Source organism: Mytilus trossulus, chromosome 10 (assembly GCF_036588685.1).
Source record: "Mytilus trossulus isolate FHL-02 chromosome 10, PNRI_Mtr1.1.1.hap1, whole genome shotgun sequence".
NCBI classification, from domain to species: domain Eukaryota; kingdom Metazoa; phylum Mollusca; class Bivalvia; order Mytilida; family Mytilidae; genus Mytilus; species Mytilus trossulus.
In genome coordinates, this window is record NC_086382.1 from 25,113,009 (window position 1) to 25,177,886 (window position 64,878).

General features: G+C 33.1%; 2 protein-coding genes across 2 annotated transcripts; both read right to left on the reverse strand.

Moving 5' to 3' along the window:
* Window positions 1-21,830: 21,830 nt before the first annotated feature.
* On the reverse strand, window positions 21,831-23,291 carry LOC134687783 (uncharacterized). Its single transcript, XM_063548239.1, has one exon. The coding sequence runs from the start codon at window positions 23,289-23,291 to the stop codon at window positions 21,831-21,833; it is 1,461 nt and encodes a 486-aa protein (XP_063404309.1).
* Window positions 23,292-29,343: 6,052 nt separating this feature from the next.
* On the reverse strand, window positions 29,344-49,377 carry LOC134687784 (charged multivesicular body protein 2a-like). Its single transcript, XM_063548241.1, has 4 exons — window positions 49,317-49,377; window positions 48,650-48,829; window positions 33,972-34,084; window positions 29,344-29,449 (listed from the first exon to the last, which is right to left on the reverse strand). The coding sequence occupies exons 1-4, from the start codon at window positions 49,317-49,319 to the stop codon at window positions 29,344-29,346; spliced, it is 402 nt and encodes a 133-aa protein (XP_063404311.1). The 5' UTR covers window positions 49,320-49,377.
* Window positions 49,378-64,878: the final 15,501 nt, after the last annotated feature.

The window sequence follows — 64,878 nt, forward strand, 5'->3', positions numbered from 1 at the left end:
CGCTGCGGCCGTAAACATGATTGGCAAATGACGTTGCATAATCAAATTCTATTGATGTTTCATTGTCACTACACGTTGATCTGGTCATTAATTCCCAGCAACAATCTTGTCTTCTTGTATCGTTGTCGGAAGGACAGTAGAACGAGTTTCTGAAGTCATACGGTATGGTTGCAGCACATTTATGTTTTCATGTTTGCAGTATTCCTAAGGGCTAATTCAGTTCTTTGGGGTTTTTTTTTATTTCTCAGACCTGACAAATGGAGATGCAAAATTTAAAAAAAAAATCGTAAGGGTTCCACGGAACCCAGTGTCTCGCCTACTCTTGCTGTAACTCCCAGGCTCAACAAAAATGAGGAAAACAATCAATAAAAATATTCCTCTTGATACTATCTTTTGATTGTAAAAAGCTTCTGTCCAAGTTTGGTAAAAATTTCAGGATAGTTTATGAATCGATAAATGTTTTAAAAATTTTAACTGCAGACTGTATGTAATGTTAACTGGAAGAAAAAGTAAGTCCATTTTTAAGTAAAATACAGATACACAGGTACCAAATATTAACAAAATTTCCTTTCTAGATAGCTTTTGATCATAAACAAGCTTCTGTCCAAGTTTGGTACAAATATAAAATAGTATAAGAAAGTTATTAAATTCAAAAATAATTTAACGACAGACTGAATGTGTTGTTTCCTGGCAGAAAACCTAAGTCCATTTAAAAGTATAATACGGAAAAATGGATTTATTTTTTTACAAAATTTAATTCTGGATACTATCTTATGATCATAAACAAGCTTCTGTCCAAGTTTGGTACAAACCCAGGATAGTTAAAGAAAGTTATTAAAATCTTAAAAACTTTAACCACAGAGTGAATGTAATGTTTTCCCGCAGAAAAAACGAAGTCCATTTATAAGTAAAAAAACGGAAAAAATGGAATTTTATTTTTGCAAACTTTACTTCTGGATACTATCTTATGATCATAAACAAGCGTCTGTCCAAGTTTGGTGGAAATCCAGTAACGTTTAAGAAAGATATTCAAATTTTAAAAAACTTTACCACAGAGTGAATTTAATGTTTCCCTTCAGAAAAACGAAGTCCATTTATAAATAAAATACAGAAAAAATGGAAATTCATTTTTACAAAATTTACTTCTGGATACTATTTTATGATCATAAACAAGCTTCTGTCCAAGTTTGGTAGAAATCCAGTATAGTTTAAGAAAGTTATTAAATTTTCAAAACCTTTTACCACAGAGTGAATATTTGTGGACGCCGCCGCCGACGACGACGGAATGAAGGATCGCTTAGTCTCGCTTTTTCGACTAAAGTCGAAGGCTCGACAAAAAGTAAGTAATGCAAAGAACTGTTTCACAAAGCAAAAAAACTGAAACAATCTTTCATGGGACCAAAATATCGCTTTAAGAAATTCGTGCGACTTCAAAAATTCGGTATGTTCAAAAACCACAGGTAAGTCAGATTTAGATTTTTTGTAAGGAGAAAGAAGCATGATAAGCATGAAAAGTAGTTGTAAGAGAATCAAAAAAAGATTTGGTAAAAAAATTCAACAAAATGAGTGTTGCGTTTCTAAAGTCGTTCAGTATATAATAAATAAGTGGTCATGGTGTCATAAAACTGTTTTGAAAATAAATGATTGCACTGATGGTTTATCTTGTCAAAGATATTGGTGATGTAAAACTATGTAATTATTTTGAACAAATCTGGCCAGGAATAGTAGAGTACATCCAGTTAGTCTAAAAGTTATGTTTTCCGAAGTTCCCTTACTTTCTCATCCCATTATTCTGATAGCCCATTATTTCGACATCCCATTATTCCGACAATGCATCTGACAGAAGTTTATGGGTAAATTTTCTCCTAAACGACCCAACTTCTCTCATGCGGGATATGTGTCTCAGTGCCTTGGAGTTAAACAAATGTTTATTATAACTGCACGGTCCTCATCTATACATGTCATACATTAACAGTTATGTATATCCATTGATGTAACTCTTTAAATACATAGACGATCTCTAACAATCAGAATTGAATTATTTAACCCTATACACAAATTGTACTTACGTATGCTAGTAAACAGATTTCGAATAAAGTATATAAAAAAGTATCTGAACTACATATATCTAATATGTACGGAATTATTTCTGTACATATGATATATAGCATATAGTTTAACATATGGAAGTTTTTAGCGACTTTGACTGGCATTACAGCCCCTGCACGTTCGGTAAAACATATAGTTACAAAACAGACAATTCATTATATATTATATTGATACTGCGCAATAATTTTTTCAAAGTGTCGGACTAATTGTCTGGGTTAATGGGTTATCGGGATAATGGGTTTTCTGACCAATATGTGTCGTCGGACTAATGATCTGTCAGACTAATGGTTTGTCAGACTAATGGTTTGTCATAGTAATGGTTTGTCAGACTAATGGTTTGTCAGACTAATGGTTTGTCAGACTAATGATCTGTCAGACTAATGGTTTGTCATAGTAATGGCGTTTAACCGAAATGAACTTGAGAGAGCACTAAAATCAAATCGATCAAATACATTAATAAAAAAAAATTAAACAGTTCAACGTGTTCAAACATATCTTATGAAGAAATGAAACGAACGTTATTCAAAATAAAATGCAAAAAATACACAATGCTAACTACATTTTAAGTTCAAATGTGTGCGTGTGTGTTTGTGTGGATTTCTGTGTAAATCGTAATTGTAATATGCACCGAAATAATGAAACAAATTAAATACCTTGATAAGACTTATAAATAGAAAAGTTCTGTTGATAAGGAAGGTAAATGGTCACGTGATGTAATATTTGTAACTCAGGTGAGATGATTCTATAAATAAACTTTGTAAGCCAGGGTAGACATTTAAAAAAAATAAACCAAATAAGGATAATATGTACACATGTGTGTAGATACTAGTGCACAACAAACTATTACAACTCATTGAGCCAGTTTCGTTTAATATTCGTATCATGATTTTATATAGCTGTATTACTCGAGGTATTTCTCACTAACAATGCTTAAGTAGGTGATATATATTTTCAATAATTAAGTGCATAAATATTTTATATATAAACGATGGTCTGAATATGTAGATGTCTGCCATTTCTATATTCTTTAGTTTTTATGACATTTCTCCTTTTACTTTATATTTTAGCACATTATTTCTTGTTCTTTATATTTTAGCCCATTATTACTTATTCTCTAAATTTTAGCCCATTATTTATTATTCTCTATATCTAAACCAATTATTTTCTTTTCTTTTTATTTCAGTCCATTGTTTCATATTATTTTTACTTTTGCAGACATTTTTCATATTATGCTATTCAATATTTAAGATTTAATTTTCTTCCAATTCTTCCTTTGTTTCGAATAGGTTATACTATTTATCGGATTTGTTATCACATAAGCAACACGACGGGTGCCACATGTGGAGCAGGATCTCCTTATCCTTTCAGAGCACCTGAGATCCCTATTTTTTGGTGGGGTTCGTGTTGTTTATTCTTGAGTTTTCTATGTTGTTCTATTGTTTGTCTGTTTGTCTTTTACATTTTTAGCCATGGCGTTGTCAGTTTGTTTTAGATTTATGAGTTTGACTGTCCGTTTGGTATCTTTCGTCCCTCTTTTATCTTTTCTTTCTGTGATATGATTTTATATGAATTTTTTTTTATCAGACGGTTTTATACAAAGTTAGCCCATATTTAGTAAACAGATAATGATCTACATAGTGGTCCTTCATTTCTTTACAGTATAATCTCGTTTTTATTTTAAAGACATTTTCTCTATTTGGTTAGCACCCTAATTAATACGAGCATCTAGATGTTTACTTTTATTACTTTTTTTAGGGGGAGGTGGTTGTGATCATTTCTGTAATCTGTATTTGGTATAACATTTTTCTTTATTAAGTTATATTCTGCAAAGTTTATGTGTTCGGGTCCTTACTATACAATTTTCTTGTCATATTATAATTTTTGCATTTGCTAATGTAAACTCCGCGTGATGTGCCTTAAACTGAACTGACCTTCAACTTGATAACACACTAAAGATATCTCAAAAGGGAACATGTTATTCCTGAAAACATTCAAGATACTGGTTAGCGAAGCGAAGCGATCTTTTGTAGGAGAAATTTTAACTAAAATGACTATTTCCAATGAAAGGGGGAGACAAACGCTTATGATATGCATGGTTTTTAGGTTTTTTTTGTTTTTTTTTATATATATAGATTAGACCGTTGGTTTTCCCGTTTGGATGGTACACTAGTAATTTTGGGGCCCTTTATAGCTTGTTGTTCGGTGTGAGCCAAGGCTCCGTGTTGAAGGCCGTACATTGACCTATAATGGTTTACTTTTTTTAAATTTGTTATTTGGATGGAGAGTTGTCTCATTGGCACTCACACCACATCTTCATATATCTATGCTACTCTCTTTCCCGTTAATTCGTCAATACACTACATAGAGGACACCATCTGCTAATTTGGATTAATATTTGATGGAAAATTGAAACTAAATACAGCCAAAATACTATACCGATTTCCTTTTAATGATTCGAAAATAAACAAAAAGCACCACGTTTTACTACTAGAGACTGAAAGTCCAACAGTCCCATGCTGTTAGAAATGTGTGAAATTTCACAACGATATGACCTGTTGAATCTGATTTGTTTGTCCAAAGTCAGGATTCTTTAACTCGATTGTCGTTTGTAACTGTAAAACATATTAGTATTTCGTTAAAATAGGCCGTTACTTTTTTTCTTTTTAATTGTTTTGCATGCTGCTGATGATTTTTTTTACGACCATGATTGGCTCTACAGCTCTGGCACGGCCATAATGCTTTTTACATATGAAGACAATATTACTGGAGGCTCTATCTGCTGGAACAACGACATATTCATCATGCAAAGAGGATAAACCATCCACAACATCAGGATTTTCGAAATGATTAGTAACGCTTGTACTCATATTGCATCGTAGTTTTTGAATGCGTCTCTGAATGCATGATCGAATAGCTTTGATTCATTCAGACAAAGTGTCCAGTTCTGGTTCATACAAAATATTAAATAAAGAAGTCGAAATTCGGGAATAGTCAACCTTGTTTTCAAATCTTACAAAAACGCTTCACCAAAAACACTTGCAACTAACAATTTATTGTTAGACGTATCATAATGCACCGCGCTTGGACTCATTAGTCCATCTTCACTAAATGCGAGTTGTCCGTAGCATTTTCCATTAGTAGAGAAAACGACCATATTGTGAGTGTCATGCCCTGCTACATACACGTTACCATCATTGTATACAGAGATACCTAATGGATTCCAAAGAAAACTACCCTCACAAAACTCCCACAGTATGTTACTATGATAATCACAACAGGTTACACTGTGATTTTAAAATTTTGTGTAGATCAGTGTAGATTTCCGAATGTTGTAACGTACGCCAAATCTGTAAGTATTGTACTGCCTATATTGGTAATAGTTTCGTTATTCAAATTGATCATATTTTTTCCTTATAATAAAGTAAACGGGACGTCACAATAAATCAAATGTCCGTCTTTGTATACTACATGTACTCCAGCATAGAAGCCGTTTACGTTTATCGATTTATTTCAGTTTTTGCCTCTTTAAGTCGATTATATTAGGTAGCAATACACAGTTAGGAAAAAAACTTATAATTGACACTCATAATTTTTAAACACCCTCTTTCCCCTCCTGTCTAACAAAGAAGGCTTTATATGTGTGTTATGCATGTATATACTTATAGAAAGAGAATCTTCCATAGATTTGATTTCTAATGGTCATAAGGGTGAAATATAATCCCTTTTGGGTGTAACCATGGCAACAATCTGCATTTCTTAGATACAAAATATAGCAAAAAAGGGGGGTGAACATCTCACAAAAGTCTGCAAAATTTGGTCTAAAGGAAAATTTCAATGAATTACAGTGAAACCTTTCCTTAATCCATAGGTTTATATCTATCAAGTGGTAAACAAAAATCATATGCATTTTTGCTCGGTTTTTCCATAAACGGAATTGAAAAGATCGATCGCAAAATCTTTGTTCATAAACACTACAATAATTTATGGACCTATGAACGGTACGGATAGGGAAATACGGACTATCAATCATATAAATGGCCTATAAAACATGTTAAAATCAATCTAAATGTTCATATAAACCCACTAAGAAGGCTATATTATTCTTCAATTATCTAAAAATCAATTTTGTTGTACAGAAACTTTCATATCTAAAAAATTCACAGGGGCCATAACGCGAAACTAAACTTTTAACTGTGTATTAATACCTTAATCTCATGGTGAGGTAAATAGCTCCATCCAATGAATACCTCATTCAACAACGGAACTTCGTTCTTTTTTTTGCGAAATTTTTCAATCCGTTAGACTTGAGTACTCTTATTTTATTTTGCTTATTACAAGAGAAAACCATCCGATCACCAGGGAGCAGTGAACAACCATAAACTCTAGTCAACTTTGTACTGATACGTTTCTGGAACGTTAGAGTCATGTTGTTCATATTTTTGTTTGGAAGAGCTACAATAATCTGGGCTTGTCTGTCCTTCCGTTTCTGAATGGCAAAATCATATTGATCCGAACTGACAATAACTTTTCCAAACTTCTGTACGCTTGCATATATTTTCTGTAAAGACTTGGAAATCTGGAATGATATTTTGACATGATTTGTAGATCCACCTTTGGAAATCGATATTATATTTTTTTCTTCGACTGCAAAATCCTTTTCGATATCTTTCATGGTTAAAAGTATTTAAAGTTTAAACACATGCTGTTTAATACATGCAAAGTTATATAGTACGTTATTGATCTCTGATTCCTTCTATCTTAGAGTAGTTAATAATTTTTCTATTATGCTGCTTTCATTTTCTAGAACTGTCTTTAATTCTGTAATCAAATCATTCTGAAGTTTATTAAGATGCTGATTTATATCAGTCCTCGCATGTTTTATTTCTGCCTTTGTTTCTCTTTTCTTGTAGTCTAGAGATTTTATAGTTTCTTTCCGATGATTGCTAAGTCGTTTAATATTCTCGACGCCAGTAGGGTTTGCCCAATTTCATAAAAAGCGTTTGACATTTTAACGTTTCAATGATTTCATTAATGTCGGTTAAACCTTTACAATCTTTGTGAGATTCCAAACATTTCCTACAGCAAGGACAATCGTGTTTTGTCAAAACATCTCGTATTTCTTATTATGAAGATTGCAGTTCTAAACGATTTGCAGGACTACGATAGGTATCGTTTTGTATTCGACGACAGACACAGTTTTGTGTTTTTTTATGCCTTGTAAACAGCGTGATAATTCTTACACACTTCACATAGTCCTTTGTCACATTCGAAACACCATACAACTGAATCTTTGGTATTTGAAGACTATCACACACCTCACAGATACTCTAATTTACGGCCATCCATAATTCTACAATATATTGCATGTACTTCAATGAATACTTAATTATTTCAAAATCGTCATCTGAAAATAATCACTATACCAAGAGATTATCGTGTAATTGAGAGTTTGTCATATGACTACTTCCCATCAAATTAAAAACATATGTAACTCTTGAGTGGTCAGGACAAGCACAAATTAATCATACAGGAAAAAAAGTAAGTTCGGTAATAAAGATGGATAAGAATTATCAGCCAATAATTGATTTTATATCTAAAACAGCATACAAATTTAGCCTTGCAGCAGGTCAACTTTATGGCACCTTATAATTGGTGCTATAATCCTTTAAACTGTCGTGGACGTGAAATGATCATCTCGTCTTATTGTTTGTAGGGGGAAGTGCAGGTGTTAATATTACTATACAAAACATTTGGTTTATACGTAAAACACTATATATAAATTTTGAAGTAAGCATCATAAGTCACCGAGAGTCATTGTGGCTGGTAGGAAACATCGGGTACGTACAATCAAGCATGTCCATTTGGATTTACCACTACTGTATTAAAATTAAAATGTTATCTTTTATAACACACTGAAATGTCTTACACACTTTATTGATAATGATTGAATTTATATTGATGGTCTTTTATATTAACGCTTAGTAAAAGTATCATTCGATTTTTTTCCGCAATACGAAGCCATTCAAAATCTTGAATAAATTAAAGTTTATGTTAACGAATTGATGTTAACCTCCAGAGGCAATTACTACACGCTTCCTGTCATATATAAGACCGACATTCTGGTGAGATTGTTGACGGGCTATAGTTCAAAACTTGAAAGACCTAATGTACGACGTGTTGCAATGCTCTGACGACACGCCATCTTGGCTCCGAGTCAATACCTAATATCGAATAAGCATCAAATACCAGTTTATTTAAGTCTATGGTTTCGTGATTAGAGTAAAGCACGACGTCTACAATCATATTTTTTTATCACTTGACAATTGTCGTATTTTGTAAGTATGTATGTATTAAAAGATAAGAAACAGATATTTCTAGTCTTATATTTCAAAAATAAAATCAAACGTCGCACGCTACTGGTGTTACTTTGGTGAAATCACAGACAAGACACATTCATCTTGTTAATTTTTAAACATAAACAATGATATTATAAAGTGTTGTATATCATGTTAAAGCTTTTAAACTCTTCTTTCAGATTATTGCAATTTTGTATATGTATCAGACCATTTTCATTAATTAAAACTCAATATAACCTTTATTTTGCAATATGATTTCCTTGTCCCGCGTTACAATTTTAGTTTTGTGAAATTCTGAATACCGTAAAAACATTTTAACTTTTTTTACCAAACGATATAAAATTTTGTCAAGAACAAACAATTTATAAGTGGGCGATGACGGAATGTCGATTTTTCTCTCTTGAAAAGACGGAAATATAAGAAAAAGGGATCAAGATGGTACAAATTAAGTGTCCCATGCACGAAAGGTTGCCATAATTTTTTTTAAATTGTCCCATAAAGGTAATTCCAGAGCAATCCCCATGTCGAAAGTAAATAATTTTTATACTAATATTTTGAACAAAGATCACACTTTTACCTCATGCAATAATCAGGAAATTTTAAAACAAATTATTTTTATTCGAGTTGATTAGCAATGTCCGACACTTTGTCCCCTTCAAACCAAATTAAACGTAGGGTTACGTTTTCTGTGTTTTGATGATGTTTATTTAATACAGTGCCATTCGCTACATAAAAAAAAATTATAATGACTAAAAGTACAAAAATTTATCTCTATTTTGATATTAAATTCCCATAAATTAAATCTGATATATAAGATAACAGATAAAACTAAAATGTCCGATACAATGTCCCCACATACGATTTTGACGTTATTTAATAAAATATGCTTCTAACGTTCCGTTGAATTGTCATGATTGCGGTTTTCTCAGACGATTTGCAATACGGCTATTTTATTGTGTTGCTAAATAAGAAAACTTCAAAATTAATGTTTTATTTTGAAGCTCCAACGATTCACAAAGAAGGGGTGGGGAGAGAGATTTCCTCGCGGAACTGAAGTGTTTTTCGGACTATAATAGTCGGATCCGCTATAATACAAATTAGTAGATAAAAAAAAACCTAGATCAACTAATTGTTCCCGATAATTTTCTTGCATATATTTGTGCAGAACTGCCATACTAGATATGCCGTAGACCTTTTGCCTTGACATTTTTAAGTGCAAAAATGAATGCATTTGCAGTGCATAGTTTATCCATAAAAAACAGAAATCGATTACCCTTATAATTAAAATGTATATAATTAAATGGTTTCAATTCAAGTTACTTTTCTATTTTTAATTGGTTAATAAAACTAAAGATTAACATCTTTTATCTAAGAAAAAAATCCTTTAAAACTTATTGTTAAACGCCATCTGAACAACATGCATTCCAACGTTTTTATGTTGTCTTACGTCTTTGAGTGTGTAACGTTAGGTGACACCAGTATCGTGCGACGTGTCAATATATTTTTAGTACAAAAAAGAAAAGAATAAATACAGTTTCGGAACTAAAACAAATAATCAAATTCTACCTGACAAAATTGGATAGTAAAATTATTTTTTTCAACTTTTGAAGTTTTTCATCTATAGTTTTTTGTAATTAAAACAAATGTTGCTAAACTTTTTTTACTTGGTATACGTGGTAGGTACAAACAACGATTCATTTTCCATGTGCTCCTTTAATGACTTACAAATACCATAACTAAACAAACAAAGTAAAGATAAAACCCAATACAAAATCAAAGGGGGGCCTACAAAAAGTTGAAATAAACAAGATTGGTTGAGAAAGTAACACATGCATCGTACGCGTGTTCAAACATTTCTATAAACTACTGAAACAAAAGTTGATCAAAATAAAACATAAAAGGTAAGCACATTCTACATCATTTATTTAAATTGTATTAGTGTTTGTGTTTGTGCAGATGTCTGCATAAAATATGACTGATATATACATAGAATCAATGATAGAAATAACATACTTAAACATGTTAAATACATTTTTTAGATAGAACATTTTTTGTAATAAGAATGTAAGTGTCACATGATTTAATGTTTATAAACCAGGGTGTTCAATAAGTGCGAAGACATGTTGACAATAACAAGTTATATTTATCAACCTTCCATACAGGAGAGAATCATAATATATAACAATAAAGTCCGGATCGTATCCCGTTAAGATATGTCAATATTGCGGTATGTGACATCCCCCTTTTTATAAAAGATGAAATGAAATGATTTAATGAATACATGTAGTTGAGTATTACCCAATACAGTAACTTCTGGCGAGATTCTGACTTGTGATTGGCATAAAACAACTACTGATGATATCCCGGTCTTGGACTCCTATCGATATTCCGGACAAAAGACCGGAATATGGTATATTAACAAGGTTTCGGCATTGGTATCGGCATATATCAACTACTGACTATATTCCTGACTTAAGTCCGGCGTACGGCAACCATGGACACAGTGTTTGACTTGGTACCGGTATACCGCAACTACTGGCGAGATTCTTGACTTGGGGAACGGCGTACGGCAACAGCTGGCTAGATTCCTGGCTTGGTATCGGCATGCTTCAACTACTGATTACGTTTCTGATTTTGAACCGGCATACAACAACTACTGACGATATTCCACACATTGGACCGAATACGAATACTACTGACAAGGTTTCAGACTTAAGACTAGCATATGGCGACTAATGACTGACTATATTCCTGGCGCAAGAACTGAATTCGACAACTATTGACACAGTGTCTGACTTTGTACCGGCATACAGCAGTTCCTTTTTATATATTTTGTCTTGGGACCAGCATATCGCAACTACTTACGGTATTCCTAAATTGGAACCGGAATACGGCAACTTCTTTCGATATTCCTGAAATGGGACTGGAATACGGCAAAGACTGAGAGTGCTATTGACTTTGTATCGGCATACGGCAACTACAAACGGTATTTTACACTTTTGGCCGATAACGGCATTTACTGACGATATTCCTGATTTGAGGAACGTCCACTAATCAGTAAAAACTTAATACCAAAAAGGTAGTATCAACATGATTATAAAAAGTCACCATCAAATATTTAAACAGACAAAAAGGATAAAAACACTAGAGAAAGGACAAAACCTTTGATGCAACTAAATATATTATGACTGATGACGGACATTGTCATTTACATGCTTTATGACAGATTTCCACTTGATTTACGAATTTATCCATTCTTTGTAAATTTAATTATGAAATGTTTGAAATGATTGAATTCAAATGACTAGTCGACTCCTGTGCTGGCTCGACAAGTCAGCTTATACTTATCAGAGTGCATGGGATACTTAAGACATAAAAAAAAACTGGTGCTGACTTGTATTCTTGTAATCAAACATTGGTAAATATCTTAAAATGCAAAAAAAATCTATAATTTTAACAATTTGTTAAAAAATCACTCAATTTAATAAATCATCTGTCATGGAGCAACAGTGTAGTCCAAAATATAGCAATAACATATTCCAAATATAGAAAAAATAGTGAATTCTTATTTACTATCACTTTAGAATTTCATAGAAAAAATCATAATTAGTTCAACGGTGAACTTGATACAACACATTTCTTCTTCTCCGTCAGAATATGGATGTCTTTGGCAAGATCGATGTTATCGGTTGAAATTTTTCGATGTTGTTGTTGTTATTTTGACATAGGAGAGTTTAACAGAATGTGTTTTATATGACATCCAGATAGGATAGTTCTTTTTCAAGAGATCTTAAGTCAGATTCGACGATATGGCCTCCTACCTGGAGTAATTCTTGCTTGTCATAAGGCGGATTGAGATTAGCCATCGAGTGATTATTTACTTTTGGATGTAACGCGTTTTCTGATTGGCTGAGGTTATTTTGTTATCAGTCCATATACACAATTTAGTCAAATGACCGTGACGTCATCAAAGTGTTTTCATGGTTTTCTACGATTTAAAATGGAATTTAGAATTAAATTATAAGAAATGACTATACTACTGTTTCTGTCTATTCGAAATAACATAAAAAAATATTACAGTCATTCCTTAATTGTTTTTGAAAGGTTTTTCTTTTGCAAATGCAATATATTTTTTCTCCGATAACTTCAGGTCGTAATGGTTCTAGAAGGAAATTTGTGTCATCTGAAAAGATCTCCATAGAAATCAATGAATTGGTCTTTCACGATACAAGTGCTGTTCATTTAAAGAAATACTTCTGCCGATTCCGTTACATTCAGATAGTTGTGTAGCATGCGTGTTTTTCATCTTGACAGGTGAATTTCATTTTCGATCATTATCTAAACAAAAATGTTTATTTTGATCCTAGTAGGTCCTTTTTGGTCTACAACAAATGTATAAACAAGAATGTATTGGGGTTTGCTGACTAAGTGTTTATTTCTTTAGGAATTTTGTGTTTATTAATATGGGTCTCTTAAATTATGAACCAGCGAAGTTTCAACTTTTATGCAAGTTGAGTTCGGAGTGGTCCTAGACGTTTTTATAGGACGTGCTGTGCCCCAATAAATTTTCTTTCAGTTACGAGTAGAATTTTGCACTGTTCATCAAACGGTGGAATGCTTTGAATTTCGATGAGTTCTTTCAAGTGCGGATAATGCAACGTGTCTTCAGTTGTAAGAATATCGGTCCAATTATTTGGAATATGATCACATTCAATTAATTTATACAGATCTCGAATTGTACGTCACTATTTACGGATTCCGTGACAGAATATTCCGCTCAACTGGAAGTAACTATTATGCAGGAGCATGTTGATAGAATGTAGTTTTCTGGGTTTTTTTTTCCATTCGTCAAACATACTTAAGATTTCTGACAAGACCTGGGGTCATTTTGTCTGGGCATCAGTTATAGTGTACATTATGTTAGCTTTGTTCCGAGTATCTATGTGATACGCATTCACATGTATTAAGTTCTCACAAGATCTCGCTCTCTAGGGATGTTTTTGAATATCTCTGCAAAAGTCACATTACGCCTGCTCCCCGTTGTAGAATATTCAAGGAACTAGATTCCGAATTTATGTCAGTTTGCATCATTCTAATGAGTAGTGCAGTGGTATGTTATTTACTACCGCACTTGTAGATACAGATGCACACATTGTAATCCTGACATGTGTGTGTTGTTGTGTCGCTGCACTTGTAGCATACAGGTTTTTTTTTCTTACATTTCTTTTCGTTCCTCAATTGATATGACATTTTGTCAATGGATGATTTGTCTTGTGTGGGATACAATGACTGTTGTTGACTACATAATATCTCTAAATTGCTGGTAAACAGTCGTCTTATTGATGTTGATTTAGAGTACTGCGGAAGTGTGAACCTAGGTACAACACCTGTTGTAATAAACGATTCGAAAGTTTAGTAGATTTGAAAAGCAACTTCGTCTATGGACGTGTGTCTGGAAGCCCTTGTTATTCATTTTTCTTGAAATCAATAAGGAATTTTCCTTAAGGTTTATGACCCTTTCTGTGGCCTTTGAATTATGATTTTTTTCAAACTGCAATAGTATCAAAACAGCAAAGATAATGAATAATAGAGATGAGCCATTTGGTACATACACAAAGGGGAAACTTCTGGCAAAGCATATTTATTGATAGTTTTATTGCGTTTAATAAAAAAAAAAAGGGAATTTGATGAAAATAAAATCAAGATTTTTTTGTTGAAAATCCACAGACTGTAATACAGAGATTTTTGTTATAAAACTTGAAACTTACATTACTCACTTGTTTTTCTATGATCAACTAACGTTTATTGTTTACAAAAAGTCCTAAACAACCTTTAAATTCCAAAACACCTCATGCTGAGTTACTAAAGTCGAGCGCACCCTAGAAGGTGTACTTGAATTTGTCTATATTTATATTTATTTTAACCGATATCTAAATTTACAAACGTGTCTCAAGGAAATCATTGCTTGCACTGCATGCAATAATCCTCTATATATCAAGAAACGAATTGTCAAATATGAGAGTACATGGGGAGCGGCTGTGGATTTTCTATAAAATTTCCATACGTTTAACATTGAAGCAACACAAGAGTACATAATCTTTAATTATTTTTATTTCGAACAAATTAAAGGACAAAATACGCAATCCAACATCCCATCATAAGATTTTTTTTCCTGGTAAGAATATCTGACAATTCATTAAGAAGTAAATTGTCCTTTTATTCAGTTTCATAAATTAAAAGATGTTTTCCAGTATTTCTGAAGTACCGTGAAGTATCTTTGAATGCCTCTCTTGTTGCCTTGTTTGGCGTTCGATGTCCATGTAATTATTCAATTTTGGCATATACATTTACCTGACATTGGATTTTTCCCTATTGAACTGTATTTTGAATACTTTTATTTGTTGTCTCATTGACGTATACTTTACATCTCCGTTTATTCATAGGACTAACACAGATTAGATAATTTTATTTTTTTTTAAAACAAGGAATACTTTATACGAGTTATAAATGAATGGGAGGTTGCTTTCTTTTATCTTAAAAAGATCAAAACGTATTTCCTTCCTTCTTTCTTCCAATTTTTGACACCTAGTTCTCTTATAGCCAACAGATGCAACTTCCCTTTGTATGCCATCTACTAATGCATCTAAAAATAAAAGTAAGATAATTATCGTACATGTTCTGTAGAGATTTTATCTCTTTACTGAAAATATTGGTGTTTCTTTGCTTAGAAGAATAAATTGTTTAATTATCAGATGCTTTAGATGATATATGTAGACGATTTTTTTTATCTCTTTTTACCTTCATTCTACTTTATATATACTATTAAACGAAAAGACCTCATTTTGTATGTCGCTTCTCCTCTTTCTACAATAAATTGATCATCATGCCTCTGTGTCCTATAGGTACCATGAATAGTCGCAGTTGCCATTTATTCTTATGACTATTCAGCTGGGTTATTTTAGGATTAAAAACGAAAGAAAAGGCATCCGGATATTGTTCCCGTCATCAGACAACTTATAAGTCAAACAAGACTTCCGGTTTTAAACTTGCACATAATTTTCAATCAATAGAAACACGAAACATTGATACAATATAACCTGCTTTTAAACAAATACAGCAGAAGAAAAGGAGCTGACAAGGGAAATATGTATTTTGACTGGGTTTTTTTAATAAACAAAATATTTTTCATGTGTGTATCAACTGTCGGTGATGTTTTATAAATAAAACAGATTTTTTTTTCTCAGAACGACTTTTTTTCACTTACAATTATTAATCATATAACAATTTTAATGGTCAGTAGATACTTTGTCCACTTCCTTGTGATAGCCAATTCGACGAAAGAGTTCTGACTTCGTTTGGGAAAGGTTGCGCACACGCGCATAAGCACCGATCTTTTAACTTGAGTCAACCCGAGTTGGACGAATCGAAGAAGGTCGAATACTCGGGAACATGACAATAATTTTAACAATGATAATGACTCTCTATAAATAAAATATAACCATGATAACAGTGATCGCCTTGGAGAAGGAACTTGAAATTGATAGTTAATAGCATATACACTTTATGTATAGTATGAATACGTATGTTCATAGTATACAGAAACGCGAAAATAATGGAATTTTACAGACTTCAAAAAAAAAAGACTGTAGAAAAAAGGGAGAGGGCTTAATAAAATTGTCCTGTCTACATGCACCTATGAGTTTTGATTTCTTTTCTTGAATTTTCCGGACATAACATTAAAAAAATATCCTCAAAACAACAGTTTACATACTTTAGGCCAATCTTCAAATGCCCACAATTTCGTGTGTGTTTTAGTTATAAATTAAACTAACTTGTATTTGGCAACACTTTTAGGAATTATGGATCCCAATGCTCTTCAACTTCGTACTTTATTTGGATTATTAACTTTTTTGAACTCGGGCGTCACTGATGAGTCTTTTGTAGACGAAACGCGCGTCTGGCGTATGTATAAAATTTAGTCCTGGTATCTATGATAAATTTATTTTTTTCTGAAATTTAAACCAAACTCTATCCTTTCTTTACATTTGCACTTCGATAGATCATTGATAGGTTTTAAGAAAGACTTTACAGTCGGAAAGCTGACCCCGGTTTGATCCCATTTCTGAAAGTAACAATCGACGTCATGTGATTACCATATATGGGCATCTTCAATCAAAAAAGGTGAAGACCGTTTTTAGGAATTTGTAGTTTTTTGCATGAATTAAAACAAATTTGCTTTTAAGTGAACATTCTTGAGTATATAAGAAATATATTGATCAACTCAATTATGGATTAAATTCATTTTTTTCTCTTAAAAAGTGTCTTCAATGTCCAGGTGTTGATCAAACAATGTGGTCACAAGAAATTAAAATCGCAATTTTCTTTCTTAACTTCTCGGTAAGCTATGCTGAGTTTAAATCATGTTATGTAACATAACGTTGACTATGTACCCAACACTTTAACTAAAATTAATTTGGCTCGTTTATATTTCTTACAACTTTGCCAAAGTATTTACTTTGACCCTTTGACAAAAATATAAAAATTTTAAAAAATTTGAACCAACTGTTTTATCAGAAAAATTACACTGGTTATATAGCAGTTTGACAAAAACTTATTTTGATCTTTGAAAAGATTAATTTCCCCTTAACAACACGACGTTATTAAAACGTTTAGCTGATTTTGCAGAGTTATCTCCCTGTATTGTTAGGTACGACCGTAATACGCCGTAATACGCAAAAGTGCCACTTCGATGTGTCAATATTTCTGACGAAGCGGGGCCGACGGTAATTTACGAGTTACGTCCCTTTGTTTGACACTATCATGAACAAACTATTGTTATATTAACAATATATTATGCTGTTATTTTCATATGGATATTATTAAAATAACTTTATTAAATATATTTTTATACTGAAGATATGTGGGGGAAAAAAGAGATACATGTTTTTGTATTGCTAAGAGTTACAATTTATGACAAAAATCAGCAAAGACCCATCGAAACAACATCTCATTAACAAATTTAATAATACTTTTAGATATTTGGATGATATTTTGGCTTTTAAAAATGACGACTTCAGTATGTATACTAAAGAAATTTTTCCTATTGAACATACTTTAAATAAGGCTAATACTAACAATGACCACTCGATCTTGCTATCTATATCACTAACGGAAAGCTTAATACTAAAATTTATGATAAAAGAGATAATTTTTCATTTCCTATGGTTAATTATCCTTCTTTAGATGGTGACGTTCCATTGTCACCATCTAACGGTGTTTATATATCTCAACTTGTACGATTCGCTCGTGTATGTAAAAATGTTTTAGATTTTAACGAGAGACATTTATGTATTACTGAAAAAATTATTACACAAGGATTTTCGATATCACAAACTAGTCAAAACATTTACTAAATTTTATCATCGGTATAAGGACATCATTTGTATATATAGCTCAACATGCAGACTTCTTATACGTTCAGGTATTTCACATCCAATTTTTTATTGAAATATTCTTTATAAAGCACAAAAATGTCACCTCAAAAACCAACAAAACCTTTAAATAGACTTATCAAGAAGGGATATATTTACGATACTGTTATCAGGTCATTAAAGATTGCTTATTTTGGCGTTAATATTGATTCACTTATAGGGTCTTTGCATCGGAACTAATCACATTTATCAAAATAACAGTTGTTGGCATGACACTGGTTATGTTTCTTTTTATATATGTTATGATGGTATGATACTAAACCCCTAACGGGAAGGATTGTGCCTGATATTCATGTGATGAAATCAAAATCTTTCAATCAGTTTAAATGAAGTCAGGAGCTGGCATGTTAGTTAACTGTTAGTAGTCTGTTGTTATTTATATATTATTGTCATTTTGCTTATTTTCCTTGGTTACATCTTCTGACATCAGACTCGGACTTCTCTTGAATTGAATTTTAAATGTGCGTTTTGTTATGCATTTACTTTTCTACATTGACAAGAGGTCAAGAGGGAGGGTTGAGATCTCATAAAACATGTTTAACCCCGCCGCATTTTTGCGCCTGTCCAAAGTCAGGAGCCTCTGCCTTTGTTAGTCTTGTATTTCTTTTAATTTTAGTTTCTTGTGTACAATTTGGAAATTAGTATGGCGATCATTATCACTGAACTAGAATATATTTGTTTAGGGGCCAGCTGAAGGACGCCTCCGGTTGCGGAAATTTCTCGCTACATTGAAGACCTGCTGGTGACCTTCTGCTGTTGTTTTTACTATGGTCGGGTAGTTGTCTCTTTGACACATTTCCCATTTCCATTCTCAATTTTATACATTAGCCCATAATAGGGAAAATAATTAAATATTAATTCATCTTTCCAAGATTTAATCTAATATTTATATTTTGGTAAGTATTTTTACTGCTGTAACCAAATTTTTCATCACAGAAATAAATGTCTACTACATTAATGCAAGGGGTAGCTAATATATTCATGAATAATGGATTAAGACAGGATTAATTGACCAAACAACAGGAACTTATTTTCATTACTGATACCTGGTCCTACCTTTTTCATTTAAACTAAAAAGAGATCATAACGAAAGTATTCTAAATGTAAAATCTTTATTATTTCAAATAATAGGACATTCGTTTGCAATCCTTGTATGAACAACCATTATAAATATAACAATAAATTTTGTCTCAGTTATTCCATGCAAGTTCTAATGAATGGACTCAAATTATAAAAACAAAAAGCTAATCATGAACTTGCAAATAAATAAGAACAAAAAAGACTCAGTAATATTTTGAAAAAAAATAATAACATTTATGACATTCATCATGTCAGTATGAATAAACATGCTTTGGATACGATCGATTGAAATGCTAGTCCGAAAAAGATTGTTTTAAGTTCAAATTAAGAAAAAAACTTTTTCTTTTACTTTTGCAGGATTCCTTTATCACAAAAAAATATATTATTATACACAATGAATGAGTTTTGTGTTAGTCATCTTAATCAGTTAAAGTTGTGTAGTAAAGACAGTAAAAGATTTACCTGCCTTGTTTTTAGTTGAGTCACACATTTCACTGACTTAAAGATAATTATTAATCCAGTCAAATATTCACAGCTGAACTCGCCATTCCTTTTTCAAACAAACACACTAAATATGTGTTCATTGTTTTCAGAGGTATTAAAGTTGACATCGATTTGTAAGACCAAAAATCTAAAATGTCAAAAATTTAGTTCGAACGAGGTTTCCTAAGGGGGGTAGAACGTTAGGCTTATTTTTTTAACTTTGAGATACGTATTATTGATGTTATATAGTTATAATAATCTGCGCTTATCTGTGAAAAATGAAAAAAAAATAACAGACAATTTCGCATAATTTATAAACGACGATCAAGTAGAGGCTTTATGGTTTTGTTAACTTTTAAATACGGCCAATTTTATATGTTTATTGTACAATTTTCTTTAATAATAAGATCCATGCTTAAAAAATCGAAAGAAATCTTTTTCTGACCTAAATGGCAAGTAAGAAACAGAAAAAAAGGACAAATTGGCGCCAAATAATAGACAGAAAAAATATTACAGTTATTCCTTAATTAGACACATTATCAAGTGAGAAAACTGTAACTATGCGCAATGTCACTTGGGACATAAGTTATTACGCATAATAAATTATAAATATGAGCCTTTGCAAGATCGGACAACTATATGAAAGATCATTGAGATCAAAATGTTTTTGTAGTCATATCGGCTAAAAAAAATGTTAACTGTTTGTTTGCATAAAATAGGGTTACATGAATAAGTTTGAGTGGGTATCGGAACACAACGCGCAGCACTTCACATATTCAACCTTGAGAAATGAGTAACATTAATAAACTAGAAAGCGTTCCTTTTACATGTACCCGAATTCCAACCAAATTGATTCTCTAAATCTGCTGAACTTATTTGTTCTAGCAAATAACGTAAAACAAGAGTACAAAAAAACGTGAAAAGCTGTATGATCAAAGAGACCTAGAACATATCATCGTCACATGAATGTAAAACAAAAAGTACTGATCGAACAACGCGTCCACTTCATATAAAAGTTGTACCATAACAGATTGTTCTAGTATTTCATTAAGGTGGTATCCAACACTTTCACTAAAATTAATTTGGCTCGTTTGATTTTCATAAAATTTTGACAAAGTATTTACTTTGAACCATTAATGAAAATTCAAAATTTCAAAAATTTTTAACCAACCATTTTGTCAGAAAAAAATACATTGGTTATATAGCAGTTTGACAAACACCAATTTTTGGTCAATGAGACGCTTAATATTCCCTTTACAACCCAACGTAATTAAAACGTTTAGCTGACTTTACAGAGTTATCGACCTGTAGTTTTAGGTACCACCTTAAATGTTTAAAACATTTTTTGAACAAATAAATATAACAAAACTACCAAACTTTGCGCCAAATTCAAAATTGGGAAGAACATAAAAACTGACAAAATCAAACGCTATCAATCAATAGAACAAGTAAAACAAATGTCATATTTCACACTTCACTGCACCAAATGATTAAGTGCTAGTCTGCCTAAGAATCAGGCAGTAGTGAAAACATGATAAGAAAAACCCACTCAATTTGACATTGATTTCAGTTCATAATATGTAATTATGCACAAAAGTAACATTCATTTTAATTTTCTGTTCTGGTAATAGAAGATACAATTTGGTTGAAATGCACTAGAAATTAACGAATAAGGGGAGATAACTCTGTAATTTGCTATCATTCTAACCAATTTTCTTACCAAGTTAATTGATATTACCAGACGCACACAAACGAAAGACTTATAATATTTTTGAACTCAGGATGATGGTTAGTATTAAATAGCATGATTAGTTCGGTGGGTTTTTTCTAATCATGTTTTAATTTTGACCTAAATTTCCTGATTCTTACAAAGACTGGCACTTAATTTGAAATCTAGCTAGAAATCTAAATCAATGTAATGTTTATGTATGTTCGGCAATTCACCTTATTGATATTTATTTCGACCCTGATAACTTCTGATTTATACATTTTTTTCAATACGTCACAAACTACTTAAAGCTATCTTGGACCCTGTTTACACAATGTACTTTGCAAGATTGTTTGACCTTAGTAAACGCTAAAATAAAAGCATTTTTATGACGTCAATTTTTATTTCAAAAATTGGATCAAAAACTATTGAAATTTTAATATGTTCACTTTTTTTACTTTATTCTTCCTTAGCCCGTTACCGGCGACCTTCGTTTTTTTGGCAATTGGCAAACAGGAAGTTGTCTAAGTGACTGTTTTTCCCCTGATTGGACTAATTAGCGTTACGATGTATGCTACATGTAGCAATATTAAACACCACTACTTATCGTTTAACATCGAACAAGAACGCTGTATCAAGGTGATTAGCAACTAAAAGTTTGTTAGTTGATTGGTCGTAGTGCAGAACATGCGGTAGGTTCAGTCCATCATCACTGGATAAGATTTTTCTGCAGTGTTTTCCATCAGGAGAAATAACGACCACATTGTGAGTATCACCTCCCACTACATACACGAAACCATCATTGTCTACAGATATACCTAATGGAGACAGCAGAAAAGTGGTATCATGGAACGTCCACAGTATCTTACCATGGTAATCACAGCAGATTTCGCTGTCATGGTCATAATTTGTGTAGAACAGTCTGTCACCAAAAGCTGTAACGTACGCAAAGATAGAAAGTTTGTTATAAGTAATATTGGTAATGGATTCATCGCTAAGACTGATCATTTGAAGTCCTTTCTCCCTAGCACAATAAATCAAATGTCCATCTTTATATACTGTCATACTATCTGGAAGAATTGAACAACCTCGGACATTTGACAACTTTGTATTGATACGTTTATCTAACGACAGAATAAGATTTTCGATATTTCTGGTTGGAAGAGATACCATAATCTGGGCCTGTCTTTCCTTCCGTTTCTGAATCGAAAAATCACATGGATAAGAAGTGACATAAATTTCTCCAAACTTATGCACGCTGTCTATGATTTGCTTTAACGACTCGTTTATTTGGCAGGAAATATTCACTTGGTTCGTTGTGTCTGTTTTGGTAATCGATTGAATTATTTTTTCTTCGACATCAATGTCTTTTTCGATATGTTTCATAGCCAAAAATGTTTGAAGTTCTGACGCATGTTTTTTGATACTTGCAATGTTTTCTTGAAATTCATTGATATTTTTTTTCTTATCTTTCAGGAAAGTCAACAAAGTTTGTATTTTTCTTTTTTCTTTTTCTTCTATTGCTGTTAATTCTTTAATTAAACCATCCTGGAGTTTATCAAGGTGGATATTAAAGTTTGTCCTGGTTTGTGCTATTTTTGTTTCAATTTTTCTTTTCTTGTCTTCTAGTGATGTTAAATTTTCTTTTCGGTGAGTATTTAGTCGTTTTATATTCTCGACGATTTCCAGCAGGTTTTGTTCGAACTCGTAAAAGGCATTTGAAGTTTTGATATTCTTTATGAGTTCATTTATGTCAATTAAACTTTTACAATCGTTGTGAGATTCAACACATTTCTTACAGCATGGACAATCGTGTTTTTTACAGAAAAGTTCGAACTTCTCATTATGAAGTTTGCAGGTCTGAGCAATTTCCAGGACCTTGGTCGGTAACTTCTTATATTCCGAGATAGAAACGGTTTCATGGCTTTTTGATGACTTCGAAACAGCGTGATGTTCCTTACATTTTTCGCAAAGTCCTTCGTCACATTCGGAACACCATTCTACTGACTGTTTGGTAATATGAAGATTATGACAAACACCACAAATATTCCAATTGGTTGCCATTAACCTACAACAGATTGCATATAGATTACTGTTTATGAACGTTTGATATTTATCATTGAAAGTCTAATATTTCATGTGACGTGACATTTATGCACCGCATCATTTACGCTTAACACAAACGAGTATATCCAATCACCTGGTTTACCCCTTAACTATGATGTCTGGCTCATACTGATCTAGGATATCGTTGTACTATTAATAGGAGAGACACTGCCCATCTCTGACTCTGGTATCATGGCATACAAGAAGATTTGCTTAAGGGGTCACCTAACACTACAGGGAGATAACTCTGTAAAGTCAGCTAAACGTTTTAATTACGTTGTGTTAAAATAGGAAAATTAAGCTTCTCCATCATCAAAATTTGTGTTTGTCAAACTGCTATATAACCAGTGTAATTTTTCTGACAAAACGGTTGGTTTAAAATTTTTGAAATTTTTATAATTTTTATTAAAGGGTCAAAGTACTTTGACAAAATTTTATGAAAATTAAACAAGCCAAATTAATTTTTAGTGCAAGTGTTGGGTACCAACTTAATTATAATAAACGACTTTGGTATTATTACTCAGATTTCTCACTGAGTGTGATTGTTACCATTTTGTATGTAGTGATAGTTTCGTCTTCACCCAAAGACTTCAGATTTCTCAATTACCCTAAGACTACATATGTTTTAATCACCCCGGGACTACTAATGTCTTAATCACCCCGAGTCTATATATGTTTTGATCACACCGAGACTATAAATGTCTTAATTTCATCAAGACTACAGATATATTAATCACCCCGAGACTAAAAGTGTCATAATCACCTCGGGACTACAAATGTCTTGATCACCCCGATACTACATACGTCCTAATCACCTAAAGACTACAAATATCTGAATCACCCCGAAACTACAAATGTGTTGATCATCTGAGACTACAAATGTCTTGATATACCAGAAACAACAAATGTCTTGATCACCGGAAACTATAAATGTTTTGATCAAATCGACAATACAAATGTCTTGATTACTATGTGACTAGAAATGTCTCGATCACCTTTAGACTACAAATATGTTGATCAACCCGATACACAAATGTCATTAGAACCCCGAGACTAAAAATGTCTTAATCACCCATGGCCAGAGACTACAAATGTCTAGATCACCCTGAATCTACAAATGCAATAGAGTTTTCTGATAACAAACGGTTCATCTACTGATAAAAAAAATTACATGTACAAGAAAAACTTGAAGTAGGTATATAAAACAAAACAATCAAATGTTTTAAATAAATTTCCAATAAGTTGATTATATCATTCTCTAAAAAATATTTCAAAAAACATATGGGTCACAGATCTTTTTTGCTACTTTTTTTGCATGGAAACAATACTTAAGCGTGAAAAGGGTAAAACCTAAACAATAAAAGGAAAAAGGAAAATAAGAAAAGATATTTCGTTTAATTTAATTTCAAAAAATAAAAGTAAAATAGGCAATATTCGTACAGTGTAGAAAAATATAAAATGCATTGGTTTAAGCTAATAAGATTTTTCCTGATCTGTAGCGACTAAAATAAAATTTTCTATTTTCTTACAATGCATGAATATAGTGTTAATCCTGCATTTATTATTTAGACTAAACAGGATTTTTGTTTCTTTCAAACCGTTTATAAAAAAGAAGATGTGGTATGATTGCCAATGAGACAACTATCCACAAAAGACGAAAATGACACAAACATTAACAACTATAGGTCACCGTACGGCCTTCAACAATGAGCAAAGCCCATACCGCAGAGTCAGTTATAAAAGGCGCCAATAAGACAATGTAAAACACTTCAAACGAGAAAACTAACGGCCTTATTTATGAAACAAATGAACGAAAAACAAATATGTAACACATAAACAAACGACAACCACTGAATTACAGGCTCCTGACATGGGACAGACACATACATAAATAATATGGCGGGGTTAAACATGTTAGCGGGATCCCAACCCTCCCCTAACCTGGGACAGTGGTATAACAGTACAACATAAGAACGAACTACAAAAATCAGTTGAAAAAGGCTTAACTCATCAGATAGACAAATATAACAAATGGACGTGGCCGGGTACATCCCGACACAAGAAGACACAATGAACAGATCTGAGAGTACTCGCAGTTATCTGACATCTAGTTCAAAGCCACTAAAAACTTATTAAAAAAATGCATGCCTCCAAGACCAAGCAATCAATCCGTACACATCCAACATACAATGGATTTAGTGTAAAGACGTCATACAATGCCGGAGAAAAACATGACCTTGTGCAATGCCAAATTACAGGTATCGACAGATTGTAGATCCATGAAAATGTATATGTATATATAACATACTAGTAATATTTAGTTACCTTTTAATCTACTGATAATAAAATCAATATTTACACCAATAAAAACAATATTCATTGATCTTATTACAGTGTTGAATAGGTAACCTTTTAGAATATGTTTATTTAAAGTAGCAACAAGTTTACAAGGATAATTTCTAAATTTCTGGGCACGGTTAACAACATTTCCGTAATAATGAGGATGTGCTACCCCGTTTAATTTGTTTTGTTAAATGCCACTATACAAACACTTTAGGTCAAACGCGTTTTCTATACACCAGGGTTGTGTTCAATGTCGTAGTAGCTACTGACTATTGAACGTGTAGCTATATACTAGTTGTACCATAGATATCGATTGCAGCTACGTAGCCGCTACAAAGCTGCTACGATATTGAACTCAACCCTGTACTTGTATATAGCTAAAGTGTCCATTCCAGAATAAATTGGAAACAAAACATAATCTGTATCTGTTTAATTAAAAGACCTCTTTTAAAATTAAAATAAACCACACAATTTTCAATTGAACTACATACATATCTCAAAATTTGTATATTTCTTACCTAAAGAAAGAATGTTCAGCAAATCACAATAAAATGTGTTGATCCTTATGCCAATAATGCACATTCAATGATATTTGTAATCGCGATAAAAACAAGAAGATAAATCAACATAAATGAACACAATTTTTTTGGAAAAGTGAATCAATATTTTCTAGGAAATATATACAGAAAATCCGGTTAATATTCTACAAATTTTATTTTCATATCTAATATCTTCTTTCCCGTTTCCGACGAATATAATTGTCTTTTTAATGTTTCTAACGAGTTGCCATAATTTCTCTGTGTTAAAATTTAGAGATGTGGTATAATTGCTAATTAGACACATATCCAATCTTATATTTTTGACATGGATAAAAGCAATTATTTCACCGTATGGCCTTTAAAAATGGGGGAAATTCTTTCACTATAGTAAATCTTTCAAAAGCTCTGATATAAAAACATGTGAATCCATTGAAACGAAAAAAACAACGAACTCATTTATGAAAACTGTGGCAATCTGTGTTTTCCATCTTTCATTTTATTTTACAAACCCATACACAATTTTATTTTTCAAAACTCACACATGTTTCGTCAATGTTATACTACACGTATTACTTTATTGTAAACGGAAGGGAGTTCCTAACACTTTGACTAAAATAGATTTAGGACGTTTCATTTCCTTAAAATATTTACAAAATAATTACTGATGACAAAAATATAACAAAATCAAGAAATTTGTAACCACACAATTTACAGGAATAATTTTATTGGATATATAGCAGTTTAATTTGACACATTAATTTTGATCGCTGGGAAGTTTGATGTCTCTTTAGTTATAACGTTTGATTAAAACGTTTAGTTGATTTTTAAAGATTTCATTCCCTTTTGTGTTCTCCACCCACTTAAGGGCATAGACCTTTGTTTAGGGAGACAACTCTTTAAGTCAGTTACACGATTGTAAAAGTCAAGTTGCATCAATGTATTTTAAGCATTTACCTGAAACAGATTGTAAATAATCTATGTAACCTTCAAGCTTAGAATATTTTATGAAAATGGTTGACACAAACGTACTGATGATTTTAAGAGTTATTTCCCTTAACCAAGGTCTACATCCTTGAGCGTTACTTTAATGCTAATTGTATTTATAATGTTGATTATGGTTTGCTATCTCTTGGGAATTGAAATAAAGTAGAGAGGTCTTGACCATTGCAATTGATTTACATTTATTCTTCATAATTAATAAACCTCAAAATCTACAATTTCATGTTATTCTCTAACATAAAATAATTTTATGACTTTTGTCCTTCAATCTTCTTCATCAATTGAAGGTTTTAATTTTTTTTATCTTGGTTAACGCATTAAATTTTCCCTAAAAAAACCTAGTAAGGTGGACAATTTTTTTAAAAGTTCATTTTAAGATGCAGCTAGGACGGGCAGTAATTTGGAGCAATCCATATAGATATTCGTAGATGTGGCATAGCGCGAAACCGTCGGACCGAGATGTCCATACTTACTAGATACAAGTTGTCTACAGCCGTGTCCATTATGATAAATGACTACTAGATTGCTAGTACTCGATACTACTACAAACATTTTTTTTCAATCAGTGTCTACACTGATACCCCTTGTCCATTTAAATACATGACGACCAGAATGCTAGTATTCGATCCCACTACAAATATTTGTTCAGTCAGTGTCTACAATACCCTTGTCCATTAGAATAGATGACGACTAGATGGTTTGTATTATATCACTACCCACTATATATATGTTTTCAGCCAATGTCTACGCACACCTTGTTTTTTTTCTATAAATGACGAAAATATAATCAAAGAGTGAATCACCACCAAGAGTAATTATAAACCCAATTATTCTATTTTGTACTGATAGAACTTACATAAAGTACACAGTAATACAAACTTTAAGAGATTGCATAAACCTAAAGTACTACCAGGAAGACAAAAGGCCACCTGGAACATGACTTGCAGTTATTTGACAGTAACCACATATAATAGAAAATCATAGAACTTTTTACAGCAGAGAAGCAGCCTTAAAAAAGAATAGGTTTTATTCGTATACACGTTAGGCACAATAACATTTTGAATATTGATGCCTCTTTACTGTATTAAAAAATGGAAAACAACACGTTGAAGAATTTATTGCATCCGAAGCGCTTTTCTGGAGTTACCTTCATCTGGAATGCTCAAAGCCAAATATTTGAAATTCGAAGATGGATAAGCACCGAAAATCGTTGAATGTATCAAATTTATTATGCCATCATTTCTTATGTTATAAATAACAGGAACAAGATTAGCTTTCATTCTGTAGAATAATGCAGACTAAAGTCATAGATATAGGATGCGATTAACATCCAAATGTTTATTAACTAATTAATCAGTAAAAGTACAACAACAATGTATGACAGTAATTACAGAATGTATTATATTTAAATTCAATCAATGCTATGGCTTTGGACATGTATTAAATGTGAAAGTTTCATACTATATTCATCAAATATGAAGGAAAAGATGTATTTCAATAACATAGGAACATTCAGGTTACCATACTAATTTTTCACTATTTTGACTTATAGCAGTGTTTTTCTCTGGGCTTTGTAGCACCACGGTGCTGTATGTTTTACCATGGTGGTATCAAAATAGATTTAATAATATCAGATATCAAAAAATGTAATTTCATAATTTTTGGGTAGCAGTGCTATTTCACATTATGCTGAGCTATTTGAAAATACTGAAAGAATACTGTATACAATCTGCATAGATAACTGACAAGTACATATTATATGCATTTGAAAAGCTTCTTTCTTACATGCTAGGAATACACAATGGGCATGTGAAAGAATAATGAATGAAAAAGTGTTCCCTATTTCAAACGAACAGCTGTCTCGTTCTACACAAATGTCTTGTTCATGTACACTGTAGTGTAGTTAATAATTATTAAAAAGAGTTCTCAAGTAGATACATGATTAATATATCAACTTAAATCCAAACCATCATTCATGATTACAGGAGTCTGAAAAGAAAAAGAAAGGAAACTATAATAATGTCTATTACTAATGACTAACTACCACAAAACCAAATAAACATAATATACTGCATACACCACAGCCTATTTATTATCCAAGTTTCACTGTCTTCGTGAGTTTTTTTTTGTCATGCCTCTAGATTAGGTTTTGCATCGTTAGGTCGCCCGCCGGTAGCATTTGCTTGTGGTGCTTTGTTTCTCCAGCGACTAATGTTCCCCCTGTTGATGGTACACCTGTAAAAAAAGATATCATTTTTTTTTATAAACAATGTGCTAATTATTTCAAAATGTCATTTAATCTGAATTTCTATTTTCATTTTATCTTCAACTTGAACAATCCATATATTACAATGTATGTTCCTATTTTCTGCTTGAAATAAAGTAAAGTTGTCATTTCAGATAGAAATATGGTCCAGTAAAATGTGTCGAATTCCACCAAATATGGATATAACTTTTATTTTGTCCAAATGGTTTTATTGTTTTTATTAGGTAGATACATTATGTCAAAGAAACAAGTCAAACTAGTCTAAAAAGGTCATTTAAAGTAAGACACTATAAACACAAGGTGATTTTGTTAAAAGAACACATTTGCGGCCATAGAGACATGCATTCATTTCCAACCAAATACCTCATGTGTACTATAAGTGGATGTTTTCCTTGTAAAGACGTTCTTATTGTTTTATTAAAATTATCTGTAAATCTAAGCTTTCAAAATTGTCTAAAAATGCACTTAAATGGAATCCGACAGTAACATGGAAAATGACACTACTGTTCTATATCACAAAGGCATAGTGAGACCTTCAACGCATAGTTAATTAAAAGCTCACACTTTACTGTACCTTTAGGACAGCAAGATTTACCAGTTTGAGCAGAATATTATATAATTTGTCAATAGGTCACATTTGCAGCAACTTATATCAATATTCGGGATAGTAGAAGACAAATGTTTAGTAAATTTTGGCAATGAAAATAATACGGATACTGGTACTGTGCATTGATCAGTACCATAAAAACACGAGGTTGTCATATAGGAATTACCAATGAAACTTCGGCTTTAAAATTGGCTATTTGTTAGGTCATTGATGACGTTCAGAAGTTATGACGATTTAAATTTCTTCATTGGCAACAGACATATGTTTACTTGAATAATATTAAAAGCACTCAAACTTTTCGCCTACAAAATTTTCATTTTCTCAAATTTATGTATATGCTGATACGTTCAAATATTTGTACATTGTCTAGTGTAAAAGCTTGACGCCGGAACAGGATATATAAGGTCAAACTGATATGTGCAAAAGTCTAGCTCAAAGATTCACAGAATTTCAAATTTAACAAAAAAAGATTGATAACCATAAAATTTACTACTTTTAAAAATTTGATATCGCTTGATATCAACTCTCGTTATATAATTTCAATAGTTATAACAAAATCGCCAAAGGATGAAATTATTATTTTGAAATTATACAACTCGAGTTGATATCATGCGATATCAAAATCTCGCTCGTTATGAAGCCTGTAGTTATGCACAGTTACGTAAACCTGTTTTAGGACGATCAGATTTGAATGCATCATTGAAAGTGTAAATATCATATTGACATAGTGATATTTTGTGCAATGTATCTTTCCGTTCTGTAAAATAGAACTTACCTAATTCATCTAAAACTTGAGAAACTATGACATCACTGAAAGAAAGTTAAGACATTGATAGCTCAGAACAATAGTATATAGTATTGTAGTCTTTGTGTAAATTGGACCAGTCTTAGATCTTTTTGGGGAAAAAAGATGTATCTCAAAGATTTATATACAGATCTAAACAAGATTAATTCCCTGCAGTGAAATGTTCCCCGTTGCTGAGCAATTGAGGAATAAAGTTTTGTGTGCAGTTTAGAGTTATACAACAGGAACATAGATTACATAATGAAAAATAAACAGCTGTGCCATGAGCGCAAGATGCGTCCGTTGCCTTATTAAAGAGTAAAAGTTCAATAACTTCTCAATGTCATTTAAGAAATTAATGAAAAAATAAAGGGAGATTATTTTAGTAGTTATAACCCAGTCACCAACGTTTCATGAAAACTGATCAAAACACTTTAAAGATATTGTCCGAAATCTGGAAAATCACTCCCTTTTCGTGAAAAAAAATCCCGTAACTCGGCAACATATACAAATCTCAAATCTATAAAAATCGGAAGGGAGATCATTTCAAAAGATGGAAACAATTCACCATGGAAACAATTCACCATGGAAACAATTCACCAACATTTCTTGGAAATTGGTGAAAGCATTTTTGAGTTCTTGTCTAAAAACTGGAAAACTCCTCTTTTTTAATGAAAAGAATCCCATAAATCAGTAACCCTAAAATATATTAAGAACGAATTGAAGCTCACGCCAATAGAAACAAACAATTCACTAAAGTTTTATGGTTATTTGTTAAAGCGTTTTTGAATAATTGTCCGACATGTTTACGACGCACGGACGGACTGACTGACGGACAACGTTTTACCATGATACCTTCCGTAAACGGGCGTATAAAGGTTAAAAAAAAATATAATAATACTGAAATCCAAGCAATATTCAAAACGGGCAAAGTACATTGACAATTAGAAAATCAAAAGATCAAAAACATCGAACGAATAGAAAACAACACTCTCATTTTCCTGACTTGTAAAGTGTATTTCGAGCATTCGTGTGGTATCTATTCTCCAAAAAGACAGAAAATGCGGATAAATTGTGTCATTGAATTGTGATACACTACAATACAAGAATAAGTAATCCAAAGTTCAATTTCAATCATGAAATTGTAAAATCATGACGACAGGGTCATAGAAAAGTTGCTAGTGGAAGGTGTCAATGTGTTACGATAGTAAATAAAATAATTCTAGAATTCAAATAAAAAATTCAAATCCAAAGTAAGGTATAATTATTGATGGTTAATAACACACAGCAGTTCACAAAAAGCTTACTATTACCAAGACATGTGTTCACAATGCACCATTGTGGTATGTTGGTATAAAAAAGTATCAAAGTCCCATAACCCCATTTAGATGGTCATGTCAAAATGAAAGTACAATATGGTCAATAACATATTGTTGCAAACAACATTATCAAGTATGTGAGCTTTCTGTCAAATGATATTAGTGGAGTTGTATTCATTGTTTCCATACTCACAAAAATGAACAAAGTCTCATGGCCCCTGTAAAAATGGTCAAATCAAAATAATTATCATTATGGTCAACTTCACATGATGGCAACCAATTCATGAATTCAGTCAAGTATGTCAAACAGTCTTAGGAGAGTTGTAATTACAAGGTGTCGTTTTCGTATGAAATTCCGAATCAGTGCATCTTTGGAACTGGGATCGAGCCATATTCCAGCTGTTTCAATTTTAGAAAGTGTACTTAGATATTTACATCTCCTCTTTTATAACATTTTTCAATCAGTAATTTTGATTTGGATAAACACTGAAATCTGCAGAGTTTACATGTATATTATATTTTTAACGGAAGTTTGACTTTTTCATTTAACTACAGTGGGGTATATTGAAAATGCACTTTTCAATACTTAAAAATTGTGAGTGAATAAATCTAATGCAAATAAGAGAAATAGTGTTCAAAAGTTTTCATTATTTTGATACTAATTAAAAAAAACAGTGTCTCAAAGTCACTGAAAAAATTGTCAAATCGAAATGGTGCATATTATTGTCAAGTACACATGAGGGCAAACAATCCTAATAAATATAAGAGCTTTTGTAAAAGGTTTACACAACTGGGTAGATGCAACTGCTGGTGGACGTTTCGTCCTCGAGAATATCACCAGCCCAGTAGTCAGCACTTCGGTGTTGACATGAATATCAATAATGTGGTCATTTTTATAAATTTCCTGTATACAAAACTTTGAATTTTTCGAAAAACTAAGGATTTTCTTGTTCCGGGTATAGATTACCTTCGCCGTATTTGGAACAACTTTTTGGAATTTTGGATCCCCAATGCTCTTCAACTTTGTACTTGTTTGGCTTAATAAATATTTTGATATGAGCGTCACTGATGAGTCTTATGTAGACGAAACGCGCGTCTGGCGTACTAAATTATAATCCTGGTACCTTTGATAACTATTTACAAGTAGTCATTGTCAAACTACTAACAAAAAAAGTATGGTCAAATCAAAATGATGATGTAGTGTGTAGTTGGGATCTCGCTTACATGTTTAATCCCGCCACATTATTTATGTATGTGTCTGTCCCAAATCAGGAGCCTGTAATTCAGTGGTTGTTGTTTGTTTGTGTTTTACATATTCGTTTTTCGTTCATTTTTATTATTTAAATAAGGCCGTTTGTTTTCTCGTTTGAATTGTTTTACATTGTCATATCGGGGCCTTTTATAGCCGACTATGCGGTATGGGCTTTGCTCATTGTTGAAGGCCGTACGGTGATCTATAGTTGTTAATGTCATTTTGGTCTTTTGTGGGCTTTTATATATATGCAACTTTCTGTCAAATGGTTTCTGAGGTTTTTTGTTGGGTTTTATTTGACAAACTAAATGTATCTGATTGTTAATGTCGACTTTTCAAAGCAAAGTCGTAATTTTCTGAGCGTTTAATGTTCTATAAAAACAAAATCAAAACATTGGTGGCCACCTGCTGTTATCAGTTCTTTGGTCGAGTTTTTGTCCTTTGACACATTCCCCATTTCCATTTTTTTTTTTCAATCTTTTCAAAAATTAGTGCTGTCAAATGGAAAATACTTTTGATGTCAACATACCTTACATTCATTTCATCTTCGTCGTCTTCATTAATACTTTCTTCTTCTTTTTCTTTCATTTTAAATTGTTGCTCAAACACTACTATTATCTTTTTCAGATGTGTAAGCATTAACTACAAAATTGATACAAATTTGTATATTGCTTTGGTTGCAATTAAACTCTCTTACAGCAATTTCCATTGGTTGATAATTTATTTGCAAATACAGGTATATTGTATTTTCTCATTAGTACCACCAGTTGTTGGTATCGTCGTTTTGTTCAGTCTTTAGTTTTCTGTGTTATGTTTTGTGTACCTTTGTTTGTTAGTCTTATTTTTAGCCATGTCGTTGTCAGTTAATTTTCAACTTATGAGTTTGAATGTCCCTTTGCCAACTTTAACCTTTCTTCTACAAAGTTTCCCAAAAATGAGTCATTAACATTTTGCAGTTTGTAGGGTATGATCATTCAGTACCCGCAACGTGTAAGTTTTTTGATCGATGATCATCGATTCGATGAATGGCAGTGTCACCCACCTTTAGCTCTACGTAGCACCAGCCTAGGGTAGTATGAATATTCATGCATTTTATAAAGCAACGCGAGATACGAGATCACGTCATTGGCGCGATAATTATCTGAAAGAACTCTCAGCAAGCGGTAAACAATACAAAAAAATGTTCACTTCGAGAAGAAGCTCTACTATGATAGTCGACTTTGGTATATTTTTAACCCGTTATTGATAGGATTTCAAACTCCTGTGCTCATATGCAAAAGATTTATTGGTATATGTCTGATCTATAGTCCAGTCCCTATGCTACAGTCATTTCTGGATGATTCCCTTTATAAACCACCAAATTTTTTCTCACTAGGGGAGGGGGTGCTGGTCAATCGTCCACATCCATTTGAAAAAAATCCATATGTATATTTAGCTGCCTACTCAAATTCTTTTATTGTTCTGATGTGGGTTTTTTTTCTTTTAATAAGATAAACACAAAGAGTAAAAACCCTCTGACACCTGTGAAGACAGGAAGTATCTTTATCAATAATTTAAATATACTTATATGCATGCTCTTAAAAAGAAATATTTTGTTCAAAGTAAGCTGATCACTTTTAACTAGGAGTAAGGGAATTCTGACATTTAAAAAAAAATCAATCTAATGTCAAATATATTAATTTCACCAGTCCACTCAACCATGTTGATACCAAATGGTAAAGTGCAAGGAGTACATGTATTTATTTTTCTGCATTTCTTGTTTCAGCAACTGCTGTACCTTTCCAGTTACTTATTATGTGTTGTGTATTTATTTACAATGGACTATAACACTTTTGAGTGACTGGACAGGTTGAATATATTCATCTATAGAAAAAGATACTGGAGAGATTGGCAATAGTTTAAGACAGCTGCAATTGAAGGTTCACAAATTCAGGTGATCATATAAGCCTTAAAAGTCATATAAATAGCCCAAGCTAGGGGTCATCAGACATCAGTTATATCAAAAGCCGAGGGTAGTAGTCAATTATAAGGAATCACCAGTTATCAAAATCAATAATGGTCTAGGGTAGTCAATTATCTGAAATGATTAGTTAACAAAGCAATGTCACTAGCCTAGGGTAGTGGTCAATTATCTTGAATGATCAGTTAACATAGTCATGTCACTAGCCTAGGGAAGTGGGTCAATTATCTGGAGTGATCAGTCAACAAAAGCATGTCACTAGCCTAGTGAAGTGGTCAATTATCTGGAGTGATCAGGTAACATAGTCATGTCACTAGCCTAGGGAAGTGGTCAATTATCTGGAGTGATCAGTCAACAAAATCATGTCACTAGCCTAGGGAAGTGGTCAATTATCTGGAGTGATAGTCAACAATATCATGTCACTAGCCTAGGGAAGTGATCAGTTAACAAACTCATGTCACTAGCCTAGGGTAGTGGTCAATTATCTTGAATGATCAGTTAACATAGTCATGTCACTAGCCTAGGGAAGTGGTCAACTATCTGGAGTTATCAGTCAACAAATTCATGTCACTAGACTAGGGTAGTGGTCAATTACAATTATCTGGAGTGATCAGTCAACAAATTCATTTCACTAGCCTAGGGAAGTGGTCAATTATCTGGAGTGATCAGTCAACAGAATCGTGTCACTAGCCTAGGGTAGTGGTCAACTATCTGAAGTGGTCAAATATCTGGAGTGATCAGTCAACAAAGTCATGTCACTAGCCTAGGGTTGTGGTCAATTATCTGGAGTGTCAGATCAGTCAACAAAGCCATGTCACTAGCCTAGGGTAATGGTCAATTATCTGGAATGATCAGTCAACAAAGTCATGTCACTAGCCGAGGGAAGTGGTCAAATATCTGGAGTGATCAGTCAACAAAGTCATGTCACTACCTTATGGAAGTGGTCAATTATCTGGAGTGATCAGTCAACAAATTCATGTCACTAGCATTGGGTAGTGGTCAATTATCTTGATAATCAGTTAACATAGTCATGTCACTAGCCTAGGGAAGTGGGTCAATTATCTGGAGTGATCAGACAACAAAATCATGTCACTAGCCTAGGGAAGTGGTCAATTATCTGGAGTGATCAGGTAACATAGTCATGTCACTAGCCTAGGGAAGTGGTCAATTATCTGGAGTGATCAGTCAAAAAAATCATGTCACTAGCCTAGGGAAGTCATCAATTATCTGGAGTGATCAGTCAACAAAGTCATGTCACTAGCCTAGAGTTTTGGTCAATTATCTGGAGTGATCAGTCAACAAAGTCATGTCACTAGCCTAGGGAAGTGGTCAATTATCTGGAGTGATCAGTCAACAAAGTCATGTCACTAGCATTGGGTAGTGGTCAATTATCTTGACAATCAGTTAACATAGTCATGTCACTAGCCTAGGGAAGTGGGTCAATTATCTGGAGTGATCAGTCAACAAAGTCATGTCACTAGCCTAGGGTAGTGGTCAATTATCTGGAATGATCAGTTAACATAGTCATGTCACTAGCCTAGGGAAGTGGTCAATTATCTGGAGTGATCAGTCAACAAAGTCATGTCACTAGCCTAGGGTAGTGGTCAATTATCATCAGTGATCATTTAACAAATTCATATCGCTTACGGCTAGCATTGGGTAGTGGTCGATTATCTGAAATGATCATTTAACAAAGTCATGTTACTAGCCTATAGCTAGGGTATTGGTCTGTTATCAGGAATGACCAGTTAACGAAGTCATGTCACCACCATAGGGTAGTGATCAGTTACCAAACGTAGTTCTACCATTTAAGTAGAAGCAGTCATGATGACATTCATGTATAATAAGCCAGTTTGAAATCCAGTTAACCTTGTTGAATAATGATTAATCTTTTTTTAGAAACTGTACGTACTTGAGTTGTTTGAATGCTGTCAATTGGACCTGTACACTACATCTCCTTGGCTAAAGCTAAGAAAAAAATATTACAATTTCCTTACTAGTATTTCTTTTTTAATCATTTTAAAACAACATTTTTTTCATGATTAGGATAATGATACATTACTGACAACACTCCTATGCTAGTGATATATTATTGACAACCCTAGGCTAGTGATATATTACTGACAACAGCCGTAGGCTTTTGATATATTATTGACACCCCTATGCTAGTGATATATAATTAACAAACCTAGGCTAGTGACACATTACTGACAATACCCCTAGGCTTGTGATATATTATTGACAACTCTAGGCTAGTGACACATTACTGACAACACCCATAGGCGTGTGATATATTATTGACAACCCTAGGCTAGTGACACATTACTGCCAACACCCCTAGGCTTGTGATATATTATTGAAAACCTTAGGCTTGTGACACATTACTGACAATACCCATAGGCTTGTTACACATTAATGACAACATCCTTAGGCTAGTGATTTATTATTTACACCAATAGGCTCTTGACGTGTACAGACAATGTCCTTCGGCTGGTCACACATTATTGACACCGCTATGCTAGTGATATATAATTGACAAACCTAGGGTAGTGACACATTACTTGCGTCACACCTAGGCTGGTGACACTTTACTGACAACCCCCAGGCTGGTGACACATTATTGACAACACCCGTAGACTAGTGACACATTACTGACAACACCACTAGGCTGTTGACACATTACTGACATTTCCAGAATGGTGACACATCACTGACAACAGTTCTAGACTAGTGACACACTACTGACAGCACCACTAGGCTAGTGACACAATACTGGCGTCACACTTAGGCTGGTGACACATTATTGACAATATTCATATACTAGTGATATAAATTATCAAACCTAGGCTTGTAACGCGTTACTGACAACACTACCAAGCTAGTAACACTGACACATACCTAACAACACCCCTATGCTGGTGCATGAGTGAAAACACCCCTAGTCTAGTTACACATTACTGACAACACCCCTTAGCTGGTGACACATAAAAGATTACCTCACTATGCTCGTGACATATTACTGACAGAACCCTAGGCTAGTGAAACATTACAAAAACATCCATAAGCTAGTGAAACATTATTGACAATACCCCTAAGCTTGTTACACATTACTGACAACATCCCTAGGCTAGTGACACATTAGTGACAACACCTCTTGGCTTGTGACACATTACTGACAACATCCTTAGGCTAGTGACACATAAGTGACAACACCTCTTGGTTTGTGACACATTGCTGACAACATCCCTAGGCTAATGACACATTAGTGACAACACCTCTTGGCTTGTGACACATTACTGACAACACCACTAGGCCAGCGACACATAACTGACAACACCCCTAAGGCAGGTGCATGAGTGAAAACATTTCAAGGCTAGCGATACATTACTGACTACACGCCTCAGCTGGTGACACACTTATGACTTCATCCCTTTGCTCGTGACACATTACTGACAGCACGCCTAGGCTAGTGACACATTACTAACAACACCCCTAAGTTATTGACAACACCACTTAGCTAGTGATACATTACTGACAATACCCCTAAGCTTGTTACACATTACTGACAACATCCCTAGGCTTTTGACACATTAGTGACAACACCTCTTTGCTTGTGACACATTACTGACAACACCAACAGGCTAGCGACACATAAATGACAACACCCGTAGGCAAGTGCATGAATGAAAACATTTTTAGGCTAGCGGCACATTACTGACTACACGCCTCAGCTGGTGACACACTAGTGACTACATCCCTTTGCTCGTGACACATTAATGACAGCACCCCTAGGCTAGTGACACATTACTTACAACACCCCTAAGTTATTGACAAAACCACTTAGCTAGTGACACATTACTGACAACACCCCTAAGCTGGTTAAACATTACTGACAACATCCCTAGGCTTGTGACACATTTGTGACAACACCTCTAGGCTTTTGACACATTACTGACAACATCCCTTGGCTGGTGCATGAGTGAAAACATCCCTAGGCCATTAAGCGTGTGACACATTAATGACATTATTTCTAGGCTAGTGAGACATTATTAACAACACCCCTAAGCTGGTGACACATTAATGACAACATTCCTATGCTAGTGTTTCATTACTGACAACACCCCTAGGCTAGTGACACATTACTAACAACATCCCTAGGCTAGTAAAAACACCACAGTGATATCTCATTAACAACCGTAGGCTAGCCACGCATTACTGACACTATCCCTAGGTTTGTGATATACTATTGACAACACCAATAGGCTAGTGATATGTTAGTGACAGCCTATGTCAACCCTAGGCTATTGACACACCACTGACAACTTCCTTAAACTAGTTATATAACATGTTACTGACAACTTCCTTAAACTAGTTATATGACATGTTACTGACAACTACCGTTTGCTAATGATACGACAAGTTTCTGACAACTACCCTAGATTAGTGCATGAGTGAAAACATTTCTAGGCAAGTGTCACATTACTGACAAAACCCCTCAGCTGGTGACACACTAGTGACTACATCCCTATGTTCGTGACACATACTGACCGCACCCCTAGGCTAATGACACATTACTTACAACATCCCTAAGTTAGTGACAACACCACTTACCTAGTGATCACTCCTATCAATTGACCACTTCTATAGGCTAGTGACAAGACTCTGATAACTGCAGATTACTGACAATAGACACGAAATTGTTAACTGGTGATCCCTGATAATTGACCACTACCCTAGGCTAGTGACATGACTTTGTTAACTGATCATTCAAGATAATTGACCACTACCCTAGGCTACATATATGATTATAGTGACTGATCACTCCAGATAATTGACCACTCACCTATGCTAGTGACATGACTTTGTTAACTGATCATTCAAGATAATTGACCACTACCCTATGCTACAGATATGATTTTAGTGACTGATCAATCCAGATAATTGACCACTCTTCTATGCTAGTGACATGACTTTGTTAACTGATCATTCAAGATAACTGACCACTAACCAATGCTAGTGAAATGACTTTGTTCACTGGTGATTCCTGATAATTGGGCATTATCCTCGCCTGCTGGATAGTGACATGGCTTTGTTTACTGATCACTCCAGATAATTGACCACTTCCCTAGGCTAGTAACATGACTCTGTTGACTGATCATTCAAGATAATTGACCACTGCCCTAGGCTAGTGACATGAATTTGTTGACTGATCACTCCAAATAATTGACCACTTCCCAAGGCTAGTACAATTACTTTGTTGACTGATCTCTGCAGATAATTGACCACTTCCCTAGGCTAGTGACATGACTTTGTTAACTGATCATTCAAGATAATTGACCACTACCCAATGCTAGTGACATGACTTTATTGACTGATCACTCCAGATAGTTGACCACTACCCTAGGCTAGTGACATGGCTTTGTTGACTGATCACTCCAGATAATTGACAACTACCCTAGGCTAGTGACATGGATTTGTTAACCTATCACTCTAGATAATTGACCACTACCCTAGGCTAGTGACATGACTTTGTTGACTGATCACTCCAGATAATTGACCACTACCCTAGGCTAGTGACATGACTTTGTTGACTGATCACTCAAGATGATTGACCACTACCCTAGGCTAGTGACATGACTATTGACTGATCACTCCAGATGATTGACCACTACCCTAGGCTAGTGACATGATTTTGTTAACTGATCACTCCAGATAATTGACCACTTCCCTAGGCTAGTGACATGACTTTGTTGACTGATCACTCCAGATAATTGACCATTTCCCTAGGCTAGTGACATGATTTTGTTAACTGATCACTCCAGATAATTGACCATTTCCCTAGGCTAGTGACATGGTTTTGTTAACTGATCACTCCAGATAATTGACCACTAATCATCAAGATAATTGACCACTTCCCAATGCTAGTGACATGATTTTGTTGACTGATCACTCCAGATAATTGACCATTTTCCTAGGCTAGTGACATGACTATGTTAACTAATCATTCAAGATAATTGACCACTTCCCAATGCTAGTTACATGACTTTGTTGACTGTTCAATCCAGATAGTTGACCACTACCCTAGGCTAGTAACATGACTTTGTTGACTGATCATTCAAGATAATTGACCACAACCCTAGGCTAGTGACATGAATTTGTTGACTGATCACTCCAGATAATTGACCACTACCCTAGGCTAGTGACATGAATTTGTTGACTGATCACTCCATATAATTGACCATTTCCCAAGGCTAGTGACATTACTTTTTTGACTGATCACTCCAGATGATTGACCACTTCCCTAGGCTTGTGACATGACTTTGTTGACTGATCACTCCAGTTAATTGACCACTACCCTAGGCTAGTGACATGATTTTGTTGACTGATCACTCCAGATGATTGACCACTACCCAATGCTAGTGACATGACTTTGTTGACTGTTCACTCCAGATAGTTGACCACTACCCTAGGCTAGTGACATGACTTTGTTGACTGATCATTCAAGATAATTGACCACAACCCTAGGCTAGTGACATGAATTTGTTGACTGATCACTCCAGATAATTGACCATTTCCCAAGGCTAGTGACATTACTTTTTTGACTGATCACTCCAGATGATTGACCACTTCCCTAGGCTTGTGACATGACTTTGTTGACTGATCATTCCTGTTAATTGACCACTACCCTAGGCTAGTGACATGATTTTGTTGACTGATCACTCCAGATAATTGACCACTTCCCTAGGCTAGTGAAATGGCTTTGTTGACTAATCACTCCAGATAATTGACCACTTCCCTAGGCTAGTGACATGACTTTGTTGACTGATCACTCCAGATAATTGACCACTTCCCTAGGCTAGTGACATGGATTTGTTACCTGATCACTCTAGATAATTGACCACTACCCTAGGCTAGTGACATGACTTTGTTGTCTGATCTTTCCAGATAATTGACCACTACCCTAGGCTAGTGACATGGCTTTGTTGACTGATCACTCCAGATAATTGACCAATTCCCTAAGGTAGTGACATGACTTTGTTAACTGATCACTCCAGATAATTGACTACAACCCTAGGCTAGTGACATGACATTGTTGACTGATCACTCAAGATAATTGACCACTTCCCTAGGCTAGTGACATGGCTTTGTTGACTGATCACTGCAGATAATTGACCAATTCCCTAGGCTAGTGACATGGCTTTGTTGACAGATCACTCTAGATAATTGACCACTACCCTAGGGTAGTGACATGACTTTGTTGACTGATCACTCCAGATAATTGACCACTACCTTAGGCTAGTGACATGACTTTGCTGACTGATCACTCCAGATAATTGACCACTACCCTAGGCTAATGACATGACTTTGTTGACTGATCATTCAAGATAATTGACCACTACCCTAGGCTAGTGACATGACTTTACTGACTGATCACTCCAGATAATTGACCACAACCCTAGGCTAGTGACATGACTTTGTTGACTGATCACTCAAGATAATTGACCACTTCCCTAGGCTAGTGACATGGCTTTGTTGACTGATCACTCCAGATAATTGACCACTTCCCTAGGCTAGTGACATGGCTTTGTTGACTGATCACTCTAGATAATTGACCACTACCCTAGGGTAGTGACATGACTTTGTTGACTGATCACTCCCGATAATTGACCACTACCTTAGGCTAGTGACATGACTTTGCTCACTGATCACTCCAGATAATTGACCACTACCCTAGGCTAATGACATGACTTTGTTGACTGATCATTCAAGATAATTGACCACTAACCTAGGCTAGTGACATGACTTTGTTCACAGCTGGTGATTCCTGATATTTGGGCACTACCCTAGGCTAGTCGTGATATGACTGTAACTAGTGATTCCTGAATAATGGGCACTACCCTAGGCTAGTGACATGGCTGTGTTACCTCATCATTTCAGATAATTGACTACCCTAGACCATTATCGATTTTGATAACTGGTGATTCCTTATAATTGACTACTACCCTAGGCTTTTGATATAACTGATGTCTGATGACCCCTAGTCTGGGCTAATTATATGAATTTTAAGGCTTATATGATCACTTGAATTTGTGTACCTTCAGTTTCAGCTGTCAAAACTATTACCAATCTCTCCAGTATCTTTTCTATAGATGAATATAATCAACCTGTCAAGTCACTCAAAAGTGTTATAGTCCATTGTAAATAAATACACAACACATAATAAGTAACTGGAAATGTACAGCAGTTGCTGAAACAAGAAATGCAGAAAAATAAATACATGTACTCCTGGCACTTTACCTTTTTGTTTTAACATGGTTAAGTGGACTAGTGAAATTAATATATTTGACATTAGATTGATTTTTTTTTTAAATTGTCAGAATTCCCTTACTCCTAGTTTTTACTTAAAACTAAACAAAAAGTGATCAGCTTACTTTGAACAAAACATATCATTTGTAAATTTTCATATCAAGAGCATGTATATAAGTATATTTAAATTATTAATAAAGATACTTCCTGTCTTCCCAGGTGTCAGAGGGTTTTCACTCTTTGTGTTTATCAGATTTAAAGCCGATTTCCAAAAACCACATCAGAACAATAAAAGAATTTGATTAGGCAGCTAAATATACATATGGATCCTTACATACAAAAAAAAATGTACAATAAATGTATATGAATGGGATGTCAGACTGTGTGGTTTACACCAGCCAGATGTCTGTATAAATACATGTACATGTACCAAAGCATGTAACTGTGCACAAGATGAAACAAGCACACTAGCTCCCATCCCCTTTGCCTTTGGTCATATGTTTATGGTGGGATCATAATTGGTCTAGATAATTATGACAAAAAAACCTTTCTAGACATCATATTTATTGGTCTAATCAGTTACTGAGTTAGGCTCAGGTTTAGTTTTAGATTAGTTCGTTCTGAGACAAAGATACAAGTGTATATGTGTCTCTAAAACAGATTTAGGGGGGGACAGGTTGGTTTGCTCCCCCCCTCTACTCTAGTGAGGAAAATTTGGTGGTCTATAAAGGGAATCATCCAGGCATGACTGTAGCATAAGGACTGGACTACAGATCAGACATATAGCCAATAAATCTTCTGCATAAGGGGAAGTTTTTTTTCTCAAATGGATGTGGACGTTTGACCAGGACTTGAGCAACCCCCCCCCCCCCCCCTTTTTCCGCATAGTTACTGTCGCTGGTGTAATATAGCTCTTCTGTATATTTTCATATTAACAAAAAGAGTAGCCCTCGAATGCATAGTCATATTTCGTTGTGTGAAACTCCCCCCCTTTTTTTAATCGTCTTTTGAATGCCAATAATAATTGCTGTCTCGGTACAATATCTAAGCTAATTCAATATTCAAAGCGCTTATTATCTAGTTTTCACATCGTCTCTGTTCCAGTGATATATGCCCGTCATCTTAGGAGCTAAGTTCTGAACATTTTTTTGTTTTTTTACCGCTTGCTGAGAGTTCTTTCAGATAATTATCGCGCCAATGACGTGATCTCGTATCTCGCGTTGCTTTATAAAACTCGTGAATATTCATACTACCCTAGGCTGGTGCTACGTAGAGCTAACCGTAACCCACATCTTTGACGAGTCATTAATTCTACTTCGGAAGCCCACCAAAAGAACTCTTCTAACACCTCGAACATGTAGCTTTCAATTGATTCACGACTTACAGGACTTAATAAAAGTTAACGATGTGTAACTGCAAATCTGGATTAGGCAGCGTGTTGCAATTGATCTTTAATACAATAAAAATGTAAACAAAAATCATAGTTATAATCAATTCCTTTTTTCATTGTGTCCTTTACAGTCCAAAATAGTATAAGGTAGAAAGCATTATATAATATATAATATTTGTGAAGGTTTTATTTCACCAATTATGGTACGTCACATCCGGTTGCACGAAGAAGGGTCGAACAAAAATGTTCATTGTAGTAAAAATAAACTGAATCATACAAATATATCTTGGGTGTTTCCAAGCACCATTGATTTCGAATTTGGTGTTTCTATAGATTATTATGTAAACTTAAGCTTGTACACATGGAAACAAGGGTTGCAAATTCAATTGATTGTCTTTCAAATCAAAACATAACCATAACAAGAATATGTCCTTCTACACGGATGACCAATCCGCTTTATTATTTTCTATGTTCAATTGACCGTAAAAATTGGATACAAATCATAATTTGGCATTTACATTAGAAAGATCCTATCATAGGGAACCTGTAAAGTAAGTTTAAAGTAAATAGGACTTTAATTTCATCAAAAACTACCTCGACCAAAAACTTTAACCTGAAGAGGGACAGATGGACGAAAGGACGATCGGACGGACGAACGAACACATAGACCGGAAAAACATAATGCCTATCTGCATAAAAAGATATTTTATTACTTTCTTATGCAAACCACTTTTACAGTTCAAAAGCTAATGAACACAATTAAATTCAAAAGTACATATACAACATTATAAATAAATTATTATTGATTAAACCATTGAATCAATATTTAGTCAAGGGATTGTTGCTGATTCCTTATAAGTCGATCCCCGTTAAACATGTCAGAAACCTAATCATTAACAAGTCGTATTTTCAATGTAACGTATGTCTTGTGGCATATATATATTTCGCAATTACAGATGGGTGCAGTCCTAACCTGTACAGCAAGTTAACTTGATAACCAGTCATTTGGACTGGTCAGAGTTAACCTGTGACCGGATTTAGGACTGCTCTGACCAGTCATAGGACTAAAATCTAGTTAACTTGAAAAGCAGACTTGTATTTATATCTGCCAAAAATTAAATGATGAAACAGGTCCGCTATTGATATAAGTTAACTTCGAAACAGTTCTGTCATAAGTAAACAGAAGTTAACGTCGAAACCAGTCCTGCTACAATGTTAACATAAGTTAACTTTTGCTTTGACAAATCTGACGATACCAGACCTGTTTCCAAGTTAACTTAGACTGGTCTGCTCATCACTAAGTTAACTTGTTACCAGGACCGCTCTACATCGATTTAAAAAAAAATATTTTTTAATATTTTTGTTTCGTAGTATAAACATCGAAAATAAAAGTAAAAGTAGCATAAAACGTTGCTTATGACACAAATTTATGTGTAATCTGACAATCTATAAATTAAAAAACGATCTTGGTTACAATAATAACGGGCACTGAATATTTATTCCAATACCTAGGTTTTATGTATATATATGAAAGGACGTATATTATATGTTAGTTATACATCCTTGATCTATGTAGCCACTATTAGCAATATTTTTATTTCAGTATAGAATTTATTATACAAAACAAAAGCATCATTTAAACACATTACTTCAAATTTTTGTTTGCATTTAAGGTGCCAACAAGTCCTCTTTTTATTCAAAATATTGATACGTAACAAAATTTCAGTAGTTTTGATACCTCATGCTGACTTGTACAACAACATTATTTGACCGCATCAACCAAAACTGACCAAATGTGCACTCTAATTTGTAAATCTTTATACCCGCATAGTATATCAGCAATATTTTTCATGTCAGGATTCAATATATAATACAATTGAAAGCAATATTGCAATACAATAAAACAATTTTTTTTGTTTGCATAAATTTAGGGTGCCATTATGTCATCATTTTATTCAAAATATTTATACGTAACAAAATTTCAGTAGTTTTGATACCTCATGCATGACAACAAAAGTATTTGACCGCATCAACCAAAACTGACCATATGTGCACTTTAATTTGTAAATTTATATACCCGCAAAGTTAATCACCCATATTTTTTATGTCAGAATTCATTGTATAATTCAATGGACAACAAAACTGCAATACAATAACAACATTTTTTTGTTCGCGTAAATCAGGGTGCCAGTATATATCCGGACACGGTACAACTTTTGTTAGAATATTATGCGGAAAGAAGAATAGTAACTCCAATGCCAACAAGTTGAAAAACAATAAAATATTCTTACAACCGTATAAACGCATAAAGTAAAATTTAGGAAGAGACAGGTAAAAAAGGGGAACGGAGCAACGTCGACAATGATGTTGATATTCCAGTATATAAGAATATTGTTCCGATGCGTTGGACATGTTGGATAACCTTTCTATCCGCCTTCTTAAAAAAAAAGACTATCATTTCCTTTATGATAGCTCTATGCGATTGTATATAGTCATTGATTTATGTATATAAGAATAACTCAAATAAAAATAGAAGAATTTTATATAATATCTAGTAGAGTTTAGCGAGTAAAGAAATTTTCTATCTGGTGAAAACAATGCGAATGTTGTTTACATATTTCAATTAAAGCAAAAGTCTGATATAAAGACTATTAAACACGATAATCTGTCATACGCAGACCTGTTTTTAGGTCTGGTCAATATCAGACCTGTCCACAGGTCTGGTCTGGGGCAAACCTGTTACCAGGACTGGTCAAAAGCAGACTTGTCCACAGGTCTGGAGCAGACCTGTCCTCAGGACTGGTCAAAAGCAGACTTGCCCAAAGGTATGGTCTGGAGCAGACCTGACGAAAGGTCTGCAGCAGTCCTAAAAAAGCAGACCGTAGATCTTATCCAACAACCACGAAGTTAACGTGCTTGTCTGCTTTAAAATTCTCAAGTTAACTTAAAAAGCAGTCAACAAGTCTGCTCCAAGTTAACTTTTGTCAAGAATAGGATCGCACCCATCTGTAATTGGAATTTCGCAATGTTGACGATGTGAACGATGTAAACTTGGTATTGTAAACATCTCTATGTCTACGATGTTAAATGTGTAAATAGAAAGGTATAGACTCAGTATACAAATAAAACACGATGTTTACTATCTATGTAATTAAAAAGGAATAGACTAAGCATGCAATTTGAACTCAACGTTGACTCGTCATTATCAACATCGCAATGTCTACGATGGCCACAATGGTAAACACTATTAACACGATGTTGACTCGCTATTGTCAATATCGCGATGTCTACGATGTATACGACGTGAACGATATACACACAAAGGTTTAGACTTGTTATACAATGTACATGATGTACACACGATATTGACTCGATATTGTCAATATCGCAACGTCTGCAATGTAAACATTAGGTATGCATACGATACAATGTAAACACAGGGTAAAGCTACGAGCCACTGTAATCACAATAATGACACGATACAGTAGACATTGTAATGTTGACAATATCGGAAATCAAAACATTGGGTATTGGACACACTTCGGCTTACCTGTGTGTCCATACTTTGCATGGTTTTACCTAGCCCCCTCATTGCAATGACCATAGAATCATTTGATAGTAATGATCCTATATGAAGGGACACAGACTTGAGTTTAGCTTTCATCACAAAAGTTTTCTTTACATAACGTCTTGTTAGAACTAAATCTTTCACAACAATCTTTACAGCATCCTTAAAGAAAGAAAGAAAAAACATATAGACATTTATTTCATAAAACAAAATGCGGTTTATTCTTAATCAATGTGAACTCTTATTAGTTGTATGGCATATTAGTTGAAAAAAGTACATACAAGAACAATTTTGATTGGTTTAACTATTACATACAAATTTTGTCAGATGGGTTGGTAGTACTTTTTCTTCTTAAATTTTGAGATTATCTGGCCACTAGTTTTTTCTTCAGTAAGTATATACAAACATTGTCTCCTGTTTACACGAAGTTGGCAATATGTCAATTGTGATGACAGAAATGCATGCCAATTTAAATATTTTTGGCTAGTGTTCAATTTCAATCCATCTCCTACCCGGGAGGCAAGCACAATTTTCAAAAATTGTAAATTTTCTAAAAAATCGCATCCTGTCCTCAATTTAAAATCATACTTTGGAAACCAATGGACCATTTTTTTTATTAAATGAGATAATATCAATGATTTTCACAAACCATTTGTCCTTTCTTTGCAGTTCTAAAAATATCGGCAAAAACTCTCTTCTCTTGGTGTTCTTTTTTGAAATTTCCTTATCCAGAGCTCTCACAGCTTCGTTTAATTTTTTTTTTGTAAATTGAAAGCCTTTCTTCTGGTGTCTTTTTTTTTAAATGACCATTTCATCGACATCTTAAAACACTGGAAAAGAAAAGTCATCGTAAATTAAAAAGAAAACAGATTTATTGTAAGCCTATGGAATGAGAGTAGTTGTTCATAATAGAATCCCCCATATTTCATTTTAATGAAGAGATCACAAAGTCATGGCTGAAATTTCTACAACACTTGATAAATTGGCATTGTAAGCAACCACTTAAGCAAAGTTTGTCAAATATTGATTTAAGGGACATTAAACATGAATGGAAATGGTAAAATGAAAGACAGGATCAATCTATATTTTGTATGACATGTTTCATTTGAATATTTAGTTGTCACACTTACAAAAAGAGTGCTCGATAGGCAAACTAATTCTTATCTATCGGTGAATCCCCTTTTTCCGAATGTAAAAATTCAGGCTGAACACATGTGTCGTCCGTATTTGGTTGACAGACATTCAATCGACTTCCTTTCCTTGTGGGATATCTAGTGTTGCAGAAGATAAGAAATACTATATTACCTTAAAAATGAATTATGTTGATCGTTATTCCAATAATGCAGATTCAACAATATGTTTAATTGCGATAAAATTATGTAGACAAATCAATATAAATGTACACAATTCACTCAGAAAACAATATTCGATCTTTTTTCTACGAAATACAAGTGGAACGTCCGTTTGATAGTGGTATAGTTTTATTTTATCTGATAGTTGTTTTTATTTAATATTATATCTAATATAAAAATGTTGGCTACCATTAATTTCTGTTTTCGTCGAACAAAAGTTTATTATTTAATGTCTCAAACGATTACATTTTTCTGTATTCAAATTTAGAGATTTGGAATTATTGCCAGTGAACCTCATACCCACTGGAAATTATATGACGTGATTACTTAAGACATTAATAATTTGGTTTTGTTTTCAATTTGCGATTTACAGTGATTTTTTTCCTGAAGCATTGCAGACGAATTTAAACTTGAAGACTTAAAGAACTTGTCCAACTTTGTTCAAATATAAAGACATGAAAGAATGACAAACGCAGAAGCACATATCTTCTTTTAGGGATGATATATCATACTCTGTAAAAAATATCGGATTCAGTAGAAAATTTCATTGATGACTTCATGACTTGATTTATTGGCAACATATTTGTCTTGTTTGAAAGACGTGTTTTTTTTCTTCAATAAGCAATCATATATCAGGCAGATTTTATACATGAGCTTTACAGGGAGAATGGAAAAATTAGTGTTGTTGTAAATAAGTAATCTATTGAACAATGGGTTCCTGGTGCTAAAGTTGGTTAACAGTTTATATGGAATATATCTGTTACAAATGAACATGATGAGGTCTAAGTAGTCGAAATACTTTATCACCAGCCAGTCAACAGTATACCGTAAAAAGCATGATGGATAGTTGTCTCATTGATAACCATACCGACTCTCCTTATTTCATAAAAATACACATTAATAATCACAAATGTCATGCGATATGTGAAATAGTATAATGTGTTTATCAAATTATAGAAAAGCTTATATATGTCAATTTTTCGGGTTTCCTGATTTCAAAGTTTTAACGATAAAAATCTTAGTTTTATTTTGTTTAAATAGTAATTTCTGATTATGAAGTCTCTCAGTTTCCGTATACAATCATGTATCTATATTTGACAAATTTAACGATTTCCTATTTTCTAAGAATTTTATAGAAATAAATATCAGGGGTTAATGTTATGAATATAGATTAAAAGGTAGACAAGTTCCCAGAGCAGTAAGGCGAAGGAAATTTGTTAACCTCGAAACCGGAATTTGTTCAAATTGCATACTCCTGGTAATCATGCTATAATTGTTTGGTGTCACCAAATGTTCTGTGTATCCGCTTTAACCTGAGAAAATGTATTGTAATCATATGCTAGTCATATGTTAGGGCCCTTAAAGCTTACTATTCGGTGTTAAGTAAGGCTCTGGGTTGACGCCAGTACTTTGACCTATAATGGTAATTTTCGTATTCTTGTCTTTCATTTCTACTAATGTGTTTTGTCTATATGACTTCGTGTGCTTCTTTTTTTAAATATTTGTTTGTTTGCAGTGATAAAGATTATAACACTATGTTGATTGTTGCATCCCTATGTTTGACATTTTCACCATATATAATGTTTTGTTCACAAATCGTTGTCAATATAAGGGAATCACATGTGACTGTCATGTAAGTGAGAGGTTAAGTTAGCTATACAACCAGGTTTTATCCACAATTTTCAACATATGAAAAAAACCTGTAATAAGTCAACAGATCAGGAATATGACAGTTGTTATCTATTCGTTTGATGTGTTTATGCTTTGGATTTTGCCATTTCATTAGGAACTGTCCATTTGAATTTCCTCGGATTTCAGTATTTTCATCATAATACTTTCTTTTTCATGACCAAATATCCTTATTGACAATCATGAAATATATCTTAATTGATAATCCTGGAACGTCTCTTTATTGGAAATCAAACCATGAACTTCTCTTTTTTTTACGATAATGCAAAAACTCTTTATGAACAATCATACTACGCACTTCTCTTTTTTTACTACGTCTGTTTATTGACAATCATACTACATTTCCTTATTGACAATCTTACCACATCTTCACATTGACGATCATACCACGCACATATGTTTGTTATACTACGTCTGTTTATTGACAATCTTACTACATTTCCTTATTGACAATCTTACCACATCTCCACGTTGACGATCATACCACGCACATCTGTTTGTTTTAATACATCTGTTTATTGACAATCAGACTACTTTTCCTTATTGACAATCTTACCACATCTCCATATTGACGATCATACCACGCACATCTTTTTTTTTACTACGTCTGTTTATTGACAATCATACTATTTTTCCTTATTGAAAATCTTACCACATCTCCATATTGACGATCATACCACGCACATCTTTTTTTTACTACGTCTGATTATTGACAATCATACTACTTTTCCTTATTCGGCCTAGCCAAGATCAGATATGCATTTCATATTGGGTCTGTGTTATATGCTTCTAAAGACAAGAAGATAAACTTTACATAAGTAATACATCTTTGAACTGAAAAACAGAATGTAGGGTTTCACAATAAATATCAAATATCATGTATAGCTGTTACCGTTTTGAAAAAAAACCACTAAAATACACACTGAAAATGGGCAAAATTTCACGTTATGTTGTTTCAATGAAAATTTTGCTGTTTTTTATCAATTGATAGTTAACAAGTGAACTTAATTTGAACTACATTATTGGTTTACTGTTATAGACAATTTACTCATCTTTCTTTTACTGGTTGTTGCAACAAAAAATCTTCAGTGGTTACAAAGTTATGATAAAAAGTTGAATACTATGCGTTCGTTATGAAATTTTGTACTTTTGTTTTTTAGCTTGCTCAGTGTAGTGATAAAACAGAAAAATGAATCAAATCTATGCTATTATGTGTTTTGTTTTTCCTTCTACTATATATATACATTATCAAAAACTACCTCATTTATCAAAATTGCAGTACCCTAGCTGGAGATATATGCCATCAAAGTTGGATATACAAATAAAGTGAAAAAATGTCTTGTCCGTAGACATGCATTCCCAATTAAACCAAAAGCATAATTACATTAATGTTGCATTGCTAAGTTCCTGTTCTTTTGTAGATATGAAAACACTACTAACATTTTTTTCTACAATCTATTAATAGAGGAAAAATTTCAAAAATATGTCAGAATGTCTCGTCCGTAGTCATGTCTTTTTATCAATATTGCTTGACTTTATGGGTCTAAATTATGCCTATGTGTTGTTTAAACTTGGAAATATCTTTATTTTAATAAATAAATGGTAATTTAAGTGTTCTCAATTTTTGTAAAATTACTTTACCAGAGTGGATTTTAAAAAGTGGCAGATTATCAGTCATAAAAAACATACCTTATTTTACTTCAATATTGTTTATTCCAGTTGTTGCATACCTTTAAAGATTAACTAAATCAATTGAAGAAAAAGTCTTTCTCTCTCTCTATCTTTATCTTTTGATTTTTAGTATTAACAGCATATGAGGAAATGTCTACGGACAAGACACTTGTACATACCAAGTATTAAATTCAATTATTTGTCTGCTATGGAACTTAAACCTTATTTATAGGTGATGAAAGTTATCTAGTATTCAAATTAAAACTCAGTATTTTCAACATAAATCAAGTCACAATTAATTCTAACAATTTTTGTTTTTAACTGAAATTGTCTTGTCCGTAGACATTACCACAATATATTTGTATCCAATTTCCTGGAGTTCAGCCTAATTTGATAGGTACAATGTAGGTTATTTGTTCAAGAGAACACATTCAATTATGTCAAAATTGAGTTTTGATAATATTTTGATTGTTTTAAACAGTCAGATGAATGAATTTCAGTTAAAAATATGTCTTCACTTTGGCTTAATCAATAAATTATTGAGATATGTAAAGAATTATGGGTACATTTTTATATTTTCCAAAATTTAAAAAACACAGCTTAAAATTTATTTGGTAACTTTTCATCTTAACTTTAACAATCATCTTTACAAGCATTTAATTGAATATCAATAAAATGTCTTGTCCGTAGACATTATCAAAATGTTTTTGAAATCATTTTCTTCGAAGTTGAGCATCATTTGCTAGGTAAACCTGATAAAATGTATGGTTATTTTTTCAAGAGAACACTTTCAGCTATATCAAAATTAGGTTTTAATAATACATTTCATTAAATACGAATACAATGTCTTGTCCGTAGACAAAACATATAAATTGTATTGCTAAGTTTGATTGTTTATTGTAAGAATATGCATCAAGTTATTTTAATGTTCTATACATCAAAAGAAAGGTTTTTTTTGGAAGTTTTGTTATTTATAGATAAGTTTAGATACAGTTCTATCAGATAAGATTTATAATCAAAGAAAGCTACTGTTGTTTGAAATAACTGTGAGTTAAACATGTTCTTGTCAAAATTTTTTCAATTAAAATAGTTGATATTCAATAATTCTAAACATATTTTGTTGTCTTTGTCATTGACCAAGAATCTGACACTGGTGACCATGTCTTGAAGGCAACCATTAAAGAAAATTATGCAGTTTTTAAACACCATTTATTTAATAAAAATATTAAACATTTTTTTCCAAAAACTGCATGTTATTATATAAACGCTTCCAGTGTTAGCCTAACGATAGAAATTTTTCATAATTTAAACCATTTTTGAACCAAGATATCAAGAGAGTTTTTCACTGAGGTGATACTCATTTTTGACTTCATGTGAAACACAAAATGCACATCTGATTGTGGCTAGGCCGTATTGACAATCTTACCACACCTCCATATTGACGATCATACCACGCACATCTTTTTTTTCACTACGTCTGTTTATTGACAATAATACCACATCTCCTTATTGACAATCTTACCACAGCCCTATATTGACAATCATACCACATCTCCTTATTGACAATCTTACAACAACCCTTTATTGACAATCATATCATGCACACGTTTTTAATTATTGAAGAGCACGTCAAATACCCTTTTAGAATATCATACAAAATTGTTTTTTGATTTATTTTGTTGAGAGGTTGCTATCTCATGTGTAAATACCTAATATTTTCTTTTCTTTTTTATATTGAAAAGTCTACTGTAGTTTTGTTGAGATATTTCTGTTTCATTTTTCAACCCTGTATGCTAACATTGCACATGTGAAATTTTAAAATTGTTTGTATAAACATTGAACGCCAAATATATGTGACGTATATAATTTTCTGACGTAAGACACACGAAGTAATGAATGTGGTTGTAGATTGATGTTTTGTGTTCTGTTAAATAGTTCCTTTTAAAATTGATACACGACGATAACTGCTGTACCCCTATTTTGACTATTTTATTGATTATGTCTGTTTAGTTCACGCATCATTGTATACAAAACGTAATTTGATGTGACTCAAAGTGAGAGGTTTAACGCTATAAAACCAGGTTTATTCCACCATTTTCTACATTTGAAAATGGCTGTTCCAAGTCAGGAATATGACAGTTTTTGCCCATTTGGTTTTGATGTGTTTTTTCATTTGATTTTGCCATGTGATTAGGAACTTTCAGAATTGATTTTCATCTGAGTTCAGTATTTTTGTGATTTTACTTTTCACATATATACATATACTTGATATATTCTTTTATCTATATTGAACTGTCCTTTGCTTAATTTTGTCGAAGTGTAGCTGTCTCAAACAATTGAGAATGGAAATGGGGAATATGTCAAATACAACCCTTCAATGTGTCTTCGACGCAACAAGAAAATCCCGCACCCGTAGGTGGTCCTCAGATGGCCCTTTGATAAACATGTATACTATTTCAGTGGACATGAACGTTATAACAAACTCTAAACAATTCATATATGTTTACCCGATATTAAATTGCACTATCTTTAGATTTATTTGTACCAAACATTTTTTCTAAGTACTCCTTTGATTTTTTTTTTTAATTTGCGATTTTTGATTTGTGTCTGTTTCCTTGGCTTGCTCTGCATGTACGTCGATCCTGTTTTTTCTCTAAATTTTACCCATCTTGTTTTCAATCCAATTTATTGAAGAAGTGGGGTATACGTTTAACGACTTTTCCATCACATATTGAATTTTGTTATCTAAAGGAAAGAACATATGTATAACGGTCTCAAAAAGAGTGACAAAAGATACTACAGAGATACAAAAACAATATGACAAAACGATAAAAAATTAACAAAAAAACACATACAAAATGAAGATTGGGTAACATGGTACCAGCAATAAACCACGGGAGATATATCAGCTCTGGAAGATTAAACATACCATAACTAATATAGTAAAATATTTTAAACAAAATCATCTACTTTCTAACTAAAACAATTCATGTAAAGTAATGATAGTAATCTAGATAAACAAATTGTTAAATAAGGTAAATCGACCTTCATTTCTTAACATTTATCATCTTACAAAAAAGCAACATCGGATTAAGAGTTGTCTAGAGTGTTGTCCATCAGTAGAGATAACGACCCCGTTGTCAATAGCATACCCAGCTCCATACACGTTACCATCATTGTCTACAGAGATACCATATGGAGGCGACAGAACACTTTTCCTACAAAACTTCCACAGTATGCTACCATGGTAATCACAACAGAATATACTGTGATTGTTAAACTTTCAAGTACACACAACAAAAGATTTGTCATTTGTACCAATCTTACCTATTTTAACAAACAAAATAACGACATAACTGCATACGAAATATAAGAGAACAATAAAAAAAAGTTGCAATCGGCAACATTAACTAATAAAGTAAAACATTCAACGTCTTTGAACATATCTCATATGAAAAGAACTGAAACGAAAGTTGATCAAAATAAAACAAAAAAGTTAATTGTTACTAGATTTCCCGGCCTTCTATTGTGTGTGTGTAAGGGGGTGTACTTATTTAAAGGTAATTTACAGATTTAAATTATAGTTTGGACGATAAATAATTCCTGTCTACATCAGGTGAGATATCTATAGAATACAAATTGAGGGAACAGATATATGTATAGAAATTACTGAGCGAATTGAGATAATTTTAGAAGATTCATTAGCCAATCGGATTGAAGATATAGGTAAAGTATATTAAGCTCGTTATAAGCTGCCAGTTCATCGTAGCAGATTTAAATTTTGTTTTTGATTAAGTTAATTACAAAAATAAGTTGTTTCAGTATTTAAACTGATGTGCAAAAAAATTATAAGTTTTGGTTTATTCTGACTTTAGTATTAACTCAAATAAGTTATCCTGTTTGATGTAAAATATCAGGAAAAGGATCGTTGAATAAATTTCGAACAATCCACGTGTTTGTACTGCGAAGAAATCGTCATTCATACGATATGTGTTTATTAATATTTTGATTAGGAGTTTTATTATTCATAGAACGGAGGTCTGTTTATTTATTTATTTACCTATATTACATTTGAACATTTCATGTATACACATACACGGACACAATGGGTTCGATTATATATCGTTAGGTAGCTAAACAGTTAGTTAACCAAAAACACTCTATATGGCAAGTACAAATCACTTAATTCATTTGACGAATAATATTTATTATTAATATGATACACAATTGTTTCATACATGTGGTGAGTGCGTGTTGTAAAAGCTACAATAGAAAAATGAAAACCTTATAATCGCTGATAAAGATTACAATTGAAAGAACACACAGATAAAGGTCAGTTAAGGAAACAAAACAATGTATTTGCTTATCAAAATGCTAAAAAAATGTAGACAAATAATCCTATACATGGAAGATACAATAATTTATAGTCATGGCGTGAAAAAATGTTTCTGACGGGTTGCCATACTTGAGAAAAATAACCAAATATTCATGTGATATGTTTTGTACAATTACTTCTTTTATATCAAATATATCTCGGTATACCATCACGCATTGCCACTGCAAAACGCACGTGTTGATCGGGATTTGCGGTCCCATAATGCATCAACACGCACACAATAAAAATGAAAACACGCCCAGCAATGACAATCGTGTTTTGATTGGAGTTGTGTCTAAATTATTATCGACCGTTCAATCCCGTTGGCTTAACAAGAAAGGTGAATTCATTATTTCAAGCAAGAAAATACCAGTAGAATCATAGAAACACCGAATTTTTTCGCTCCGGTTAGAATTGTATTCAATCTCATAAATCATTATATCACAAATTTAAGTCAATCTTAGTCAAATTGTAATCTACAGTTAGCATGAAATGCATTGCAATCACAAAATTTGGAACGAACGCAGCCACAGATAGCGAGAAACAGCTTATAAATATCGAAAACTTAGGAACATGGTGAAAACAGCACACGGTTATTTTGCAGAAACTCTACCGTTTGTGGAAACAATTTCACCCCAGTTACAAAACATAAACTATATCAGGTATGGACATTATTTTTACACCTTAACTGATACCATCCGATTCTGGTCCAGGAACCTACGCGGTAAGTTTGAGTTAAGAAAAATTAAAATCGACCAAAGAAGTTCAAGATCATTGTCTCTGGGCAATTTTATTCAGACTTTTTGGATTTGTAAGATCATAATGAGCACAACATTTCCACACCGTAGATGTGATTACCATAAACGCTTTTTAGCTGATACGGCAACTAATATGATGCATAACATAATTCCTGTTGACTGGTCTATCAGATATAACACTTTTGTTTTTGCAATATTTTGCGAACATTAAACTTAACACATGTAGCATTTGCAGAAGCTCTTTTCACTCAAGTAGTTATTGTAATCAGTCAAAAAAACAGCAATCGGGAAACGACAGGGTGATATAGGTCAGTTTAGAAGTAACAACACCAATTGTGATAAAATATCTGGTTTATAAATTAGAACATTATCCAAAGAAGTAATTTAAGAATTATCTAGTTTGTGAATTAAGTCATGGTGTTTCCACAGGTATTACAACATTACCATATAATTAGTACTTAAACAAGTTTTAGAATTCATAGCATCTTATTTAAATCAGAACGGCTTTTTCATAAACGAAATCTGGGATTAAATATGGACAAAGTTATTTCGTAGTGCATTTCTTTTTAGAAAAAAATGAATTCTGAAATAATCCCACCTGCGTTATACCAATAATATTTCATGCTACCTTTTGGCCAAAATGTATCAAAATTATAGAAATCTTCATCAGCTCTAACTGAACAATGAAGTGTTAGAGGGGTTTTGAAATCTTATGACAGCTTCTGAAATTTTAGTTTTTACTTTTTTTCATCTTGCCTAAATTACGTACTTCTTTCCTCTAAAATTAATGACTTATTTGTTTTACAGTGTAATTGTATCCCCCAACTAGCTATTTGACGCACTATACATGGACATATAATTTGGAAGGGGAATACAAAATTTTTACAAGTGACCAACATTCTATCCTTAGCAAAAATTATCATCATAACAAAGCGGGAGTGGTCATATGACATGTATGAGCTCCGAAAGAGTAGGCAGACCTTGAACGCAACATATGACGTAACTTTTAAAAAAATCAGATAACACAAATTAAAGTAAATAATTCACTTAAAATCCAGTTAGAATTTCAGATCAACGAAATGTTAAATCAAGTACGCCGACATCTAGAAAAGTCAACACTAATTTCTCATCATTTAACATGATACAAAAACGCATCGTTGAATGTATTTGCAACTAACAATTCATTACAAGATGTGTCATAATGCAGAGCCCGTGGGGCTCTCAGTCCATCTTCAAATGATAAGAGTTCTTTGTAGCTTTGTCCATCTGGAGAGATAACGACCACATTGTGAGTATCGTATCCCGCTACAAACACGTTACCATTATTGTCTACAGAGATACCTAGTGGAGATCGCAAACAATCGAAATCACAGAAGATCCACTGTTGTTCTCCATGGTAATCACAGCAGGTTACACTGTGAGTGTTAAAGTTTGTGTAGAACAGTTTGTCACCAAATGTTGTAACATATGCCGATCCATGGACTTCGGTATAACTAACAATAGTATTTTTTTTTTCTTTCAGATTGAGCACCCGTATTCCTTGGTCTCGGGCACAATAAATAAAGTTTCCATCTTTGTATACTACTCCACCAACGTATGAACCAACGTTTATTGATCTAATCAGTTTGTGATCAATCAAGTTAATAATATTAATCCGTTTCAACTTGTCAGAAGTTACAGCAATAGAATCATCGCCAATAAATACCACATCAAACGGTTGATCAATTTTCTTAATTTCAAAAAATCTTTCGATATTTCAGACTTTAAGACTCTTAATTTATTTTCGAAATAAGAGGAGAATATCATGCTATCATCAGGAAGTAGTGAACAACCATAGACATCTGCCGACTTTGTATCGATACCTTTCCGGAAAGTTAGAGTCATGTTGTCGATATTTCTGGTCGGCGTAGCTACCCTTATCTGAGCTTGTCTATCCTTCCGTTTTTGAATGGAATAATCACTTGGATCATAACTGACAATAATGTCTCCAAACTTCTGTACGGTGGCAGAAAGTTTCTGTAAAGACTTGGTCATCTGGAATGAAATATTAACTTGATTTGTAGATCCACTTTTGGTGATCGATTGAATAAATTGCTCTGTGCCTGCAATATCCTTTTCGATATATTTCATTGTTAAAAATGTTTGAAGATTAAATGCATGCTGTTTAATACTAGAAAAGTTGTCTTGTATTTCAGTGATACTTTTTTTCTTCTTTTTTAGATTGGTCATTAATTTTTCTATTTTGATGCTTTCATTTTGTTCAACTGTCATCAATTCTTCAATCAATCCATCCCGAAGTTTATCAATATGTTGATTTATCTCGGTCCTCGCTTGTTTTATTTCTGCATCAATTTCTCTTTTCCTATATTCCAACGATTTTACATTTTCTTTCCGGTTAGTACTAATTCGTTTAATATTCTCGACGACTTCCGTCAGGTTTTGCTCAATTTCATATAAAGCGTTTGAAGTTTTTACGTTTTTAATTATGTCATTAATGTCGGTTAAACCTTTACAATCATTGTGAGTTCTTATACATTTCTTACAGCATGGACAATCGTGTTTTGCACAGAACATCTCGAATTCCTCATTATGTCGTTTGCACGTTTGCACGATTTGAAGGAAATCATGGGGCAACATTTTGAATTTGGCGATACACACGGTTTCGTGGTTTTTTGTTGCCTTGGTAACTGCGTGCTGATTCTTGCATACCCCGCATAGTCCTTCGTCACATTCAGAACACCATACTACTGAATGTTTGGTATCACAAAAACCGCAAGTACTCCAATTGGTGGCCATAATCCTACAACAGATTATATGTTCATTAACGAATACTTTATCATATTCAAATCAGTTTGACATCTGTCTACTTTCAATTAAGAGGAATCGAGCGGCAAATATTAGTTTGCAAGATATTTCTGGACGAGCACATATTTAACAATATTGAAGAAAGCAGGTTTTGTCATGTCAATTGACAGAGATTGCCAGTCAATATTTAAAACTTTATTAGAATAAAATACTCTACGACGGGGTAGCAATATAGCCTCACAATATGTCAAATAAAAACAATAATTAATGCCATGTTTTTGAACCTGTCTATAACATGACGTGACCTATAAATAGATAAGAAACCGTCTCGTTAGGTCATTAAAGACGTTTTGTCTGTCTACTGTTAAAAACTGAGTGAAAACATTGAAAGTCTGATAAAAAAAACTAATAAAATTAATACTACTGGTTTTTTTTGTATATCTCATTTTGAAAACAAATGTAAAATTGAAAAATGGGTACATAATATTCACATTGATAGAATAAATAATTAACTCCAAATATTCGCAAAGCGGTTTGTTTTCATACCGGCAGACAAGGCAGCCATTACTGTAGTAAAGGTGTGACACATAAACTACACGGACGTTCTCTAAAACCAAAATAATTAATTCTGCTACATTGAGATCCGTACACTCCACAGAGAGTCAAATTATAAACAAGCATATCACAGCCACTACCAAGCTTAAAGCCTCTTCCGAACATTTGAAAGTCCCTACTTTGTACTGGTTACAGAAATTCCTTTTGGGAAATTTGATTTCCATTTAGGAAAACTACTTTTCCTCTGAGGAAATTGGTGAAAAAGGGACATGACTTTTTCAACAGTTGTGCTAGAGACAAAACATTTTAGGACAAATATCAGGAACATATGCTAACCAACTGATCAACTTCATTTTGACTTAAATCCAAAAATTAAGGTGACAACTTTTGCACTCAGCGAAATTGTCATCTTGTCGCGGTGACTGTTTTATGACCAAACTCAGTAAAAACAAGTCATTGTTACAATTTTCTTATACATGTACATTCAACAATAAATACCGTAATCTGGATAATATTTTTTCGTTAAAAAATTCAGAGTTATCTAAATTCAATACATTAATTTACCCAAAATAACTTACTTGAGTTAAATCTAAAATAAATAGCAGTAGTTGTCCGTTTCTAGATTATGAAGTTTCAATTTTGAAAGGGAAACTCTATACTCAAATTCACGACAAGAGACGATTTTTCCTTCCCTGTGTGTAATTTTCCTTTATTAGACGGCGATGTTCCTTTGACTTATCAAATGGTGTTAATATATCCCAACTCGTTCGATGTGCCCGTGTGTGTAGTGACGTCATAGATTTTAACGAATTCAATCAATCGTCACTGGTTTATTATTAGGTAAGGGATATCGATATCATATATTTCTTGATACATTTACTAAATGTTGTCATACATACAAAGATTTGATTATATTAATTTTTTTTTTGCATCCTTTTTCTCATTTTTCAAATTCTGTTTTGGAAACTTACTTATTATGTTAAAACATTCCCTGAGGTTTGAAGTTTGTTTGGATGAACTTCAGAACCACTAATTTTCGCAACTTGGTGAGATTTTTATTCTATAAGTGCCTGCGCCAACTTGACCCAGGAATTTTTTTTATTCCAATTTCATGAGAACTGTTTTTGCAGTCTAAATAGCCATAACTTTTTCCAGGTCACGTACACGCACGTTATAAAGTTTTAAGACACAATGGTCAAAAATTGTTATTTTTTTTCTTCTTTTGACGTTTTTGATGCCTTTTTATCCCAAACCTCGCCCATTTTCTGAAATTAATTGTTTTGAAGTTCATCCAAACAAACTTCAAGCCTAAATGAATATTTTAACGTGATAAGTAGCTTTCCAAAATAAAATTTAACAAATGAAAAAATTGGGCCTTATCGTACCTTTTCCTTTTGTGTGATCCACGAAAATTGGTACCACGAAAATAAGGAAATTCACAGTAAAATTTTAAGCCGACAAAAGGCTGTATATATCTTCTTAAAACTTATTAAACCGGTATTTCACATCCTTTATTTTACGGTATTACTAATATGTTTGTTTAAAGGTTCGATGAGTTTACACGAATCACATTTTAATTTCCGAGCTTTTAGTCTAATATTACCGTAAAATAAAGGATGTGAAATACCGGTTTAATAAGTTTTAAGAAGATATATACAGCCTTTTAGACTAAAAGCTCGGAAATTAAAATGTGATTCGTGTAAACTCATCGAACCTTTAAACAAACATATTAGTAAAAGTTATCTTACAAATGTATCAATTAGATCTTTGAATATAGTTTACATTGACATTGACTTTGTCATCAGCAAATTAAACCATAGCTAAATTTGGATTTCTTTTCAAAATAGGCTGTAAAAAGACACACACATGTTCATTTGTATCTACAAAGAGGTTAACTTCTATCTATTCAACTACATGTTGATACATTTATTTTTGGAATTACACAAGTCCTGTCTTTTTTGACTGTCAATGACGTTAGAATACTAAATTCCTTGGATGGATTTTAGTTGATTTTAGTCTCTGATGCATGCTTTTCATTATTCATTGTTTTGGCCTTTAACTAGCTGTCAGTAATTGTGAGTACTTTCATATCGCACTTTCTCGTTAATTTGATCTGCAAATAATATTTGCAATGTTTTTTATTTGTTATTTAATGTTAACTTATATCTGGTCTATAACCAGTTTGATAAGTGTTTGAAATTACAAAAATTTTTCACTTCTTCGTACTATAAACACCAAAAATTTTCCTATCTCCTTTTATACTTTCTATATATTCGTCACATTGCGAAGAACACGAAGTTTTATCGAGCGCCAATTTTATAGTTTTATTGTTGATATTAACCCCATATGTACCAAATTTATTAACGTTTTATTGATATACCTATACTGTAGGTTATTCAGACATAGAAATATACAAGACATCAAAAATATTTTCTTTGACCTATGTAGAATTTTGATATTGAACATGTTGCTAATAGTGTAATTTTTTCTAAGTTGATGTTTTTCTAAATTGTTAAGCATTTCACAGCGGAACAATACTTTATCGTTAATTGTAATTCCCTTCTTTTCATAAGCTTTGTATTTTCATTGTATCATTGCTCAAACTTATTCGTTCAGCGTATGTTTTTTTGTGTTACTACATCTTTTGATTGAGTGAAGCATTTGAAATTAATAGTTTTAGTGTGTCTTTCTATGTTGTGATGTACCACTTTTGTTTCAGATTAGGGTGAAGGTTTGGTATCATTATAACTTAAAAACTCGCCGCAATTGTTTGCACCGGTTTTAAGTCAGTAATATCATATTAGGTAGTTAGTTGATGTGGTGCATAGGTGATTTTCGTTTCTCATTTTTTATATAGATTAGACCGTTGGTTTTCCCGTTTGGATGGTTTTACAATAGTATTTTGTTGGCACCCTTTATGGCGTGCTGTTCGGTGTGAGCCAATCCAGTGTTGGAGACCGTACCTTGACCTATAGTGGTTTACTTTTATTTATTGTTGATTGAATG

Bases quoted from the DNA above. Each gene is read 5' to 3' on its own strand.
- LOC134687783 (XM_063548239.1), bottom strand. From the start codon at position 23,291: ATGGCAACCAATTGGAATATTTGTGGTGTTTGTCATAATCTTCATATT.
- LOC134687784 (XM_063548241.1), bottom strand. The intron at 34,085-48,649 runs GTAAGCCGAAGT...TCAATTTTGTAG, and splicing joins TGCAAAGTATGGACACACAG to TTAATGCTTACACATCTGAA. The intron at 29,450-33,971 runs GTATGTTGACAT...CTTTTTTTACAG, and splicing joins GAAGATGAAATGAATGTAAG to GTGTACCATCAACAGGGGGA.